Source organism: Haliotis asinina, chromosome 4, assembly GCF_037392515.1.
Source record: "Haliotis asinina isolate JCU_RB_2024 chromosome 4, JCU_Hal_asi_v2, whole genome shotgun sequence".
Classification (NCBI taxonomy): Eukaryota; Metazoa; Mollusca; class Gastropoda; order Lepetellida; family Haliotidae; genus Haliotis; species Haliotis asinina.
This window is the reverse complement of record NC_090283.1, coordinates 73,304,893-73,376,981: the sequence shown is the minus strand read 5'-3', so window position 1 is coordinate 73,376,981 and position 72,089 is coordinate 73,304,893. Positions and strand designations below refer to the sequence as shown.

The 72,089-nt window shown below is 39.9% G+C and overlaps 1 protein-coding gene across 1 annotated transcript; it reads left to right on the top strand.

Moving 5' to 3' along the window:
* The first annotated feature begins 11,525 nt into the window (after positions 1-11,525).
* Positions 11,526-69,826, top strand: LOC137282724 (angiopoietin-4-like). The gene is made up of 4 exons (XM_067814511.1): positions 11,526-11,598; positions 62,577-62,912; positions 64,033-64,132; positions 66,853-69,826. Exons 2-4 carry the CDS (start codon positions 62,577-62,579, stop codon positions 67,485-67,487), a joined length of 1,071 nt encoding a protein of 356 aa, XP_067670612.1. The 5' UTR covers positions 11,526-11,598; the 3' UTR covers positions 67,488-69,826.
* The last annotated feature ends 2,263 nt before the right edge of the window (positions 69,827-72,089 follow it).

Sequence of the window (72,089 nt, the reverse complement as noted above, 5' to 3'; positions counted from 1 at the left end):
TGGTGTGACCAATACGACATCGTCGCATAACGACCTCTTCAAATCTGGAGTGACAGCTCAAGTAGGTGTAACCATTATACGGTTTTATTTCATGTAATTTGTTTATACCTACTTGGGTGTCCCACTTCTTCTGCATCAGATCACGTATATAAGTTCTAATATTCGCTTTGTAATCTGAGTATGGAATAAGAAGTGGTGTCACAGATTTGTTGAGTGCTGCCTTAGCAGCAAGATCGGCCATTGTGTTCCCTGAAATGCCTACATGGCTGGGTAACCAACAGAAGACGATGTCGCATTGGCCAGTAGCAACATTATTATACAATTCAATAATGTCAGTTAAAAGTGGATGTTTACATGATAAATTTTTAATCGCCTGAAGACAAGAAAGAGAGTCTGAATAGATTATATATTGTTTACGTTTAGGGTGCCTTTGAATATATTTAAGAGCTATTAATATGGCGTTAGCTTCTGCTGTAAAAATAGAACTGTTATCTGGTAATCTAGAAGATATTGTTCTGGATCCAATGACAGTAGCACAAACAACTGCGCCACCGTCCTTGGACCCATCTGTAAATAAGGATTTATAGTTGTTATATTTATGTTTCAATTGATTATATTCTTGTTTATACTGTAATTCATTCGTTTCTGATTTTTTAAATGTAGTTAATGTTAGGTCAACCTGTGGTCGAACCAATTGCCAAGGAGGAGAAGAAAGAAGACGGGAAGGAGCTATATATTCCAGCTCAATGCCGGCTGAAGAAAGAAATGGTTTAATTCTTAAACCAAGAGGCGGAACAAGAGAAGATTTCTTTCTGTATACATCCTCATACAGAGAACTGAAAACAGTTATATGCAGGGTTTGACTCACTAGAATATAATTTTGTTACATACTGTAAAGCTAGGTTTACACGTCGCTGCTCAAGAGATGGCTCATCAGCCTCAACGTACAGGCTGTCAACAGGTGAAGTTCGAAATGAGCCAAGACAAAGTCTTAGACCTTGGTGATGAACAGAATCTAAAAGTTTTAGGTTGCTTTCACAGGCTCCACCATATACAATGGAGCCATAGTCAAGTTAGCCAAGTCAAGTGCCTTCAGGCATTTAGTTTTGAGGGATTTGATATGTGGTACAAACGTTAAATGCGAGTCAAAAATTATTCCCAAGAACTTGGCCTCCTTTACAACTTTGATGGGAGATCCATTTAGAAACAGTTCAGGATCTTTATGCGGTTTATATTTTCTACAAAAGTGTATACAATTAGTTTTGGATTTAGAAAATTTAAAGCCGTTTTCAAGACACCATCTATTGATTTTATTTAAGCACAGCTGCAGTTGCCGTTCAATAGTATGCATATTTTTACCACGACAAGAAATATTAAAATCATCCACAAATAACGATCCATCAATTGAATCGTTTAAAACTTTTGATAAACTATTTATCTTGATGCTAAAAAGTGTGACGGACAGAATACTGCCTTGTGGAACACCCTGATCCTGATTGTAATGATCAGACAGGGTAGAACCCACTCGAACTTGAAACTGTCTGTTATTTAAAAAGTTGGCAATAAATTGAGGCAAACGACCTCGCAAGCCGAAGTCATGTAAGTCTCTTAAAATACCATATTTCCAGGTTGTGTCATATGCCTTCTCAAGATCAAAAAAGATAGACACAGCATGTTGTTTATTAATTAGTGCATTTTCAACAAATGATTCTAAACGCACTAAGTGTTCGACCGTACTTCTGTTTTTACGGAAACCACACTGTATTTCAGTTATAAGGTTATTTGTTTCCAAGTACCAAACAAGTCGATTATTTATCATACGTTCCATGGTCTTGCAAACACAGCTAGTTAACGAAATCGGACGATGATTGGATGGATCGGTATGATCGCGTCCAGGTTTAGGTATGGGTACTACTATGGCGTCACGCCATGATGAAGGAAAGTTACCCGATGTCCAAATATCATCAAAAATATTTAGGAGAGTTTCTAGGCAGGATTCTGGTAAGTGCTTCAGGAGTTGATAATGTATGTTATCAGCTCCTGTAGCAGTATCATGAGCTTCATCAAGAGCAGTATGGAGCTCATGAATAGAAAACGTTTCATTATAATCTTCCCCATTATCTGAGTTGAAATTAATAGTTTTCTTCTCTTGTTGTTTTTGATACTGCTGGAATTTAGGTAAATAATTAGAAGAGGAAGAGTGTTTAGCAAGGGTTTCACCCAGTTTATTTGCGATATCTGATTTATCGGTAAGTAATTGATCTCCATGTTTAAGATGATTGACAGTAGATTTAGTACCTTTACCTTTAATTTTCTGGACCATATTCCATACCTTGGACATGGGTGTCCGAGAATGTATTTTAGATACATAATTTTGCCAAGATTGGTGTTTGTTCTGTTTAAAAGTACGCCGTGCTTTAGCATTTAAAATTTTAAATTTATTCAAATTATGCACCATAGGATGGCGACGGAAATAATGTTCTGCTTTTTTCTTTGCCTTCCTAGCTTGTTTGCAGTCATCGTTGAACCACGGTTTTCTTATGTGTGGAACTGCAGAGGACTTTGGTATACACTCATCAGCTATGGAGTTCAATTCATCAGAAAAACATTTAATAGCATCAGGAACGTCAATAAAACGCTCAGGTTTAATCTTTTCAGCACACAGTGTTTCATATAAAGTCCAGTTAGCCTTTTTAAAATTCCGTCTTGATGATGGAGGAACATCAGATAGAGTTACAGCTTTTAATATAGTAGGAAAATGGTCACATCCACAGAGGCCATCGTGGACTGACCATTCGAATTCATTAAGTAGTTCTGAATTTGTGAGTGACAGGTCAAGAGCAGAATAGGTCCCTGTCCCAGGGTGTAAATACGTATTGGAGCCATCATTATAAATACATCGTTGTCAGAACAAAAGTCCTCCAACAACTTACCTTTAGTGTTTATATTTACACTACCCCAGAGTCGGTTGTGCCCATTTAAATCTCCCATTATAATACGGGGCTTCGGGAGTTGGTCATAGAGAGGTTGCAGATCAGTTTTGGCAAACGTCGAAGACGGTGAAATATACAGCGAGCATAGCGTAAACGCTACATGTAAAGTAATTCTCACAGCAACAGCCTGCATATTAGTATTAAGTGATACAGGGCTTTGAATAACGTTTTGTTTGACTAGAACGGATGACCCGCCAGTGGCTCTATCACCCGGAGGTGAAAAAGAATGATATGCATTAAAATGACGAAGGTCAAATGTATCTGTTTGTTTTAAATATGTCTCTTGGAGACATATCGCTGAAGGTGTAAACTCTTGGACTAATAGCTGTAATTCATGTAAATTAGTCCTCAATCCTCTGCAGTTCCACTGTACAATATTATTGGAATAAACTATCTTTTGGGGGGATTTATTTGGGATCTACCCCGCACTCTTTTGGAGGGCGACAAGCTATGTGCCCTAGAATGGACGTTTTCAGAAACGTCCATGTCTTCAAGAGACCCATATTTATTAAGCTATTGAATTTTATTCTGTGACCCTTTAGGAGCTCTGCCACTTTGTTGTTTTGAAGCATCAGGCTTAGGCTTAGATTTACCTTTAGCAGTTTGTTGTCTATCGGCTGAAGATTGAGATTCAGTGCGTGACTGCGAAGATGATTTATGATCAGAAGAAGACTTTGAAGTTCCAGGAAGTAATTCCTCAGTCTGGGATGACATAGCTGGGTATAGAAGTTATGGAGAGTCGCTGTTGACCCAAGTCAAGGTAGTTTGGCAGCTTGTAGATGATTTTGTTCTTTTAGAGCTACGCACAGATGATGCGTTTGCTACTGTAGCATAACTTTCTGTAAGGTCAGATCTCTTCACCAGTTTTTTGCTTCAGAAAAAGAGATATTTTGTGTATACTTTATTCTGTTTATTTCCATTTGCTCTCTCCAGATTGGACACTGTTTCGATGAAGATGAATGGTCGCCTGAGCAGTTGGTGCATTTTTTAAAATCACTGTCACAATCTTCTGTTGTGTGTGTCTTCTCACCACAGTGAGCACACACAACAGACAATGTACAGGTAGATACACCGTGTCCATATTTCTGGCATTTAAAACACCTTAGAGGGTTGGGGATGTATGTCTCAACTTGGATGTTACAGTAACCTGCCTTCACTGACTTGGGAGCATTTGGAGAAGAAAAGGAAAACAGATAGGTATTTGTTTGGATTGTTTCATAACTTTTCCGTGTTGAAAAACGCTTTACATAAAGCACACCCTGATCTTTCATTTCGGATGCTATGTCAAGTTCTGACATATCAGCAAGCAACCGATCACGATCTCTGACAATACCTTTACTTGTGTTCAGGGTCTTGTGAGCAGAGACCGTGACCGGAATGCCCACAAAAGAATCAATATCCATCAGATTGGTTGCTTGCTGCTTTTTCCCACACCCAACGAGCAGGGCACCCGAACGTAAGCGTCTAAGATTCTTCACATCTCCAGCAATACCTTGAATACCCTTAGATACTGAAAAAGGGTTCAATTTTAGTGGTGTCTTGTCAGGAGTTTCAATTACAAGGAAACGTGGCCAGTACTCAATCGATAAAGACGGTCTATGGTCAGTATCAACAGGATCAATTTCAAGTTGACGTTTTGATTTCTTGGGGGGGATTTCATAAGCCATGGGTAATTAAATTGGTTCATCATCCGAGCTCCCCACCCACCACGGAGTATCAGAAAGGACAATGCTAAAGCAAGCGGGCCTCCAGCTTGCAACACCAAGGATACTCGGATGATATACTCAAGTAGAATAATCATAAAGTAATTACTCTACCAGATTGGCCCATGAGCCACCGCCTTCTGGGCATACGACTCTAGGCAAATTACAAAACAACATAATTCAAAATCAAAGATGTTTCAGAAGCCAATAAATCCAAGACCAAAATTTCAATTTCAAATCATATTTGTGCAATGATATATTTATAATCTATGCACAGGGCTTGGCATGACCAGCTGATTGGTTGAACCGGGCCCATTCAACCTCCCGTCTAGGTGAAGTAAGGGTCGAAGGGGTGTGTTGAGCAAAGGGAACGCAGTCACAGGTCCCCAGTGCCCTCAACCCCCAGACTCCCGTCCTCCACCGACACAGGGCCGCAACCCACGGGAAACGGGCTGGTGGACCAATTATCCCCCCGGGTCCACTACGGGGGTATCGGCGAGCTCTTGGCGTTACCCAGCACCCACCACGAGGAGGTGGCTCGCCACGGGTGCCTGAGACGGCAGAGAGTTTATTGTCAGTCGTATATTGATTGGATCCAGAGGGAACGTATCGAGAATATATAAAACAGGGGAAATCAGTTAAGACCAATGCAGCTTTTGGCATTAAGTACTAGCTTGATAAATGTGTTAGAACATCGCACCTACTAACAAACAGACGTTGAACTCCTAAAATCTTGCTTGTTGGGAGCTCCAATAATATGGGAGATGGATGCTGTTGTGTACATTTAATTAAAATATTTGACATCAGTTCACCATTGCTTTTAAGCGAAAATGTAACACTAAAATGAAAGAAAAAAATGTCAGAAATAAGTTTCAAATAAATGCAGCAGAAATGAAGGAAACTGTTCAGTCACATAGTTGATGTGAAACTGTTTAGTCACATAGTTGATGTGAAACTGTTCGGTCACATAGCTGATGTGAAACTGTTCAGTCACACAGTTGATCAGAGACCATATTCATGTGGTGTTATCAGAACGTCAGCGGAGCGTGTTAAATCGGGGAACGTCGGCACTTGCTCACAGTCAGATCAGGCGTTCAGATCGCACCTCGAGTAGCCGTGCATCGTATCATAGTCGCATAGAGCCCACGTTGATTGCATGTTCAGCGTAGATCAAGCGTAACTGCATACATCAAAGATTGTGGCCCACGATTGAGCCCGATCAGGTTTGGAAACTGAGATGGGCATAGATCTGATGGAATGGGAGTACGAAAGACATACTGTTTTGTATAATCGGTGTCTTACGGTATTGTATCGTTCAGGATTTGGCTGTAACTATAGGGAAGCACGACCATAAGGAAATGAGATAATATCCCAGCAGCAATCGGCACCTCCACTATTCCCCATGTCCCACTTTTTAACTTCAGACTGTTCCTGTTTCATCTACGGTGTAGATGCGTTTGGTTTTTGCTTTATTTTTTTAACAAACTGAATAATTCTATTGATAGGGGAATAACGCACCATAGTCAAAAACCGCCAGCAACACGCGAGACGCATCGATAAGGGTGTGTTTAAAATATCCACAAAGATAAAGAGTTTAGAACCAAAAAGAGAATATCCATATTTTGGAAAATACAAGTAAAAACTGACGGGCTAGTCCTAAATGAAAAATGAATGAAGTTTATGAAATTATTGTGGTGGTAATTCATATGTAGACTAACGTTCAGTTCCTGAAATATATATAAAAACAAATAATTTCAATATTTAGACCTTGGGCCTGACATTCTAATTTGTGTGTTGTGCAAGGTAAATAGGCCTTCAACCCATGCTTACCGCTTGGTTGACACATGTCATTGGTTCTCAATTGTGCAGACCGATGCTCATGTTGTTGATCACTGGATTGTCTGGTTCAGACTCAATTATTTACAGACCGCCGCCATATAGCTGGACTATTGCTGAGCGCGGCGTAAAACTAAACTCACTCACTGTTTATTTGGATATGCATTTGTAGGTGGATGGATGGGTATTATCAGAGTTACTAGTCTTTCAGTGTATGAAAATCCTAAAAAAGCCCACAAGGCTGACGGCTAAAAATTACTTGTAGTCAGGTAAACTTAAACATATGCTTAAAAAAACCGATAAGTTAGTGGTCACTGATGATTCATTCATTCATCTGAATCAGAAACGCAGAAAAGAATGGCATTATTCATAGGGTGACAGTATTCACCAGACCGGTCACACTTAGTGTTAGATAAATGGGTAGGGTGATCTGTGGTAGGGTGATCTGTGGAAGTTAGAGTTTGATTGATCATGAACTACATTGTATACAGACATCACCTAGCTACGTCAGCTGTAAACTGTTTTCGAAATATTTCCCATAGTCAGTGACATTGACATTGGGAAATGTATTGGCACACAGGGCCGGCTATAAAATTAAGTTGTATAGTGCTATTGAAACTTGCAAGCAGCGAGTCGCCGGGCAGACGCTGAGTCTTTGTGATGTTTTAGGGCTTGGCAACACAGCGTGTTTAGTTTATCATTTTCGATCATTAGAATGGCGGACGGTAGAAGCGTAGTCCTCAGTGGACATGCTATAGATATAGACATGCTTGAGATAACTGATAAGACATGTAGATGAAATAGATACCTTGCTTTTCCATTTTGCACCAAACTTAAGACAATGAGAAAATACTGTATTATCGTCTATAGTTGAACTGTTTTAGATTTAAGTACTACTCTGAAATGGATATCTGTGATATATACTAGTGACTTTACTGTTCTTCGTCAACAGGGTTTTAGTTTTATTCTTTCTCTAATTACTTCTCATTATTACTTGTTCTCGTCACGATATGGCTGCAGTAACTCGCTCGTCACACTGAATGCCCGGGGTCCATTTTTCACAGGAATGTTTGAAGCCCATTTCTGGTGTTCGTCTCCCTGATATTGCTATCACAATATTAAAACGGCGTAAATCTGAGCTCACTCACTTTCACACCATTCTCTTCCCACAGAGGTTACTTGTCATATCTTCCTACCTAACCTCTGTTCTAATACGTCCCTTTCATGGTGCGAGTGTTCAAGTTTCGTGATTGGAGGCAATCAGGTTTAGTAGTGCTGTCAGCGACCTTGTTTCAAAAGTGACCGTTCGCAAGATCATGGTAATTTCCGGATGCATCGTGAAAACTAGAACCTCTTCCCGAGCGTGATACTCAAATGTTTCTTCTAGACAGAACTCAGTCATGTCGTATTTGTTTCTCCACATTGCTTGCATTTGACAAGTTGAATCTAGGTCGATGTAATACGTGTTCTGATTGGACAGAAAAAAGGGAGATAAATCTGCTGCCATTTTTTGTCGCTAGGGGATTTTATGAGATCCGCGAAATATGGCCATATTAGAACAGAGGTTCGAAGGAAGATATGACAAGTAACCTCTGTGGAAAGAGAATGTTTCACACTGTCGTACGAGGATATAACAAAAGAAAGTCACCATCATAATACACATTCAATACATAATCCGCATGTGCTGTGTTTTGTTTATTTTCATTGGGAAACAATAAACAGTTGATGAGGTGTGCTAGTTTAGAAATCGTTGCTGTGGGAGTTCTTTTTCATGCAACAATTCTACTACATAAACCTTTCATAGCCTTTTCGATTTCTTTGTCAGAAAGCAAATCTGTATTACTCTGACATCAATATGAAGACCACTCATGGCAAGAATCGATATTTTTAAATTATCTGTGAATCATTCCAGTGCAGACATGGCCAGAACCTGCCTAGTAATCAGTGCGGTAGATGACTGTAGCTATTTGATGGAGCATATCATCATCCCTGTATACCTGGCTCTTGCGTCATCCCATGCGCCGTGACACTGTCCTTGTTGACACCCAGGAGGGAAGCAAGGATAATGAATAATTTACAGTCACTCAGCCACTGCAACTATCTGTTTCATAAGAGAAGTAAATCGGTTGTAGATCTATAACTGGAACTTTCTTCAAATGTTAACTTGATTCCAGCCCTGGATGCAAGGCAGCACGGGGCTCTCCTATCTTGAATCCTAAAAAGCTCTACTGCACTAAACACAAATGTTTCTAATTTGTCTAACCTTGCCAATCATCTTTACGTAGTGCCCGCCATATATTCCGCCCCTTTCAGATCTTCCATTGCGTAGCAGGGAAGGCTTATATAATGACGAATGACGGTTATTTTTATGGGCATACTTCTTCAAATTTCTGTATACGCGATGTTTCGATATAGATTCTAATGCCATTGTCAGGCAAATGATCCATTGAAATAGTCCTCATTCTTCATGTTCCCAGCTTCTAGAATGCCAATCAGGGAAGATGTACATAATGAGCTCCACAAACCTTGTATCATCATGGCTGATCTCAATGGACACACTCGTCTTAAACTCAAACAATAAAGGGAAGGTGACAACCTGTTAATGTCAATAATTTGTGTACATTTAATAAATCCGTGAAGAACGGGGATAGAATTTTCTTCAGACACCAATGCTTGTCGTAAGAGGGGAGACGACTAAAGGGATCGGGTGGTCAGGCTTTGGTCAGTGCATAATATTGGATATTTTAGACTTGTCAATGCTACATTTTGCTAGTTCATAAGGGATTTCTTATACCTATGTCACGGCAAATTAGTAACTGTAACATAAGCATATGAAATTCTGCGTCGTGTCAAATTAACTTTAAAATATAGAAGATCCAGTTAATTTAAGTTGATTTGAGATCAGCTCAATCACATTGCTAGTCAAACACTACGCAGGTCCTCTGCTAAGCCTCATATTTGAGGATCTGAATGAGAAATACACGAAAGCGAAGAAAAGTATTTTCGCCGACATCCTACAGTTGATAATTTAGGAGTCGGGGGACACGCATCAATAGCGAGTGCACCCCATTCGCCCAGACACGACCCTCAAACGTCTCATAAATAATCGTCGTCAGTCGGTGGATGCTGTCAGCAGGAATCCTGTTCCTTAAATCCAAGAGAGTCTGTTTGAGTTCGTGTGGCTTTGCTGGATGTAAATAATGAGTTAAGTTTAAATGTTGTAGGATGAATACATGGCAATGACTGTCAGTTGTAGGATGAATACATGGCTATGATTGTCGATGGACGCTTAAAGGTAACTGGACTCCCGAAGACCACATCACTGAAGGTATGTTTATTGCCTGGATGTAATAGTATAGAACGCACCAACACTCACTAACTCACCCACCATCAGACATATCATGGTTTCATTCACTAACACACAAAACACTAACACATTCACACAAAACACTTTCACTCACCAACGCAAACAAAACACACACAAAACACTTTTACTCACCAAAACACACAAAGCCCTTCCACTCTCTGACAGTAACATAAAAAACTTTCTGTTAGTTTGTTCCTTAACGCCTTAATGTCGTCATGTAATCGATTTTATGCTAGACAACCGAACGACTGACATTGATCTATCGATCTACGGGAAACAATGACGCAATCAGTCTGCTTTACAAATGCAAGGCCCTGACAAAACGTTCAAATATATTCATTTCCGTTGTTAACTAATGGCCGTTGTATCACAACCTACTTAACAAATGTCGCGTTAAAAAGTTGTTAACTAGAAAGCGGCCACGCCAACCCAAAACAACAAACAAAACAAACACCAAAGCAAAATCGAGCAATATACCGAACTTAAAAAAAAACAATTACATATAAATTATAAAAAAAAAACAGCCCCAACAACAATGAAGTAAAATGTTTGTTTAAGAAGGTTTGATATAACTGGATCAAATGTTTGATAAAGCCTGGTCCAAGGTTTGGCGCAATGGATTGATACACCCAGGTCCATGGTTTGATACAACCGGTGCCTAGCTTGATACAACCGGGTCCTTGGTGTGACATAACGACGTCTAAGGTTTGTTACAACCAGATCGTAGGTTTGGCAGAACGAGGTCTAAGGTTTGTTACAACCAGGTCGTAGGTTTGGCAGAACGAGGTCTAAGGTTTGTTACAACCAGATCGTAGGTTTGTCAGAACGAGGTCTAAGGTTTGTTACAACCAGGTCGTAGGTTTGGCAGAACGAGGTCTAAGGTTTGTTACAACCAGGTCGTAGGTTTGGCAGAACGAGGTCTAAGGTTTGTTACAACCAGATCGTAGGTTTGTCAGAACGAGGTCTAAGGTTTGTTACAACCAGATCGTAGGTTTGGCAGAACGAGGTCTATGGTTTGTTACAACCAGATCGTAGGTTTGTCAGAACGAGGTCTAAGGTTTGACACAAGGTCCAGTATAATTATCCATCAGCATCTATGCAGGTGTTCACGGCTTCAACACCTGCAGCAGGTGGATTACCCACGGATGGACAACAACTTTACATCATGTCAGCAGTGAACGAGAAAAGTGTAATTATTAGGATTGACTGAAAGTGTTACGTTAATAAAAATCATCAGGTACAAGCATCATTACCTTTGAGTCCACTCACTCCAACACCCACCGCCACCCCACCCCCTACACACCACCGCCACTGGTTTTCGTGAAGAATTGATTCTGATCTGTGTCTGCCCAAGCAGAACTTCCTTAATGTCAAAAGTTTCTCACTTCTCATCTATATTTTAAGCGTTCATTATTCACTCCACATTACAATCACGTGTGAATATCTGAAGGCATGTGCATAGACCTGAAGGTAAAACACATTATCTTAACATTCATTAGTAACGACACACTTCATTTCTTTCAAGGCAAAAAACAGCAGCGACGCTTCATGGAAATAATCGTTAGTAATCGTCATAGAGCACAAAGCTATTATAGCAACTCATAGAAACCAATGCACTGACTGGGACCGATCCAGTTGCAGATGTTTGTTTGGCTGACGAAGAAGGATTAGAGAACACACGGATGAATCTTATTGACAGGTATGAGCTTTTGTTTCACCATTCATTTTGAGAACTACATGTGGCCCGATGAATTTAGATTGCAAATAGCTTACGGTTGCATCAGTACGGACTATTACGTTGGGAAGAAATCTCGGATTCGAACCAGGAATAGCGATATCCAGCCAGTGGACATAACTGAAACAGCTCTTCCCGAAAGTAGAAAATACATGGTTAGAAAACGGGGTGAAAACAATGGGGAGCGTTTACGCGCATTTGTAACGTTGTCTCTGATTGCACACAGAAAACAAATGAACCAATGGAAAGAAGGATAACAAAGCTAGATACACCTTTTTTCATAACTTGATAAGTGTGACGTCTAATGTTGACTTTGTGAAGGTAATAACTTCCTAAGTGTAAAAAACATATTTATGCAAAGCGCACGTTTGTAAAAATTCTCATAGTTAGAAGAATCATCCAGCTTTAGTAATTGTATTTTTTGAACGAGTCGATGTCGAAATAAAAATGCAAAGGACCCCAAGGATACATAAGCTCCCAGGATCATTGCAACTAAAACTTTATTTGCTAGAAAGTATTTGCTTAAGTATTTATGATCACATCCGAAACTGACCTCAACCCTGACCTCTAAATATCAGATATGATGTCAATTCATCATGTATATGCTATTGTAAATGATATAAAAGGGCTTAGCTGAGATTTGTTTATGTTACTGGGGCCAAATTTAGTTTTCAACCCAGTGATATATCTTTTATGGATTATGTTGTAGGAGAAGAACTTTAGTTATTAAATTTGTAGTGGTAATATGCTGTCTGTAGAAGGTTTATGTGGTTGCTCCTGTCTTAAGAAAGGAGCAAGAAGTCCTTATATTTTACTTGGTTGTTACTTAATTCGACAAGCTTTTGTTATCATGAAACGTGCCTTGTATACAGTCATTGTCTTTTTCTTGTCATTACTACATGTCATATGTTTATGATGGTGTTGAAACAGCTGAGTTGGGTACCACTCCGTCAGTTAAAGATTTCGAAGTATGTGTTAGATATATTACTTTTGTTGCGAAAAAGACAAACTTGGTGCCATTAAACAAGTACAATGTATACCAATATATTCCAGAAGTGTAGAAATATTTTTTAAATTACTCTAGCAAAACAATGGCTCCAAAGAAGTGAGGTAACTCTTTGATGGAATGGGTGTTAGAATGCTAATAATTTTTAAAAGATTATTTGTGTGTCAAAAACAAAGTGTATTTTGATAAATCATCCCCTGTCCTAGCTCCACAAAAATATCATGTTAATTTTACATGTAGAACACTAGATATTCTTCTACATATATGTACATATGTTTGTATCACATGAGGCACCCGTGGCGAGCCACCTCCTCGTGGTGGGTGCTGGGTAACGCAAAGAGCTCGCCGACACCCCCGTTGTGGACCCGTGGGGATATTTGGTCCACCAACCCGTTTGCCGTGGGTTGCGTCCCGTGTCGGTGGAGGACGGTAGTCTGGTGGTTGAGGGCAGCAGGAGTCTGGAACCGCGCTCCTATTGCTCAACACACCACTTCGGCCCTTACTTCACCTAGACGGGTGGTAGAATCGGCCCGATTCTATCAATCGGCTGGTCACGCCAAGCCCTGTGCATGGTGACTGTATTTTGCACATTTTAACTATTATTGGGTATTGGCCGTTTCTATGTCAAATATATACACTATTTATTGATTGAACTGCCTAGAGTCCTATGCCAGAAGGCGGTGGCTCATGGGCCAATCTGGCACTATTGACCTGCAGGTTCAAATTGTCATCAAATAAATGTAGGGTCTGAACCAACCTGACTTTTATTCTGTTTGGCAATATTTGCTACCTGTGTTGATATTGCTTGAGTATAACATCCTTGTAGCCCTAGTGTTTGTCGTTGGTTTCCACTACAGCACTGTCCTCGTTGACACTCGATGGCGGGTGGGGAGCAGGGATGTCGAATGTTTACCTTCAACATGGCTTCCCCACAAATCACTGGTTCTCGGTACTCAACTAAAAGACGTCATATTGATATAGACACTATTTCGTCTTCTGATGATGAAAGTTCTGTTTTAAAGGTAGAGTCATGGCCACGATTTCTGGTTGTGGAAGGTGCTAAGGGTCTCCCGCTTAAGATAAACCCTTTTGTTGTCTCTAAGGCTGTGGAAGGAATATGTGGCACTGTGCAAAATATTACTCGTCTCCGTTCTGGCTCTTTGTTGATTGAATGTGCTAAAAGGCAGCAGTCTCTAAATTTGCTCAAAGCAACCCATTTTGCTGATACTGAGATTGTTGTATCTGTCCACAAGACATTAAATTCGTGTCGAGGCATTGTTCGAGATCGTTCAAAATGTTTATCTGACATGTCAGAAGAGGAGATTGTGGCAGAACTCAAGACTCAAGGGGTGACATCCGTGAAACGTTTCACTAGAAAGGTTAATGACAAGGTTGTCCCTACTACCACCTATCTGTTTACTTTTGCGCTATCCAAACTACCCAAATCCATCAAAGCTGGATATCTTAACATCGGTGTGGATACATATATCCCAAATCCATTCCGTTGTTATAAATGTCAGCATTTTGGTCATGGGGCAAGTTCTTGTAAGAACTCCCCAATTTGTTCCCGCTGCAGTGGAAATCACGAGAACACTGATTGTACAAATGCCATGAAATGTGCAAACTGTAGTGGTGAGCATATGTCTTACTCTAAGCAATGTCCAGTGTTTGAGAGTGAGTGAGTTAATACTTAACGTCACATCGGCAATATCTCAGCCATATCGTGACGAGAACATTCAACAATGAGCATGTATAAATCATAAAAACCCGTCAACGAAGGACAGTAAAACAACTAGAATATCACAATTTCAATTAAAACTAGCATGGAAAGTTAAAACTAATAGCACTATTTAGACAATACAATATAAAAACAGACTATAGATCGACAACAACAGAAGGTAGTTCACCACACTAGGAACCATGGGGACTTACAGTACCTTTGCTACCTGCATGGTCCCTAGTTGGATTTACACCATCCCTTCAGCTGCTGGCGATTGTATGTAAAGTTAGCCGAAATTAAAAGAACATGAATGCTACGGATTAAAATCCTGGTAGACTTAAATTTACTGTGAATGTTTGTGGACTTACGTACCCTCTCAGGAGGACAATAATTTTACAATACTTCAACCCCCTTTGAGGGTACAGCCACCAACGATTCAAGTTACTAATTCACACTACCAATCATTAAAATGCATCTATTTACACAACATATTTTTCAAAATTCCACCAAAAAATTTCTTTTAAAAAACCAATGATTAAAGGACAACTAACAGTGCTAAAAAGGTCCTTGATAGTTTTGACATTGAAAAATATTAATTTATCCCTTGTGATGGAGAATTCAACACAGTCAAGCAGAATATGCTAGACCGTGACTCTCTCATCACAAGGGATACAAAACGGAGGATCCTCACCTTTTAAAAGGTATGCATGAGTGTATCTTGTATGGCCAATACGACAACGTCGCAAAATGACTTCTTCAAATCTGGACTGACAACCCAAGTATGTATAACCAATGTACGGTTTTATTTCATGTAGTTTATTTATACCTACTTGGGTGTCCCACTTCTTCTGCATCAGATCACGAGTGTAAGCTCTAATGCTAGCTTTGTAGTCAGAATAAGGAATACGAAGTGGTGTCACAGATTTGTTAAGTGCTGCCTTAGCAGCAAGATCGGCCATTGCGTTACCGGAAATGCCAACGTGGCTGGGTAACCAACAAAAAACGATGTCGTATTGGCCAGTAGCAAGATCATTATATAATTCAATAATTTCTATTAAAAGTGGATGTTTACAAGAAAGATTTTTAATAGCCTGAAGGCAAGAAAGAGAGTCGGAATAGATTATATTTTGTTTATGTTTATGGCGTCTTTGAATATATTTAAGAGCTGTTAATATGGCGTTAGCCTCAGCTGTAAAAATAGAACTATTATCTGGTAATCTAGAAGATGTTGTTCTGGATCCAATGACAGTTGCACAAGCTACTGCACCACCGACCTTGGACCCATCTGTAAATAAGGATTTATAACTGCTATATTTATGTTTCATTTCATTATATTCTTGTTTATACTGTAATTCATTAGTTTCTGATTTTTTAAATGTGGTCAGTGTTAGGTCTACTTTGGGCCTAACCAACTGCCAAGGAGGAGAAGAGAGAAGACGGGAAGGAGCTATATTTTCCAGCTCAATGCCGGCAGCAGCAAGAAATGGTTTAATTCTTAAACCAAGAGGCGGTACAAGCGAAGATTTCATATTGTATAAGTCCTCATACAGAGGACTGAAAACACAGTTATATGCAGGGTTTGACTCACTGGAATATAATTTTGTTACATACTGTAAAGCTAATTTGATACGTCGCTGCTCAAGAGATGGCTCATCGGCCTCAACGTACAGGCTGTCAACAGGTGAAGTTCGAAAGGAGCCAAGACAAAGTCTTAGACCTTGATGGTGAACAGAATCTAAAAGTTTCAGGTTGCTTTTACAGGCTCCACCATATACAATGGAGCCATAATCAAGTTTTGACCGGATCAGTGATCGATAAAGTTGCAGGAGGGTAGCTTGGTCCCCTCCCCATTTAGAATTTGAAACGACTTTCAACAAGTCAAGTGCCTTCAGGCATTTAGTTTTGAGGGATTTGATATGTGGTAGAAACGTTAAATGTGAGTAAAAAATTAATCCCAAGAACTTGGCCTCCTTTACAACTTTGATAGGAGTGCCATCTAGAGATAGTTCTGGGTCCTTATGTGGCTTATATGTTCTGCAAAAATGTATACAATTAGAAAATTTGAAGCCGTTTTCAAGACACCATTTATTTATTTTGTTTAAACACAACTGCAGTTGCCGTTCAATAGTATGCATATTTTTACCACGACAAGAAATGTTAAAATCATCCACAAATAATGATCCATCAATTGAATCGTTTAAAACTTTTGACAAACTATTTATCTTGATACTAAAAAGTGTGACTGACAAAATACTGCCTTGTGGAACACCCTGATCCTGATTATAATGATCAGACAGAGTAGAACCTACGCGAACTTGAAATTGTCTGTCATTTAAAAAGTTGGCTATGAATTGAGGCAAACGACCTCGCAAACCGAAATCATGTAGATCTCTCAAACTGCCATATATCCAGGTTGTGTCATATGCTTTTTCTAGATCAAAAAAGATAGACACAGCATGTTGTTTATGAATTAGTGCGTTTTTCACAAATGATTCCAGTCGCACTAAGTGATCGACAGTACTTCTATTTTTACGGAAACCACACTGTATATCTGTGATTAGGTTATTGGTTTCCAAGTAGCAAACAAGTCGATTATTTATCATGCGTTCCATGGTCTTGCAAACACAGCTAGTTAATGAAATCGGACGATAATTGGACGGATCCGTGTGATCACGTCCAGGTTTAGGTATTGGTACTACTATGGCATCACACCATGAAGAAGGAAATTTACCTGAAGTCCAAATATCATCAAAAATAGATAAGAGCGTCTCTAAACAGGTTTCTGGTAAGTGTTTCAGGAGTTGATAATGTATGTTATCAGCTCCTGTAGCAGTGTCATGAGCTTGATCAAGAGCAGTATGGAGTTCATGAATAGAAAACGTTTCATTATAATCTTCCCCATTATCAGAATTGAAATTAATAGTTTTCTTTTCTTGTTGTTTTTGATATTGCTGAAATTTAGGTACATAATTAGAGGAGGAAGAGTGTTTAGCGAGGGTTTCGCCCAGTTTATTCGCAATATCTGATTTATCAGTAAGTAATTGATCTCCATGTTTAAGATGATGGACAGTAGATTTAGTACCTTTACCCTTGATTTTCTGGACCATGTTCCATACCTTGGACATGGGTGTCCGAGAATTTATTTTAGATACATAATTTTGCCAAGATTGGCGTTTGTTCTGTCTAAAAGTACGCCGTGCTTTAGCATTTGAAATATTAAATTTATTTAAATTATGCACCATAGGATGGCGACGGAAATGATGTTCTGCTTTTTTCCTTGCCTTCCTAGCTTGTTTGCACTCATCGTTGAACCATGGTTTTCTTATGTGTGGAACTACAGAGGACTTTGGTATACACTCATCAGCTATGGAATTCAGTTCATCAGAAAAGCATTTAATAGCATCAGGAACGTCAATAAAACGTTCAGGTTTAAAGTTTTTCAGAACACAGTGTTTGATATAAAGCCCAGTTAGCCTTTTTAAAATTTCGTCTTGATGATGGAGGAACATCGGATGGAGTTACAGCTTTTAACATAGTAGGAAAATGGTCACTTCCACAGAGGTCATCGTGGACTGACCATTCGAATTCGTTTAATAGTTCGGAATTTGTCAATGACAAGTCGAGAGCAGAATAAGTCCCTGTACCAGGGTGTAAATATGTGTTGGAACCATCATTATAAATACATAAGTCATTGTCGGAACAAAAGTCCTCCAACAACTTACCTTTAGTGTTTGTATTTACACCACCCCAGAGTGGGTTGTGGCCATTTAAATCTCCCATTATAATACAGGGCTTCGGGAGTTGGTCATATAGAGCTTGGAGATCAGTTTTAGCAAACGTCGAAGACGGCGAAATATACAGAGAGCATAGCGTAAATGCTACATGTAAAGTAATTCTCACAGCAACAGCCTGCATATTAGTATTAAGTGAAACAGGGCTTTGAATAACGTTTTGTCTCACTAGAATGGACGATCCTCCAGTGGCCCTATCACCCGGAGGTGAAAAACAATGATATGCATTAAAATGACGAAGGTCAAATGTATCTGTTTGTTTTAAATATGTCTCTTGGAGACATATCGCTGAAGGTGTAAAATCTTGGACTAATAGCTGTAATTCATGTAAATTAGTCCTCAATCCTCTGCAGTTCCACTGTACAATATTATTGGAATAAACTATCTTTTAGGGGGATTTATGGGGGATCTACCCCGCACTCTTTTGGTGGGCGACAAGCTATGTGCCCTAGAATGGACGTTTTGAGAAACGTCCATGTCTTCAAGTGACCCATATTTATTAAACAACTGAATCTTGTTTTGTGACCCTTTCGGGGTTCTGCCAGTTATTCTTTTCAAAGGATCTGGGATTTTAGGTTTAGTTTTAACGATTTCCTAAGATTTTGGAGTTGACTGAGAATGTGCCTCATGATCAGATGATGCTACTGATTGGATTTGGGACGAATGTGACTCTGGCGTTTGGGTAGATATTGTAGGTGAAGTAATCAGAGGAGCTTCTGATGTAATCCACGTCAAGTCAGTTTGACAGCTTGTGGTTGATTTTGTAATCCTTGCTTCTGACGGTGTTTTAGTTATAGAAGCATAGCTTTCTTTAGGTTCAGAACTTTGGACCAGTTTTTTGGCATCTGCAAAACTAATGTTTCGGGTGAATTTTAGTTTGTTGATCTCCATGTGAAACTTCCAGACAGGACATTCTTTAGAAAAGGATGAATGGGCACCAGTGCAGTTTGTACATTTCTTAACGTTACTGTCACAATCTTCTGTTGTATGTGTCTTTTCACCACAGTGAGCACAAACAACAGACAATGTGCAGTTATTAACCCCATGGCCGAACTTTTGGCATTTGAAACATCGAAGAGGGTTTGGAATGTACATTTCAACCTGGATGTTACAGTATCCTGCTTTCAGTGATTTTGGAACATTTGGAGAAGAGAAAGAAAACAAATATGTGTTTGTGTTGACAGTAGCATCATTTCTACGGGTTGTAAAACGTTTGACAAAAAGGACACCTTGCTCCTTCATCTCTGAGGCGATGTCAAGTTCTGACATGTCAGCAAACAAACGTTCACGATCCCTGACAATTCCTTTGCTCGTGTTGAGTGTTTTGTGAGCCGAGATCGTAACTGGAATGCCGACAAAAGATTTTGTGCTCATAAGATTGGTGGCTTGCTGTCTTTTTGCACACTCAACCAGAAGGGCACCGGAACGTAATCGCCTAATGTTTTTAACATCACCAGCGATGCCTTGTATACCTTTACCTACGGCAAAAGGATTCAACTTTAAAGGGGTCTTGTCAATAGTCTCAACAACAAGAAAACGTGGCCAGTAATCAATTGAGTTGGGCAGTCTGTGGTCAGTTTCAACGGGATCAGTATCAAGTTGACGTTTGCTCTTTTTTTGAGGTATTTCGTAAGCCATGTTTAGTTAGTTAGATTTCATCATCTGAGCTCCCCACCCACCACGGAGTATCACAAGGACAGTGCTAAACGCAAGTGGGTCTCCGACTTGCAGCACCAAGGATACTCAGATGATATACTCTAGCGGAAGAATTATGAATAACTAATCCACCAGATTGGCCCATGAGCCACCGCCTTCTGGGCATAAGACTCTAGGCAAAATTCAAGTACAAATTATCATATTACAAAATCCAAATAATGTCACTGTAATAATAAGGCCAAGTCCGAAAATCAAACAATTCCAAATAAAATTTGTGCATTGACATATATATAGTCCATACACAGGGCTTGGCATGACCATCCGATTGGTTGAACCGGGCCCATTCAACCACCCGTCTAGGTGAAGTAAGGGTCGAAGGGGTATGTTGGGCAAAGGGAACACGATTACAGGCCCCCAGTGCCCTCAACCACCAGACTCCCGTCCTCCACCGACACAGGGCCGCAACCCACGGCAAACGGGTTTGTGGACCAAATATCCCCCTGGGTCCACAACGGGGGTGTCGGCGAGCTCTTGGCGTTACCCAGCACCCACCACGAGGAGGTGGCTCGCCACGGGTGCCAGTGTTTGAGAAAGAATCTAGGATTATTAAAATCAAATATTCAAACAACATTTCTTTCTCTGAGGCCAAAAAATTAGTTGCCGACCAGACACAAAACAACAATTTAACAAAACCATATTCTGCCGCAGTTTCTTCTTCTATCCAAAAAGTGGATAGTATGTGCCAGACAGCCATTAGCTGGGTCACCGATCAGCAAACACTCCTCTTCTCGGTCAGTGCAGTAACTTCAACAACTGACACGCAGACTGATGTACCATCTACCCCCCAGTCTCAAACAGTTGATCGTAGACCAGAATCTGTGCCAGAACCCCATGCTGGGAAAAAAACCCGAACCAAACAAAACTGTCTTTTCCAAAGCAGAAAGAAAACAACATAAAAGAAAAGAAGCAAAAGCTCTTAAGCACCTTGACGTATCTTTGAACGATTCTGTCGAGGTTCGTAACAGCTTTGAACCTCTGGATATGGAAACCTCTCCATTACAGTGCAGAGGACCTTCCCCTCATTCACGATCTCCTGTTAAACCACCATGACTTCCTCCACCTGTTTATTACAAAGGAATGTTAGAGGACTTCGGAACAATTATAATGACCTCCAGCTATTAATCCAGGATTACAAACCATCAGCTTTTTGTTTACAAGAAACCTTCCTCAAGACAACTGATACATTAAATTTAAGACAGTACGACTCGTACCATTACTTTTCACCTGCAGGTGACAAAGCAACCGGAGGTGCTTCTGTTCTGGTACGACAGGGGGTAATTCACAGTCCAGTTTCTCTGAACACCCCTCTCCAAGCTGTTGCAGTACGTTTGACACTGAATATTGTTTTCACCTTGTGTTCTTTGTATATCCCACCGTCCTATTCTCTTCACCAGTCTGATCTTCAGGCACTTTACGACCAACTTCCCAAACCCTGTGTAATAATGGGTGATTTGAACGGTCATAACCCACTTTGGGGCGGTAATGACACTAATGCAAAAGGAAAATTACTTGAAGATTTTTTCTCAAATAACAATTTATGCCTTTTTAATGATGGTACTAAAACCTATCTACACCCTGGAACTGGCTCGTATTCCTGCTTGGACCTATCGGCTGTTGATTCCAATTTACTAAATGAATTCGAATGGTCAGTTCATGATGACCTCTGTGGTAGCGATCATTTTCCTACTGTATTAAAGTCAATTACACCATCTGATGTTCCTCCGTCTTCGAGATGGAATTTTGCTAAAGCAGACTGGGCTCGCTATGAAACTCTTTGTTCAGAAAAGCTAACACCAGATGTTTTCATTGATGTTCCCGACTCTATACAGCTCTTTTCCGATAGGCTTCACAAAATAGCTGATGAATGTAATCCGAAATCCTCTATCATTCCCCACATACGTAAACCTTGGTTTACTGCAGACTGCAAACAAGCTAGGAAGGCACGGAAGAAGGCTGAGCAATATTTCCGTCGTCATCCAATGGTCCATAATTTGAATAAATTTAAAATACTCAATGCAAAAGCCCGGCGTACTTTTAAGCAAAACAAGCGCCAATCATGGCGAAATTATGTCTCGAAGATAAATTCACGAACGCCAATGTCAAAGGTATGGAACATGATCCAGAAAATTAAAGGTAAGGGTAGCAAATCGAGCATACACCATCTCAAATGCGGAGATGAACTGCTGACGGATAAATCTGATATCGCAAATAAACTGGGTGAAACACTTGCGAAACATTCTTCCTCAGCTAACTATATTCCTCAATTTCAAACATACCAGAAACAGCAGGAAAAGAGAATTCTCAATTTTCATTCAGATAATGGGGAAGATTATAACGAAATCTTTTCTATTCATGAGCTTCATACTGCTCTTGACCAATCCCATAATACTGCTACAGGAACTGATGGTATACATTATCAGCTCCTAAAACACTTACCAGGATCATGTTTAGAGACTCTGTTGAATATTTTCGATGACATTTGGACATCAGGTAAATTTCCTCCATCCTGGCGTGATGCCATAGTTACACCTATTCCCAAACCTGGACGTGACCATACCGATCCATCAAATTATAGGCCCATTTCTTTGACTAGCTGTGTTTGCAAAACCATGGAACGCATGGTCAATAACAGATTAACTTGGTACCTGGAATCTAATAATTTAATCACAAATATCCAATGTGGTTTTCGTAAAAATCGCAGTACCGTTGACCATTTAGTTCGACTGGAGTCGTTTGTCAAGAATGCCTTTATCAGCAAGCAGCATGCAGTGTCGATCTTTTTCGATTTGGAAAAGGCTTATGATACCGCCTGGAAGCACGGCATCTTAAAAGACTTACATAACTTTGGTTTACGGGGCCGTTTGCCTCAGTTTATATCACAGTTTTTAACTGACAGGCAGTTTCAAGTCCGAGTGGATTCTACACTATCTGATCATTACCATCAGGATCAGGGTGTCCCACAAGGTAGTATTTTGTCTGTCACTTTATTTAGTATCAAGATCAATAGTTTAGCTAAAGTTTTAAATGATTCAGTTGATGGTTCACTTTTTGTGGATGATTTTAATATTTCTTGTCGTGGGAAAAATATGCATACTATTGAACGGCAATTGCAACTGTGCTTAAACAAAATAAACAAATGGTGTCTTGAAAACGGCTTTAAATTTTCTCAATCAAAAACCAATTGTATACATTTCTGCCGCAAATATAAACCACACAAGAACCCAGAACTCTTCTTAAATGGCACTCCCATCAAAGTTGTCAAGGAGGCCAAGTTCTTAGGTCTGATTTTCGACTCACATTTAAGTTTTCTGCCGCATATCAAATCCCTCAAAACTAAATGCCTGAAGGCACTCGATTTATTGAAGGTCGTGTCCAATTCAAAGTGGGGAGGTGATCAAGCTACCCTTCTACATCTATATAGATCATTTATCCGCTCGAAGCTTGATTATGGCTCAATTGTATATGGTGGAGCCTGCAAGAGCAACTTAAAATTATTAGATTCCATCCATCATCAAGGTCTAAGACTTTGTCTTGGCTCCTTTCATACTTCACCCGTTGGCAGCCTACAGGTGTATGTCGAGGCTCATGAACCATCTCTTGAGCAGCGCCGTATAAAATTAGCCTTACAGTATATAACAAAACTACATTCCAATGAGTCAAACCCTGCATATAACTGTGTTTTCAATCCTCTGTATGAGGATTTATACAATAAGAAATCTCTTGTTCCACCTCTTGGTTTAAGAATAAAACCGTTTATGCTGCCGGCATTGATCTGGCTACTATAGCTCCTTCCCACCTTCTTTCTTCTCCTCCTTGGCAGCTGGTTAGGCCAGAAGTGGACCTAACATTGACCACCTTTAAAAAATCAGACACTAATGAACTACAATATAAACAAGAATTTAATCAATTACATACTAAATAGAAGGCATATAAATCCTTGTTTACAGATGGGTCCAAGGACGGTGGCGCAGTGGCTTGTGCCACTGTCACTGGATCCAGAACAATATCTTCTAGATTGCCAGATAACAGCTCTATTTTTACTGCTGAAGCTAACGCCATCTTAATGGCTCTTAAGTATATTAAAAGACACTATAAACATAAACAGTATATAATCTATTCAGATTGTCTTTCTTGCCTTCAGGCTCTTCAAAATATTTGTTGCAAACATCCACTTTTAATTGAAATTATTGAATTGCATAATGATCTTGCTACTGGCCAATACGACATCGTCTTTTGTTGGTTACCCAGCCATGTAGGCATTTTCGGGAACACAATGGCTGATCTTGCTGCCAAGGCAGCTCTCAACAAATCTGTGACACCACTTCTTATTCCATACACTGATTATAAAGCTTCCATTAGATGTTATATCCATGATCTGATGCAGAAGAAGTGGGACACCCAAGTGGGCATTAATAAATTACATGCAATAAAACCTTCTATTGGTTATACCTATTTGGATTGCCAGTCAAGATTTGAAGAGGTCATCATGCGGCGATGTCGTATTGGCCATACGAGATATACACATGAATATTTATTGAAAGGTGAGGATCCTCCATTTTGTATCCCTTGTGATGAAATAATCACAGTCAAGCATGTCTTGCTTGACTGTGTCGAATATTCCATCACAGGGGATAAATAATTCAAATCACCAACTATGAAAGATCTTTTTAGTAACATAAGTTCTCGTTTAATTTTTGCATTTTTAAAAGAATTGGATTTGCTAACGGATTTGTAAATAGATAAATATTTTATGATCGGAGATTTAAATTGATAACAAAGATTGTTAGTGGCTGTATTCTCGAGGGGGGTTAAAGTAGTGTAAAATTACTGTCCTCCTGAGAGGGTACGTAAGCCCACAAACATTCCAAGTAAATTCAAACTCTCTGCTATTTTAATCGTAATATATGTGTCCTTTTAAATGCATGGCTAGACGTGCCTAAATTGCTAACAACTGAGGGGATGGTGTAAATCCAGCTAGGAACCATGCAGGTAGCTAAAGTAATGTAAGTCCCCATGGCCCCTAGAGTGGTGATCTACCTTCGGTTGTTGGCAATCTATAGTCCATTTTTATGTTGTATTGTCCTCTATAATTAAACTGTTTTATAACTCCTTACTAGTCTTAGATGGATATCTGTGATATATACTAGTGGTTTTACTGTTCTTCGTTAACAGGGTTTTAGTTTCTTATATTCTTTCATTCCACAATGTCATTCTTACTTGTTCCCGTCACGATATGGCTGCAATATTGCTGATGTGACGATAAAATTTAACTCACTCACTCACTTGTATCACATGACCTTCAAATTTGACGGTCGAACGCATATTTTTATAAAAGCTGTAAAATATTCTTTTTTTAAAACTTTACTGTGCTCTTTAGGGATAACAGGGCCTGTTGTACCATGACAATGAATATATATGCTTATTTTGATGATGTTTTACTCACCTTTCGACATTAATCATGTAAACTTTGTGCAGAAAGGTAAAAACGTATAAAAATTATTGATATGGTGTAACTGTTAAAGGGCCAGATTTTCTTATTGTATGTTGTAAATATATGACTGCCACCACCAAAATGGATAGACAGGATACCATTACAGAGCTTGAATACTAAAACATATTTTTGGAAGTGCAGAAATATTTTTAAAATGTTCCTAACCCAAAAAACATGGCTGAAAGAAAAGTGTATGTTTCTTCTCAGGATGGGTGTCTTGTAAATATACGAACTTTTAAATATTTTTTTTATATGAAAATCAAAGTGTTTTGTTGATATTGAAACTTCATTCTAGTAACACCCTAATTTGGTTGAAAATTTTCCATAAATAAAAAATGACTGATTATGCCTTTTAGGAATGTTGAACTCTAGCTGCACAGTGAATGGTAGCACTTTCATGACGGTTTCAACCTTTCTCTTTAAAACACAAAACCTAACCTTAGCTATACACTCTTCACAAAAAGAATAAAAAAGAAGAAATACATGCGCCATTTCTGAAGAATTGATCCGCTAAGTTTGAGAGCAATGATTCCATGTATTTTCAGTGGTGAGAAGGTGAGAATTCACCTGTCTATAGACAAAGAGTTCGCAACAGCGGTCTCTGTTGATGGTTCTATGTATTCAGCAACGTCGGTCCGTCCGATTTTTGTTCACGCGATATCTCACTGTTGTACCCAGTGCCTATAAATTTGATGACAAGTGTACATTGAGAGACTGCACAGACACCAATCGATTTGGGTGACCATGACATTATCTTCAGTGAGTGAGTTAAAATTTAAAGTCACTTTGGCAATATTTCAGCCACATCGTGACTAAAACAATATATAGAGTAACAATAATGAAAGATTGATTATATAATCCTGTCAACAAAGGACAGTAAAATCACTAGAATATCACAGATATATAAGTAAAACTAGAAATGAATTCTAAAATATTTAGCGATAGGGGATAACACAATATAAAAATAGGCTATAGATCGCCAACAACGGAAGGTAGATCACCACACTAGAGACCAAGGGGACTTACAGTACCTTTGCTACCTGCGTGGACCCTAGTTGGATTTACATCATCCCTTCAGCTGATGGCGATTGTAGGAAATTTTAGCCAAAATTAAAAGAACAAGAATACTACATTTAAAACACCTGGTACGTTTACACTGGCTTTGAACGATGTGGGACTTACGTATCCTCTCAGGAGGACAATAATTTTACAATACTTCAACCCCCTTCGAGGGTACAGCCACAAACAGCTCAACTTCCTAGTCTAGCTACCAAACATTAAAATACATCTATCTACAGAGCATATTGTTCAGAATTCAACTAATAAATCAATTTCCTTTAAAAATGCAATAATTAAATGAGAACTAACTGTGTTAAAAAGATCTTTAACTGTTTTAACAGTAAAATATTTCTCCCTTGTGATGGAGAATTCAACACAGTCAAGCAGTATATGCTTGACCGTAACTCTCTCATCACAAGGGATACAGAACGGAGGATCTTCACCTTTTAATAAGTATTTGTGAGTATATCTAGTATGGCCAATGCGACATCGTCGCATGATGACCTCTTCAGATCTGGACTGACAACCCAAGTAGGTGTAACCAATGTAGGGTTTTATTTCATGTAATTTATTGATACCTACTTGGGTGTCCCACCTCTTCTGCATCAGATCACGGATGTAAGTTCCAATGCTAGCTTTGTAATCCGAGTAAGGAACAAGAAGTGGTGTCACAGATTTGTTGAGTGCTGCCTTGGCAGCAAAATCGGCCATTGTGTTACCAGAAATGCCTACGTGGCTAGGTAACCAGCAGAGGACGATGTCGTATTGGCCAGTAGCAAGAACATTATATATTTCAATAATTTCTATTAAAAGTGGATGTTGACACGATAAGTTTTTAATAGCCTGAAGGCAAGAAAGAGAGTCTGAATAAATTATATACTGTTTATGTTTAGGGTGTCTTTCAATATGTTTAAGAGCCGTTAATATGGCATTTGCTTCCGCTGTGAAAATAGAGGCATTGTCCGGTATTCTAGACGATATTGTTGTAGAACCAATAACAGTGGCACAGGCCACAGCGCCACCGTCCTTGGACCCGTCTGTGAACAAGGATTTGTAATTGCCATATTTAGTTTTTAACTGATTATATCCTTGTTTGTATTGTAATTCATTTGTTTCGGATTATTTAAACATTGTCAGGGTGAGGTCAACCTCTGGCCTAACCAATTGCCAAGGAGGAGACGAAAGAAGACGGGAAGGAGCAATATTTTGTAGCTTAATGCCAGCAGCAGAAAGGAAAGGTATAATTCGTATTCCAAGAGGCGGAATAAGAGAAGTTTTTTTCCCATACAAATCCTCGTAGAGAGGATTAAAAACGCAGTTGTATGCAGGGTTGGATTCATTAGAAAACAGTTTTGTAACATACTGCAAAGAAAGCTTAATACGTCGATGGTTCAAAGAAGGCTCATCGGCTTCAACATAAAGACTGTCAAGGGGAGAAGTTCGAAAGGATCCAAGACAAAGTCTTAGACCGTGGTGATGAATAGAATCTAAAAGTTTCAGGTTGCTTTTGCAGGCTCCGCCATACACAACGGAGCCGTAATCAAGTTTGGATCGTATAAGAGCTCGGTATAGTTGGAGGAGGGTTTTCTGGTCTGCACCCCACTTTGTATTAGATACAACCTTTAGCAAATCGAGGGCCTTCAGGCACTTATTTTTTAAATATTTAATGTGTGGTCGAAATGTTAAATGTTCATCAAAAATTATGCCCAAGAATTTTGCTTCTTTAACAACTGTAATAGGTGTGTTATCTAGATACAGTTCGGGGTCTTTATGAGGTTTATACTTTCGGCAAAAGTGGATGCAATTAGTTTTGGATTTTGAAAATTTAAATCCATTTTCCATACACCATTTATCAATCTTATTTAAACAAAGCTGGAGTTGTCTTTCAATTGTGTGCATGTTTTTGCCACGACAAGAAATATTAAAATCATCCACGAAAAGTGATCCATCAATTGAATCATTTAAAACCTTTGCTAAACTGTTGATTTTAATGCTAAATAAAGTTACAGACAAAATACTGCCTTGTGGGACACCCTGATCTTGAGCATAATAATCAGACAAGGTAGAACCCACGCGGACTTGAAATTGCCTGTCAGCTAAAAATTCGGATATAAATTGAGGCAGACGACCTCGCAATCCAAAGTCATGAATATCTTTTAAAATACCGTGCTTCCATGTAGTGTCATAAGCCTTTTCTAAATCGAAAAAGATTGACACTGCATGCTGTTTGGATACAATGGCATTCTTAACGAATGATTCCAATCGAACCAAATGGTCAATGGTACTTCGATTTTTGCGAAAACCACATTGAATATCTGTGATTAAGTTGTTTGATTCTAAGTACCATATCAATCTGTTATTGACCATGCGTTCCATGGTTTTGCAAACGCAGCTAGTCAGTGAAATAGGTCTATAATTAGATGGATCAGTATGATCACGTCCAGGTTTAGGTATGGGAATAACTATGGCATCACGCCAGGATGAAGGAAATTTACCTGACGTCCAAATTTCATCAAAGATATTCAACAGAGTCTCTAAACATGATCCTGGTAAGTGTTTCAGGAGTTGATAATGTATACCATCAGCTCCTGTAGCGGTATTATTAGCTTGTTCAAGAGCATTATAAAGCTCATGGATAGAAAAGAGTTCGTTATAATCTTCCCCGTTGTCCGAATGAAAATTGATGGGTTTCTTCTCCTGTTGTTCTTGGTATTTTTGAAATTTTGGAACATAATTAGACGAGGAAGAATGTTTGGCAAGCGTTTCACCCAGTTTATTTGCGATATCGGATCGATCAGTTAACAACTGATCTCCAGATTGTAGATGGTGGATGCTTGATTTGGTCCCCTTACCTTTTATTTTCTGGATCATGTTCCAAACCTTTGACATTGGCGTTCGTGAAGTTATCCTTGACACATAATTTTGCCAAGACTTGCGTTTATTTTGTTTAAAAATACGCCGGGCTTTAGCATTTAGTATTTTATATTTATTTAAGTTATGGACCATGGGATGGCGACGGAAATAATGTTCAGCCTTCTTCCGTGCTTTCCTAGCTTGTTTGCAATCAGTTGTAAACCATGGTTTACGTATGTGAGAATTTGGAGAGGACTTTGGAATACAATCTTCAGCTATTTTGAGAAGTTCAGCAGAGAAAGATTCTATAGGATCGGCAACATCTGTAAAAGCATCAGGTGTTAGTTTATTAGTACAAAGAGTTGCATACAAATTCCAGTCAGCCTTAGTGAAATTCCATCTGGACGATGGAGGAACATCAGATGGACACACAGCTGTGAGAGCAGTAGGAAAATGGTCACTTCCGCACAGGTCATCGTGAACCGACCACTCGAATTCACCCAGTAAATTGGAATCCACTATTGACAAGTCCAGACAAGAGTAACTGCCAGTTCCAGGATGAAGATAAGTGTAAGAACCATCATTAAAAATACATAAATCATTGTTTGAGAAAAACTCCTCTAAGATTTTACCGTTTGTATTGATGTTAGTACTACCCCAAAGAGGGTTATGACCATTTAAATCTCCCAGGATGACACAGGGCTTCGGTAGCTGGTCATATAATGCTTGAAGGTCAACCTGTTGGAGACAAAACGAAGGTGGAATATATAAAGAACAAAGAGTAAACACAATATTCAGGGTTACGCGTACAGCGACAGCCTGGAGAGGGGTATTAAGAGGAACAGGACTGTGAATAACACCCTGCCTCACCATAACAGAAGATCCTCCAGTAGCTTTATAACCTGGAGGGGAAAAGTGATGGTAAGAAGTATATGATCTCAAGTCAAAATTATCAGTAGCTTTAAGGAAAGTTTCCTGTAAGCAAAAGGCTGATGGTTTTAGATCTTGTATTAATAGCTGAAGATCATTAAAATTATTACGAAGTCCTCTACAATTCCATTGAAATAAAGTAGTGGAAGAAGTCATGGTGGTTCAATTGGAGATCGAGCACGTGGAGAAGGTCTTCGCTGATCTGATAGCGATGGCGTGACCTCCATGTCCAGAGGTTCAAAAGTGTTGTGAACCTCTACAGGAACAGTTAAAGGAAGAGACACTTCTATGTGCTTAAGTGCCCTAGTTTCTTTCTTTTTGAGTTGTTTCTGTTGTTTGTTCGTAAGACGTTTAGGTTTGTTTACCGATGCTGGCTGTACTTCGGGGTCTGAAAGAACTTCAGGTGCTGGCGGTGTAGTGGTGGTTAATGGTGTGGGAGACATGGCTGGAAGCATATGGTCAGCTTCAGTCTCTGTCTGAGTGGCAGCACCATTTCTGGCACCAGAAACACTGTACAAAACAGTTTGACAGCCCTGATCAACCTTTGTACAAGGAGTAGAAACAGCTACTGCGTACGTTTTTGCAGACGACATGTGACTTGTAACTGGTAAAAGTTTCTTTGCTTCATTGAAGGATATATTGTTGGTGTGCTTCAATTTCAAAATTTGTGCTTGTCTTTCATATGCTGGACATGATTTGGAAAATGACATATGGTTACCATTGCAGTTCGCACATTTTATTTCATTTGCGCAGTTGACATTTTCATGTTTCCCACTACAACGGGAGCAAACTGGGGAGCTGTGACATGACTTAGCTCCATGTCCAAACTGTTGACATTTGAAACATCGAAGCGGATTGGGAATATACACTTCCACTTCAATGTTAAAATAACCAGCTTTTATTGATTTTGGTAAGGACGTGAGACAGAAAGTAAACAGGTATGTATTCGTCCCAATGATTTCATCACCTAGTTTCCTAGAGAATCTCTTGACAGAGGTGACACCTTGGGACTTCAGTTCAGAAGCAATTTCGCCTTCTGACATGTCAGCAAGACATTTTGCCCGATCACGTATGATGCCTCTGCACGAATTAAGAGTTTTATGAACGGAAACAGTAATCCCAGTATTCGCAAACTGGCGAGCTGCGAGCAAATTAACAGATTGCTGTCTCTTTGCACATTCAACTAACAGAGAACCTGTCCTGAGACGTGTTACATTTCTCACTTCACCACATATTCCAGCAATGGCTTTTGATATGACAAAGGGGTTAAGCTTCAAGGGTTGTCCATCAATTCCGTCCACAACTAAAAAGCGCGGCCAGGATTCACTACTGACTGCAGTAGAGTCATCATCAGAAGATGATAAACCATCTGTTTCAACATGTCGCCTTTTTGATTTTGATCGAGAACCAGTTAGATTGGGGGTAGCCATAATGAAGAAAGGATATTCGACAACCCTGCTCCCCACCCACCATGGAGTGTCAACAAGGACGGTGTCGAAGTGGAAACCGACTCCAAACCACCAGGGTTACAGGGTTGTTATACTCTAGCAGTACAGACACAGGTAGCTAAAATTGTCAAACAGAAGAAAAGTCAGGCTGGTTCCGCCCATGACTATTATCTGAAGACACATAGAACCCGGAGGTCAGTATTGCCAGATTGGCCCATGAGCCACCGCCTTCTGGCATAGGACTCTAGGCATAGCAACAATTTTCAAACATGAGAGTATCACAAAAATATTTCGTGGAAAAGATACACAGATATACATAATCCACATTTGATGTTGACCATGCACAGGGCATGACATGACCAGCCGATTGGTAGAACCGGGCCAGTTCTACCTCCCGTCTAGGTGAAGTCAGGGCCAAAGTGGTGTGTTGAGCAATAGGTACACGGTTGCAGGCACCTATTGCCCTCAACCACCAGGATCCCTTCCTCCACCGACACAGGGTTGCAACCCACGGCAAACGGGTTGGTGGACCAAATATCCCCCCGGGTCCACAACGGGGGTGTCGGCGAGCTCTTGGCGTTACCCAGCACCCACCACGAGGAGGTGGCTCGCCACGGGTGCCGACATTATCTTCAAAAGCAGAGACTGAACCACACTCGCCTCCAGTTTTTAAGGCTTCATTTGCGGACTCTACAACACCGCCACCAGCGATTGCGCTGACAGAAGTATCTCAAAACAGGGGAACAACTCGAATCTCTACTTCAGACAATCCATTCTAGAGAGTTAGGTGGGAAATTCTTCTCAAACCAGGGATGCGGAGTGCAGTCTATACAGCTCTTGCAAGACGGTGACTAAGTGAGCGACCCGGATGTGGCGGGCCTGGGTAGGGTAGTAACTCTTGAACGATCGCTGCTTGATGCTGTTGATAGGAACTGGTCTACAGGAAACGATCTCAAAGAAGAGATATGGTGCTCTGATGAACGTTGAAATGTCGGTCAACTGCAGACTGTGACTTCCCAGCTTCAAGTTCTCGACACGACATGGCTGAAATACTGCCGATGTGACTTAACATCTTAACTCACTCAAGTTTTCGATTTGCGGCACTCAATCGTACAATAAATGTCCAAAATCAACCCCCGCACACCCATGTTCAAAGTGTGGAACATGATACAAAAGATTAAGGGATCCAAAGTAGGGGTGCACCATCTCAAAGATAGTGACTCGACTTTTAACAAGTAAAGTTGAAATTACAAACAAATTTGGCGAAGCTTTGGCAAACCACTCCTCCTCATCAGTTCTAGAAATACCAAACCCAACAACAAAAAAAAAGAAATCAGTCACTTTTAACTTTAATGGCGAGAATTTTCATGAGGATTACAATAACAACGTGTTCTCTTCACAAAGTCCTGGGGCATTATCAGCTTCTGAAACACCTCCCTGATTCAAACTTGAAAACTCTACTCAGTATATTTGCTGACATTTGGACAACCGAAACCTTTGTCAACAAACATGCTGTATCTATCCTTTTCGACTTAGAAAAAACACATGATACAACGTGGAAACATGATATCTTAAAAGATTTACATGAATGTGGATTGAGGGACAGATTAGCTTAGTTCATGTCCCAGTGTGTAAAGAACAGAAACTCTTCACAGCTTTGATCTATATTAAACACCCGAACCACTCGAAACACTTAAGTGTTTCTACAGATTCATTATCTTGCCCTCAAGCACTTCTGGGTGTTTCTTTAAGTCACCCTATCATCCTAAACGATCTTTCTACTGGCCTTTGTGACATCAGCCTCTGCTGGCTGCTAGGTGACGTCGGCATAGCAGGTAACACAAAGGCCGATGCTGCAGTCACCTCCTATGGTGACCCCGCACAGTGACTTCAAACCCACTTGCAAAATTTATACTTTGGACCTTATGCAAGAAACGTGGGACACCCAGGTAGGAAGAAATAAATTTCTAAACCTGAAGCAAACAGTTTGTGATACCTACTTGGGTTGTCAGTCAAGACGTGATGAGGTTTGTTTACGACGATGTCGTATTGGTCACTGACGTTTTACTTATGACTATCTGCTCAAAAAACTGCTGCGGATGTGTCTCTTGCGATGGAGTGTTCACCATCAAGCATATTTTGCTTGACTGTGTGGACAGAGCAAGGAGATCCCATTACATTGCGAAAAATCTGTTTTCCAGTGTGAGCGGGCATCTTATCGTAAAGAGAATGACGAATTGCTTGGTTTTGTATCTGGCCATATGACATTTTCTGTTTTAAAATGGTAGTGAAATGAAAATAAATGTTTTTAGAGAAACAACTCTTTTTGGAACATCGACTTAGAATGGTAATGAATGCAAACTTGATCTCGTCACTATATGGCTTAAATAAAGCCCATGTGACCTAACACCAAACTCAAGTCTTGGTGTGACTGAGAATCAACTATGGCAGAATGTCAACACAGCGATCGGTGCGACAGCAGAGTTCGGGCACAAACGAACATCGTCAACACGGTAGAATGCTCTGGAAAGTCTCCTGGAAGTAAACATATCGAAACCGAGGAGCAGATAAATTCCGGAAAACCAGAATGCTAAAAGTGTTGACCAGCTATTTAAACGAAATGTGACCCATGATATTTAATATTCAAAACACTAAATGTTGTGACCCAATAATAATTGTAACTTAATAACAAAAATATACAGACAATACACACACGTAACACAATCTGGTAGATTAATTAATTATAATTCTTCTACTGGAGTATATCATCCGGGTGTCCTTGGTGCTGCAAGCTGGAGGCCCGCTGAAGCATTGTCCTTGTGATACTCCGTGGCGGGTGGGGAGCTCGCATGATGGACCATATGACCACCTACCATGGTTTATGAAATCCACCACCCCCCCCAAAAAAAAACAACAAAAAAACCCCCAACAAAACAAAACACAAAACAACAACAACAACAAACAAACTTAAGACAAAACACCATTAAAGCTGAACCCTTTCGCAGTATCTAAAGGTATTCAAGGTATTGCGGGGGGCGTAAGGAACATTAGACGCTTATGTTCGGTGCGCTGCTAGTTGAGTGCGGCAAGAAACAACAAGCAACCAATCTGATGAGTATTGTATTTTTTTGTGGAGTGAGTGAGTGAGTTAATATTTAACGTCACATCGGCAATATCTCAGCCATATCGTGACGAGAACATTTAATACTGAAATGAAATACATTTCTACTATAAAAACCTGTCCGCAAATGAGAGTAAAACAACTAGAATGTCACAAATGGAATTAAAACTAGTGTGGGAAGTTAAAACTAATATCACTATTCGGACAATACAATATACAAACAGGCTATAGATTGCCAACAACCGAAGGTAGATCACCATACTACGGACCCTTTTGTGGACATTCCGGTCACGGTCTCTGCTCACAAAACCTTCAACACCAGTAAAGGTGTTGTCAGAGATCCTGATCGATTGTTTGCTGATATGTCCGAACTTGACATAGCATCAGAAATGAAAGATCAAGGTGTGCTCTATGTAAAGTGCTTTTCAACCCGAAAAAACATTGAAACATTCCAAACGAGTACCTATCTGTTTTCTTTCTCATCGCCAAATGCTCCCAAATAAGTGAAGGCAGATTACTGCAACATCCAAGTTGAAACCTATATCCCCAATCCACTCAGATGTTTTAAATACCAGAAATATGGACGCGGTGTAAACTACCTGCACATTGTCTGTTGAAAAGCTGTGGTGAGAAGACACACACAACTGAAGATTGTGACAGTGACTTTAAAAACTGCACCAACTGCTTAGGCGATTATTCATCTTCTTCGAAACAGTGTCCCATTTGGAAAGAGCAAATGGCGATTAACAGAATAAAGTTTACCCAAAATATCTCTTTTTCTGAGGCAAAGAAAATGGTGAAGAGATCTGACCTTCCAGAAAGTTAAGCTAGAATAGCAAAATCATCTAGCTCTAAAAGAACAAAAACATCCACAGGATGCCAAACTACCTTGACTTGGGTCAGTTCCGACTCCCCACAGGTTTTATACCCTGCTATATCATCCCAGACTGAGGAATCACTTCCTAGTACATTAAAATCTTCTGGTCATAAATCATCTTCACAGTCATACTCCGAGTCTCATTCAACAGCTGATAGACAACACATTGTTAAACCAAAACCAAAACACAAGTCTAATGCTTCAAAGCAACGAAGTGGCAGAGCCCCAAAAGGGTCACAAAATAGAATTCAGTTGTTCAACAAATATGGATCTCTTGAAGACATGGATGTATCTGAAAACGTCCATTCTAGGGCACATAGCTTGTCGCCCTAAAAAAAAGTGCGGGGTAGATCCCAAATAAACCCACCCAAAAGATAGTTTATTCCAATAATATTGTACAGTGGAACTGCAGAGGATTGAGGACTAATTTACATGACTTACAGCTATTAGTCCAAGATTTTACACCCTCTGCGATCTATTTGCAGGAGATTTATTTAAAACAGACAGATACTTTGGACGTTCGTTGTTACAAAGCATATCACTGATTTTCACCTCCGGGTGATAAGGCCACGGGAGGATCTTCCATTCTCGTCAAAAAGAACATTAAAAATAGTTTCGCTTAATACTAATCTGCAGGCCGTTGCAATATGCCTAACTTTACACGTTTACATTATGCTGTTTTGTATCTCTCCGACGTTTCACAAAGTCGATCTTCAAGCTCTGTATGACCAACTCCCGAAGCCCTGTATTATAATGGGAGATCTGAATGGGCACAACCGACTCTGGGGAAGTATAACTACAAACGCTGAAGGTAAATTACTGGAGGACTTTCGTTCTGATAATGATTTATGTATTTATAATAATGGTTCCAACACATATTTACACCATGGTACAGGAACCTATTCCGCTCTCGACTTGTCACTCACAAATTCAGAACCACTTAATCAGTTTGAATGGTCAGTCCACGATGACCTGTGTGGAAGTGACCATTTTCCACGATACTAAAACCTGTAACTCCATCTGATGTTCCTCCATCATCAAGGCGGAATTTCAGAAAGGCTTACTGGGCTTTCCATGAAACACTGTGTGCTGAAAAACTTAAACGTGAACGTTTATTGACGTTCTTGATGCTATTAAATGCTTCTCTGATGAATTGAACTCCATAGCTGATGTGTGTATACCAAAGTCCTCGGCAGTTCCACACTTAAAAAAATCATGGTTAAGTGATGATTCTAAACAAGCTAGGAAGGTAAGGAAAAAAGCAGAACATTGTTTCCGTCGCCATCCTATGGTGCACAATTTAGATAAATTTTAAATTGTAAATGCTAAAACAAGGCGTACTTTTAAACAGGACAAACGCCAATCTTGGCAATATTATGTATCCTAAATTAATTCTCGGACACCCATGTCCAAGGTATGGAACATGGTTCAGAAAATTAAAGGTAAAGGTACTAAATCTAGTGTCCATCGTCTTAAACATGGAGATCAATTACTTACAGATAAATCAGATATTGCGAATAAACTGGGTGAAAGCCGCGCTAAACACTCTTCCTGTTCTAATTATGTACCTAAGTTCTACAAATACCAAAAACAAAAAGAAAAGAAAACTATTATCTTCAGTTCTAATAATTGCGAAGACTATAATGAACTGTTTTCTATTCATGAGCTCTTTAACACTCTTGACCAAGCCCACGATACTGCTACAGAAGCTGACAAATTATCGGCCAATTTCACTAACTAGTTGTGTTTGCAAAACCATGGAACGCATGATAAATAATCGACATGTTTGGTACTTGGAAACAGATAACCTTATAACAGATATACAATGTGGTTTCCGTAAAAATAGAAGTACTGTCGATCACCTAGTGCGTTTAGAATCACTTGTTAAAAACGCTTTAATCAATAAACAACACGCTGTGTCTATCTTTTTGGATCTCGAAAAAGCATATGACACAACCTGGAAATATGGCGTTTTAAGAGTTTTATATGAGTTCGGCTTGTGAGGGCGTTTGTCTGAATTTGTAGCCAACTTTTTTAAATTACAGACAGTCCCAGGTACAAGTGGGTTCTACCCTGTCTGATCGTTACAATCAGGATCAGGGTGTTCCACAAGGCAGCATTTTGTCTGTCACTCTTCTCAGCTTATAGATCAACAGTTTATGTAAAGTTTTAAACGATTTAATAGATGGATCGTTATTTGTGGATGATTTTAATATTTCTTGTGGGTAAAATATGCATACTACTGAACGGCAAACTACAGTTAAACAAAATACATTTAACAATACATTACAAAATTAGCTTCTAATGAATCTAATCCTGCATTTAATTGTGTCTTTAATCCTCTTTATGAGGATTTGTACAACAAAAAGTGTTCCCTTCTTTCGCCTCCTGGGCTCACAATTAAGCAATTTCTTGCTGCTTCTAGCATCAAGCTGGAAAATATAGCTCCTACCCGACTTCTTTCTTCTCCTCCTTCACAATTGGTTAGGCCCCAAGTGGACCTAACATGAACTATATTTTAAAAAATCAGAAACTAATGAATTACAATATTACAAGAATATAATTAATTAAAACATAAATATGGCAATTATAAATCCACATTTACAGATGGGTCCAAGGACGGTGGCTTGTGCCCCTGTCATTGGATCCTGAATAATATCTTTTAGATTACCAGACAACAGTTCTATTTTTACGGCTGAAGATAACGCCATACTAACGACTCTTAAATATATATAGAGACACCCTAAACATAAACAGTATATAATCTATTCCGACTCTCTTTCATGTCTTCAGGCTATTAAAAATATGTCTTGCAAACATCCACTTTTAATAGAAATAATTGAATTGTATAGTAATCTTGCTACTGGCCAATACGACATCGTATTGTGTTGGTTACCCAGCCACGTGGGCATTTCCGGTAACGCAATGGCCGATCTTGCTGCTAAGGCAGCACTCAACAAATCTGTGACACCACTTCTTATTCCATACACTGATTACAAAGCTACCATTAGAACTTACATCCGTGATCTGATGCAGAAGAAGTGGGACACCCAAGTAGGTGTAAACAAATTACATGAGATAAAAACCTTATATTGGTTACACCTACTTGGGCTGTCAGTCCAGACTTGAAGAGGTTATTTAACGACGATGTCGTATTGGCCATACTAGATATACTCATGCATACCTTTTAAAAGGTGAGGATCCTCCGTTTTGTATCCCTTGTGATGACAGAGTCACGGTCAAGCATATTTTTCTTGACTGTGTTGAATTCTCCATCACAAGGGATAAGTATTTTACAGTTAAAACAATTAAGAATCTTTTTACCAGCGTTAGGTCTCATTTAATTATTGTTTTTTTTTAAAGAAGTTGAATTTTTGGTTGAAGTTTGAATAACATGTTGTGTAAATAGATGCATTTTAATTATTGGAAGTTTCGATTAGTAAGTTGAATTGTTGGTATCTGTATCATCAATGGGGGTTGAAGTATTGTAAAATTATTGTCCTCCTGAGAGGGTACGCAAGTCCCAAAACACTGACAGTAAATTTAAACTTTCCACTGTTCTTAGTCTTAGTATATGTGTATTTTTAATGTTTGGCTAGATGTGTTTAAATTGCTAACAACTGTGTGGCTGATGTAAATCCAAATAGGGTCCATGCAGGTAGCAAAGGCACTGTAAGTCCCCATGGATGGCATCTGGGCTTCGGCAGTACGGTCAATACTATTTCAACATGGCTTTGCTTATGTATGGCTATACCAAAACGTTGGGAATTGTGAACTGTTTCTAAATATTTTCAAACAACGTTGTAAAGACATATACTACCTGGAATGGGCACAGGATATAAGGGACTCCAAATCACTGCACAAGTACTCTACTTTCAAATTAGACATTTGCTCCAGAACTGTATTTGACTGCACTCTCTTCTCAACATCTGCGCAGAGCTTTAACAAAATTTAGATGCGGCTCCACTAATCTGAAAGTAGTTGGGTGTGTTTAGCCATGTGTGACTATTGCAAATATACACCAGAGGATGAGTATAATGTGCTGATGAAATGTCCTCTTTATGCAGCAGAAAGAACCCACTATATACCAAGTATCTATTCCATGAACCCGGATATACATAAATTTATACATCTTCTAAATACTAAGAACCAAAACATTATACTCCGTCTTGCAATTTTTGTAAATAAAATCTTGTCCAGGCGCTCTGCCGTAATTTAACACAAGATGTCATTTTGTACTATTGGCCTCATGGCCATATCTACGAAATAAACCTGTCTGTCTGTCTGTCTGTAAGTCCCCATGGTCCCTGGTATGGTGATTTACCTTCAGTTGTTGGCAATCTATATCCTGATTTTATATTGTATTGTCCGAACAGTGATATTAGTTTTAACTTTCCACACTAGTTTTAATCCCATTTGTGATATTCTAGTTGTTTTACTGTCCTTCGTTGACAGGGTTTTAAACTATATATATATTTCTTTTCAGTATTAAACGGGCACTGATGCCGAGCGAATAATGTTTCTCGCCAACGGTCTAATTACGAAACCAAGCATCAAATTGGTCAGCACCCGCTCCCTCGACCGTGACGGACAAAGGGACTGGGCTTCTGTCCACATTAGCAGAATTTCTTCACCCTAAAACGTGAGGAGACCGGATGTCCTTCACATGCCGTTATTTAAAAATATCCATGGTATACCTTGTCTGATTGTAACAAAATATCCCAGCAGTGTAGGTTTTACTGATGCTTGGATGGTATAGTGACTGATCCAATTTGATCCTATTTCTGTGTTTTGTACCTCGATATTTAATCATGCCATGTAAAAATACGGTGTCTACATACACGTAGCAAGCCATTTGTTTCATTTAAGTCCGAAAGATTGCAAAGCTTTATATTTAGATAGTTTTGAGGGTTGGCCCAGCTGTCATAGCAAACATCATACGTAAAGTTTGGTAGCTACGACCCTGGTTTATTATCTATGATAATTAAAAACACAGAGTTGATTTATCTGAATTCGTAAGCTAATAACAACGACTTTGCCATTGGTAAACAAATCTGAATTATTTTTTACGTGAAAAAAACCCTGATTATACTTATTTACTCAAGTACACAACAAATACTTTTCTTGCATTTCTTATGTATCAACAAAGTTCCGTTGGTATCCTCAAAACAGTTTCGGCTGCATGCGACACAGAGATTCATCTTCCTTGCTGTAACTCGCGTTTGATGGTATAAACCCAAACGCATTATTTATCATCATTCATTTGACGGTCAGTTAATGAATTTATAACGGGTATAAATTACTCGACATAGGTTCCCATTTGGCATTTCTCCTGTAGGTCTGTAGTGGCAGTGGTGATTAACCGATAACACACTGATCGATTAATTCCTTCCACAGAGGATTTGTCAAAAAGGCAGTGTTTATGAGTGTAGATTTACGTAATCTATACTGAATACACCCTGGCGTAAAGTACGAGTGTAAAAACAACATACTTCCTACAAAGAATTAACCGCCACGGCCTTGACTGATTGATTGTTGCTCAGTATTGGCTAACTAATGGCGGACATCCTGCAGGTAGTTGCCAGGTGTGCTGTCCTGGGTGACCAGTGACATTATGTATACACCAGTGTGAAAATTTCTCAAACGATGTGTCACTCAAACGATGTGTTTTCTCATATTAGACTGTTGAAAGACACAAGACATAGCGCAGGATTATTTAGCTGCTGCAGATAATGGAATATCGTTCTTTTATGTTGATATTGATGGATACATTCCTGAACGAGGTAATAGCCTGACGTTTATTTATTTCGTGTAGCATTCAGCAGACAGAAAACATGCACTAGGTCGCGAATAGGGTGTGTGTGAAATATGATTCACGTTGGCAATCTATACAATGTTTAGATAATAAAATCATGTTAGAAATGCACTGTAAGTATAAGTAGGCCGTGTGGAACTTTTTATTAACTTTCAAAATGCATACAAAAGTGACAAGGAACTAAATAGGTTTATAAGACAAAATATCCCGTGTGGACCGGGGATAGAATGTGTCCACAGCACCCCATTGCTGGTCGTAAGAGGCGACCAAATTGGGCAACCTGTTTGCCGTGGGTTGCGTCCCGTGTCGATGGAGGACGGTAGTCAGGTGGTCGAGGACAGTGGGAGACTGAACCATTTTGCTCCTTCTGCTCAACACACCACTTCTGCCCTTACTTCACCTAGACGGGCGGTAGAACTGGCCCAGTTCTATCAATCGGCTGGTCATGCCATGCCCTGTGCATAGTAATTACTTTTGCACTTTAAACTTTCTGGGCCTTTTGCCTATGTCTATTACCGATTTCAGTGTATCAATTATTGTTATGTTTAATTGCTTAGAGTCCTATGCCAGAAGGTGGTGGCTCATGGGCCAAACTGGTGAAAATGACCTCCAAATGATGTAAGTTTCTAATTACTTGTCTTGGGCCGAACCAGTCGGGCATGAAATTGGAAGACAAATGCAGCTGTTTGTGTCGTTTTCTCTGGAGTATAACACTCCTGTATCCCTGGTGTCGGCACCCTGGATACCCGTTGCTATTTCAAACTGTCCTCGTTGACACTCCGTGGTGGATGGGGAGCAGGGGTGTTGAATTATTGCTTTTCATTATGGAGCTTCCTCATGCTGGTTCACTTCGAAACGAAAGGAAACGACGTTTAAAGGACATAGATCTTTCAAGTGCAAACCATACTTCACACAATGATTCCTGGCTAAACCCGTTTGCAATTTCAAAGGCTGTATCTGGTATTTGTGGTGAGGTTAACAATGTCACCCGCCTCTGTAGTGGTTCACTTCTTGTAGAGTGTGCGCGGAGACAGCAATCTCTCAATTTGCTATTGATCAAAACATTTGCAAGGATTGAGGTTGCTGTGTCTGTGCACAGGACACTAAACTCTTGTCGAGGCATTGTTCGTCACAGGGGTCGTTGCCTCTCCGACATGTCTGAGGAAGAAATTGCTACGGAACTAAAGGAACAGACAGTGACCGCAGGTAAGCGTTTTACCATCAAGAAAGATGGCGCAATTATAAATACAAACACATACCTGATGTCATTTGCGCGTCCATCTCTTCCAGACTCTATCAAGGCAGGTTATTTTAATATTGGAGTGGAGGTGTATATCCCTTCTCCTCTCCGATGTTATCAATGTCAAAAATTCAGACATGGTTCAAAGTCGTGTCGAAATTCTGTCATCTGTCATCGTTGTGGTAACCACGACAGCACTGTCTGTCACAAAGATGTTCGATGCTGCAACCGTGATGGTAGGCATGCTGCATCATCAAAGTCTTGCCCCGTGTGGCAAACGGAAGCAAAAATAATCAAGCTAAAATGTCAAAACAATAGTTCTTACCTTGAGGAAAAAAACTATTCAAATCTCAAACAGCTCCTCCATCAACTATCACCTATGCTGCTGCAGTCTCTCGATCTGTGGCAACATCAACTATATTGTGTCAGACTGACTTAACGTGGGTCAACTCAGAGAAGCCTGTTGTTTCTGAATCTTTCAAACATTCTCAGGCTTCTCAGTCAACGTCTGCCTCGGAGACAGAAAACGAACCTTCGGCACAATTACGAACGTCTGTCAAACATCCCGTGTGGACCCGGGACAGAATGTGTCCACAGCACCCCATTGCTTGTCGTAAGAGGTGACTAAATTGGGCAACCTGTTTGCCGTGGGTTGCGTCCTGTGTCGGTGGAGGACGTTAGTCTGGTGGTTGAGGGCAGTAGGAGACTGAACCATTTTTCTCCTATTGCTCAACACACCACTTTGGCCCTTACTTCACCTAGACGGGTGGTAGAATCGGCCGGTCACGCCATGCGGTGTGCATAGCAAGTCTTTTCGCACATTTGATTTATTGGGCATTGGTCATTTTAGATGTATAGTGTGTAATACCTTTTTGATATATCTACTTGCCTAGAGTCCTATGCCAGAAGGCGGTGGCTCATGGGCCAATCTGGTGATGTCGACCTCTGTGTTCTGTATGTCTCCAATTTCTTGTTATTAGCCGAACCAGCCTAGCATTTGAATTGGTAGACAAATGTAGCTACTCATGTCGTTTTTACTGGGGTATACCACTCCTGTATCCCTAGTGTTTGCAGGCTGGAGTTCCACTGCAGTACAACACTGTCCTTGTTGACACTCGGTTGCGGGTGGGGAGCGGGAGTGCTGAATCTATTATCATCACCATGTCAGTCACACTTTCTGGTTCCACGAGAAATGACAAAAAAAGACGTTTAGAGGCTGATCATCTTTCTTGTAATGAAGATGTTTCATGTACAACACAACAAGAACCTTGGCCAAAATTCATAGTTATTGAATCTACCAACGCTGAACCACTCAAGATCAATCCATTTCTAGTATCAAAGACAATACAATCTATTTGTGGAGAGGTAAAGAACGTTTCACGTCTCAGAGGCGGTACATTTTTTGTTGAGTGTGTGCGACGACAACAGACCATAAATTTATTGCAACAACATCAGTTTGCCAACGTCAATGTTCCTGTCTCAGCTCATAAAACTCTGAACTCAAGTAGAGTGAGTGAGTGAGTTAATATTTAATGTCACATCGGCAGTATTGCAGCCATATCGTGACGAGAGCATTCTTATAAAAGGAATCTATGTATATGAGAAAAATCTGTCGACGAAGGACAGTAAAACAACTAGAATATCACAATAAGAAAATACTAGCGTGAAAAGATAAAACTAATATCCCTATTCAGACAATACAATATAAAAACAGGCTATATGGATCACCAACAACTGAAGGTAGATCACCATACTAGGGGTCATGGGGACTTACAGTACTTCTGCTACCTGCATTGTCCCTAGCTGGATTTACATCATCCTCCCAGCTGCTGGTGATTGTATGCAAGATTAGCCACAAATTAACATGACAGAAATACTACGGCTAAGAAAAGATGGATGATCAAATTTGACTTCAAATGTTTTGGGACTTACGTACCCTCTCAGGAGGACAATAATTTTACAGTGCTTTAACCCCCCTCGAGGATACAGCCACTAACACTCTAAGTTACTAATTCAAACTTCCAAGCATAAAATATTTATCTATTTACAATTCATTCAGCAAATCTAATTCTTTTAAACCTTGTGATGGAACATTCAACACAGTCAAGCAGGACATGCTTGACTGTGATTCTTTCATCACAAGGGATACAAAACGGAGGATCTTCACCTTTTAATAGATAACCGTGAGTATACCTCGTATGGCCAATGCGACATCGTCGCATTATGACCTCCTCAAATCTGGACTGACAACCCAAGTAAGTATAACCGATATAAGGTTTTATTTCATGTAATATATTTATACCTACATGGGTGTCCCACTTCTTCTGCATCAGATGACGGATATAAGATCTTATTGTAGCTTTATATTCTGAGTATGGAATAAGAAGTGGTGTCACAGATTTGTTGAGTGCTGCCTTGGCAGCAAGATCGGCCATTGTGTTACCAGAAATGCCAACGTGACTAGGTAACAAACAAAGGACGATGTCGCACTGGCCAGTAGCAAGATTATTGTACAGTTCAATAAGTTCTATTAAAAGTGGATGTTTACAAGAAATATTTTTAATCGCCTGAAGGCAAGAAAGAGAGTCGGAATAGATTATATACTGTTTATGTTTAGGGTGTTTTTGTATGTATTTGAGAGCCGTTAGAATGACGTTAGCTTCTGCTGTAAAAATAGAGCTATTATTTGGTAATCTAAAGGATATTGTTCTGGATCCAATGACAGTGGCACAAGCCACTGCTCCACCGTCCTTGGACCCATCTGTAAATAAGGGTTTATAATTGCTATATTTATGTTTCAATTGATTATATTCTTGTTTATACTGTAATTCATTCGTTTCTGATTTTCTAAATGTAGTTAATGTTAGGTCAACTTGTGGCCTAACCATCTGCCAAGGAGGAGAAGAAAGAAGACGGGAGGGAGCTATATTTTCCAGCTCAATGCCGGCTGAAGAAAGAAAGGGTTTAATTCTGAGCCGAAGAGGTGGAACAAGAGAAGACTTCTTGTCGTACAAATCCTCATACAGTGGATTGAACACACAGTTATATGCAAGGTTAGATTGATTAGAGTGTAATTCAGTAATATATTGTAAGGATAATTTAATACGGCGTTGTGTAAGAGAAGGTTCGTCAGCCTCAACGTAGAGACTGTCAACAGGTGAGGTTCTGAAGGACCCAAGACAAAGTCTTAGACCTTGGTGGTGGATAGAATCAAGAAGTTTCAGGTTGCTTTTACAGGCTCCACCATATACGATGGAGCATAATCAAGTTTAGACCGTACTAATGATGTGTATAAGTGAAGGAGGGTAGCTTGATCCCCTCCCCACTTTGAATTTGAAACAACTTTTAACAAATCTAGTGCCTTCAGGCATTTAGCTTTAAGGGATTTAATATGCGGTAAGAATGTTAAATGAGAGTCGAAAATTAAACCCAGGAACTTGGCCTCCTTTACAACTTTGATAGGGGTGCCATTCAAAGATAATTCTGGGTCCTTATGCGGCTTATATTTTCTACAAAAATGTATACAATTAGTTTTCGATTTAGAAAATTTAAAGCCGTTTTCAAGACACCATTTATTTATTTTATTTAAACACAACTGTAGTTGCCGTTCAATGGTATGCATATTTTTACCACGACAAGAAATATTAAAATCATCCACAAAAAGTGATCCGTCAATCGAATCGTTTAAAACCTTGGATAAACTGTTGATCTTAATTCTAAATAAAGTGACAGACAAAATACTGCCTTGTGGAACACCCTGATCCTGATTATAATGATCAGACAGGGTAGAACCCACTCGGACTTGAAATTGTCTCTTTTAAAAACTGTGATATAAAAAGAGGCAAACGGCCTCTCAACCAAAAGTCATGTAAATCCTTCAAAATACCATGCTTCCATGTCGTGTCATAAGCTTTCTCGAGATCAAAGAAAATCGACACAACATGTTGTTTATTGACTATAGCATATTTAACGAAGGATTCTAAACGTACCAGATGATCAATAGTACTTCTATTCTTCCGAAAACCACATTGAATATTTGTAATGAGGTTATTGGTTTCCAGATACCAAATCAATCTGTTATTTACCATTCGCTCCATGGTTTTACAGACACAGCTGGTTAAAGATATCGGTCTGTAATTGGAAGGATCAGTAGGATCTTTACCAGGTTTGGGTATTGGGACCACAATGGCATTACGCCATGAAGGAGGAAAGTTTCCAGATGTCCATAGTTTGTCAAATATATCCAATAGTGTAACCAGACATGGTTCAGGCAAGTGTTTCAACAGCTGATAATGAATATTGTCATCACCCGCTGCTGTGTCATGAGCTTGCTGAAGAGCAGTATATAGCTCATGTAATGAAAACACTTCATTATAGTCTTCACCGTTATCTGATTCAAATTTAAGTTTTATCTTCTCCTGTTGTTTCTGGTATCTCTGAAACTCAGGGACGTAATTTGCTGATGAAGAATTTTTGGCAAGAGTTTCGCCAATTTTATTTGCAATTTGACATTTGTCAGTAATTAGATTATCACCATCTTTGAGATGGTGAACGGCAGATTTTGAACCTTTGCCTTTAATTCTTTGAACCATGTTCCATACTTTGGACATTGGCGTGCGTGAATTAATTTTGGAGGTATAGTTCCTCCAAGATTGTCGCTTACTTTGTTTAAAGGTACGACACGCCTTTGCATTCAGTATTTTAAATCTGTTTAAGTTATGGACAGTTGGGTCGGAAATATTTCTCTGCCTTTTTCCTTGCTTTTCTAGCCCTTTTACAGTCTGTCGTTGTAGAGGATCTTGGTATGCACTCATCAGCAATTACATTTAAAACGTCAGAAAATACCTGAATAGGATCAGCAATATCACTGAAACATTCAGGTCTTAGTTGAAATGTGCATTGAGTTTGAAATGAGGACCAATCGGCCTTGGAAAAATTCCATCTTGTATAAGATGAAGAATCAGTCGGAGAAGATGCAGATAATATCGTTGGAAAATGATCACTTCCACAGAGATCGTTGTGAACGGACCAATCACATTCATTGAGTAGATTAGAGTCTGCTAGAGACAAATCTAGAGAAGAGTAGGCGCCTGTTGCAGGATGTAGATAAGTGCTTGAATCATCATTAAAAATGCACAGGTCATTATTGAGATAAAATCTTCCAGTATTTTGCCTTTAGTGTTAGTATTTGTACCACCCCAGAGTGGATTGTGACCATTAAGATCACCCATTATAATGCATGGTTTCGGAAGTTGATCATAGAGAGCTTGGAGATCAGTTACGTGAAGTGTTGAAGAAGGCGGAATATACAGTGAGCATAATGTAAGTACAACATGAAGTGTAAGTCTCACTGCAACGGCTTGAAGATCAGTTGTAAGTGGTACATGGCTGTGGATAACATTCTGCTTAACAAGGATTGAAGATCCACCAGAGGCCCTATCACCCGAAGGTGAGAAATAATAATATGCATCGTACTGACGTAAATTAAATGTATCTGTCTGGGTTTCCTGCAGACAAAATGATGATGGTGCCAGATCTTGGACTAACAGATGTAACTCATTATAATTAGTCTTCAATCCTCTACAGTTCCATTGTACTATATGTTTGGAAGACATTATCTTTTAGGTGGGTTGATTGGGGATCTACCCCTCACTTTCCTGGAGGGCGACAAGCTATGTGCCCTGTGGTGGATGTTTTCTGACACATCCATGTCTTCGAGTGAACCATATTTATTGAATAATTGTATACGATTTTCTGAACCCTTGGGTGCCCTGTCAGTCTTTTTCCCATTACCTGTTCTCGTTTTGACAGTATTTTTAGACTTTGAGTTTGTTTCAGATCGAGTATGTTCTGTAGATTGTGACAATCTCTGTTCTTCACCCTGAACTGTAGATGGCACACGGGCGTTCACGTTTGTTTCTGAAGTCTGAGTAGTTTGTTCAGTTTCGGATTATCAGTTTTAACCCAAGTCAGGTCTGCTTGAGTCACACTTGATGAAGTGGATACTTTTTTAGTCATGGTGTCAGAAGGTAATCTGATGACCGATGCATAAGTCGTATTAGATAGTGTTGATTCCACAATCTTTTTAGCATCTGCAAAGCTAACATTTTGAGTGAATTTCACTTTGTTTATTTCCATTTGCTTTTGCCATATTTTACATTCTTTGGAAAAAGATGAATGAGTGCCTGAACAATTTGTGCGTTTTTTGTTTTTTGACAGTGCTAGTGCAGTCTTCCGTTACATGAGACGTTTCACTACAATGAGCACATGTCACTGGCTGTGTACAGGCATTAACTCCATGACCATATTTTTGCCATCGAAAACACCTCAGTGGATTTGGGATGTATACTGCAACTGCGATGTTACAATAACCCACTTTAACAGACTGAGGGAGACTTGGAGATGAGAATGAAAAAAGATATGTGTTTGTGGATATCAGTTCATTGTTTTTCCGGGTAGTAAATCGTTTAACATATGTCACACCTTGATCTTTCATTTCAGACGCAATGTCCAGTTCTGACATGTCAGCTAACAAACGGTCTCTATCTCTTATGATGCCTTTGCAGGTGTTCAAGGTTCTATGGGCTGTGACTGAGACAGGAATGCCAGCCAATGTTTGCATTGACAATAGGTTCGAGGCCTGCTGTTTTTGATTGCATTCTATCAGTAGAGATCCCGAACGCAAGCGTTTGATGTTCTTAACGTCGCCTGCAATGCCATATATACGCTTAGAAATAAAAAAAGGGTTCAACTTCAGTGGAGTCTTGTCAAAAGTGTCAAGAACAACGAAACGTGGCCAACTTTCTGTTACAGCGGATTCATTCTCTTCATTGTCATTATCAAGTTGACGTTTGGTCTTTTTCGAGGGAGTCTGGTAAGCCATAGTGAGTTTATAATTGTTTCATCATCCGAGCTCCCCACCCACCACGGAGTATCACAAGGACAATGCTATAAACAAGCGGATCTCCAGCTTGCAGCACCAACAAAAATTAAAAGTATAATCATTCCACCAGATTGGCCCATGAGCCACCGCCTTCTGGGCATAAGACTCTAGGCAAAGTTTATGAAAAACGAAAAAAAATTTTCCTATGAATAAGGGTGCCAAGACCATATTTTCAAAAAGTCCAAGTAAAAAGATTGTGCAATCGTATAAAATCTATGCACAGGGCTTGGCATGACCAGCCGATTGGTTGAACCGGGCCAGTTGAGCCACCCGTCTAGGTGAAGTAAGGGCCGAAGTGGTGTGTTGGGCAAATGGAACGTAGTTAATAGCCCAATTGCCCTCACCCACCAGGATCCCGTCCTCCACCGGGACGCAACCAACAGCAAACAGGTTGCCCAATTTGGTCGCCTTTTACGACCAGCAATGGGGTGCTGTGGACACATTCTGCCCCGGGTCCACACGGGAGAAGAGCACTTGGCGTTACCCGGCACCCACCACGAGGAGGTGGCTCTTCACGGGTGCCGAACTCAAGTAGAGGCATTGTTAGGGATAGAGCCCATTGTCTGGCGGACATGTCCGAGGATGAAATAGTGGCTGAACTTAAGGATCAGAATGTAACTTCCGTGAAACGCTTTCCTGTTAAGAAGCAGGATGGTAGCATAGTACCTGGCCATACTTACATGTTTACCTTTTCATCATGCACTCTGCCATAATCAATCAAAGCCGGTAATTTCAATATCGGAGTGGAGGTGTATATCCCCACTCCACTCCGCTGCTATTCTTGTCAAAAGTTTGGACACGGGTCTAAGTCCTGTCGAAACACTCCTCGTTGTCATCGTTGTAGTGAACATCATCAGGACTCTGACTGCAGCAATGATATTAAATGTGCCAACTGTGGAAGCAGTCATCTTTCATCTTCTAAATGTTGTCCTGAATGGCAAATGCAATCTAAGATACTTAAATTAAAGTATGAAACAAATATTTCCTTCACGTAGGCTAAAAACAAAGTCCTTAGCCAGAATCAACATAAGCCCTCTCCTACTGTGACATACTCTGCTGCTGCCTCACGACCAGAAACAATCTCTACTTCGTGTCAAACGGATTTGACCTGGATGGCATCTGAGAAACCTGAAAACCTGCATGTGAATAGTACTTCTGGCAGTCAGGGCGTTTTTACAACGTCTGCCTCTCAGACTACTAGTCACCTATCAGGTGAAGGTGTTCAACCAGCTGTAGATGTTGAAACGTCAAAAGGTGAAATGTCAAAATCACAAAGAAAACGTCTAAATCGCAGAGCAAAGAAATCTCCTGCTGATACTCCTGTAGAGGTTCACAATTTATTTGAGCCTTTGGGGAGAGATGATACTGCATCTTCACAAAACCGAAATAACGGCACACCCTCCTCTCGTACACGTGAGAGGTCTCCAATAAAACGGCCATGAGTAACGCTACAAATGTAGTACAGTGGAATTGCAGAGGGCTTAGGAATAATTTTGACGAAGTCCAATTATTAGCTCAAGATTTAAAACCACCAGCATTTAGTCTACAGGAAACATTTCTTAAACGTGATGATAAGTTTGAAATGCGTCAGTGCAACTCGTATCACTGTTTTTCACCTCCGAGGGATAAAACAACTCGAGGCGCTTCGATTTTGGTGAGACAGGGTATCATTCACGGCCCTGTTCCTCTTAAAACTAAACTTCAGGCTATTGCTGTTCGACTAACTTTACACGTCACGATCACTCTCTGTTCCTTGTACATACCACCATCCTCGACTCTTCAGCTGTCAGAACTTCAGGATTTATATTCCCAATTGCCTGGACCTTGTGTTATAACGGGAGATCTCAACGGACATAATCCTCTGTGGGGAAGCAACGATACGTATAATAAAGGTAAAATTCTTGAAGATTTTATAAGAATGAAGATTTTTATGGGTATCAACTTCTTTATGTGAGAACACAATGTTTCGGAGTTAATGCTTACTCCTCTGAGAACACAACGTTTCGGAGTTAATGCTTACTCCTTCATCAGGAGTAAGCATTAACTCCGAAACGTTGTGTTCTCACATAAAGAAGTTGATACCCATAAAAATCTTCATTCTTATGTATTTTCACTTCTAAATGACATTCAAAGACTTGAAGATTTTATGATTACACGATGCCATTTAGAAAGTGGTCAAATGCAACATATGTCATATCTGGGATTTCACTTTCTTAGTAAAGTACAAATTCTAGTACTTTTTTCGGTTGAGTCCCATCCGGGATTCGAACCCGCACCCTCAGAGTCAGGCACCTAATAAACACTTTGTGTGCTGGCGATTAGGTGCCTGACTCTGAGGGTGCGGGTTCGAATCCCGGATGGGACTCAACCGAAAAAAGTACTAGAATTTGTACTTTACTAAGAAAGTGAAATCCCAGATATGACATATGTTGAAGATTTTGTTTCTAATAATGACTTGTGCATATTTAACGACGGTTCGAACATATATCTATATCCAGCAACGGGTACATATTCTGTACTAGATTTCAATCACAGATCCAACCAACAGTCCACGGTGACCTGTGTGGTAGTGACCATTTTCCGACAGTAATCACTGCTATAAATCCAACTGATGATCTGTCGACGTCAAGATGGAATTTTTCTAAAGCTAATTGGCCTTTATTTCAGACTAGTTGTACTAAAAACTTAAAACCAGAATTTTTCAGGAACGCCCATGATGCAATCCAGTCATTTTCGGAGACACTGAAACAGATTGCTGATGATACTATTCCTAAGTCCTCTGTAAATCCACGAAAGCCATGGTTTGGAATGTAAACAGGCCAGGAAAAGTAGGAAGAAAGCAGGAGACTATTTTCGCCGACACCCTACTGTACACAATTTCGATAAAATTAACATTTTAAATGCCAAGGCTCGACGCACATTTAAGCAGAATAACCGTCAGTCTTGGAGATCCCGTGTGGACCCGGGACAGAATGTGTCCACAGCACCTCATTGCTTGTCGTAAGAGGTGACTAAATTGGGCAACCTGTTTGCCGTGGTTTGCGTCCCGTGTCGGTGGAGGAAGGGATCCTGGTGGTTGAGGGCAATAGGGCCCTGACTTCACCTAGACGGGTGGTAGAACTGGCCCGGTTCAATCAATCGGCTGGTCACGCTATGCCCTGGGCGTGGACATGTTCATGTTGACAATATATATTCCTTACATTGTATTTTGACACTGAATATTGAGGGTATTCTATTGTAAATAACAATTGCCTAGAGTCCTATGCCAGAAGGCGGTGGATCATGGGCCAATCTGGTGATATTGACCCCTGAATTATATGTTTCTTGAGAAATGTGTCATGGGCCGAACCAGCCTGGCATATGTTCTTTTAGATACCATGGCTATTCATGTCTTTATTCACTGGAGTTTAACACCTCTGTAGCCCTGGTGTTACAGGCTGGTTTCCACTGTAATGTCGTCCTTGTTGACACTCGATGGCGGGTGGGGAGCAGAGTTGTCGAATGTATGTATCCCATCATGTCACTACACATTCACTCTGGTTGTGCAAAAGCTAACAAACGTTGACATGTTGATTCTGATGATGAAATATCGACTGAAAAATCTGATTCTTGGCCTAGGTCTATCGTTGTTGCTTCTGCTGACGGTACCCCACTGAAACTCAACCCATTTGCTATCTCCAAGGGTATTGAAGGTGCCTGCGGAGAAGTGAAAAATGTCACCTGCCTTCGAAATGGTTCATTGTTAGTTGTATGTGCTCGGAGGCAACAATCTATCAATCTGCTCGGTCTTAAGCAGTTTGTTAATACACAGGTTGTCGTCTCAGTGCACAGAACATTGAACTCAAGTAGAGGAATTGTTCGAGATCGGGCGAAGTGTCTTTCGTTTATGAGTGAGGAGGAAATTGTAGCTGAACTGAGAACCCAAGGTGTTACAGCTGTGAAGCGTTTTACAAAAAAGCACGACAACAATATAATACAAACAAATACCTACCTGTTTACATTTAACCGTCCCACCATTCCAAAGTCTATTAAAGCTGGTTACTTCAACATTGCAGTGGAAGTATACGTGCCTAATCCACTCAGATGTTACAAATGTCAAAGGTTTGGGCATGGTGCGAAGTCTTGTCAGGCAAAGAGTTCTGTTTGCTACCGTTGCGGTGGCACTCATGAAAGTTCTGAATGCACAAATGAATCATACAGTTGTGTCAACTGTGGCGGGGAGCATGCAGCCTCATCTAAATCTTGCCCTGTCTTTGAACGAGAATCCAAAATACTGAAAATTAAACATACAATGTTTCTTATCACGAAGCAAAACGGTTAGTTTCTGTTTCATCTCAGACTTCGTCTATTTCTTATTCAGCTGTAGTTTCCTCTCCTCCTCTACCTGTTGTCAAACCTTCAAGAGTTTCTACTCAATGCCAAACGTCGATCAGTTGGGTGAATGATGATCAGATCATTCTGGAACAAGTTTCTTCTGAAGCAGACACATCAGTAACCGAAACACAAACAGATGTCCAACTGACACAACACTCAGAATCAGACAATGTTACAAGAGAAACTTCCTTACAATTGTCGAAGACTGAGAAGAAAGGCTAGGGCCATACAAAACTTGGAAGTGCATTCTTCTCCCTCAGCCCCCGCATTCGGTTGAACCGAATGAACCTTTTGACATGGAGGTCAGCCCTCCAGTCTCTACTCATGGGAGTAAGCGATCATCTCGTTCACCAGTTAAACCACCATGAACGGTTATCAACCAGTAATCCAGTGGAACTGCAGAGGACTTTGGGACAATTTCAATGATTTGCAATTGTTATCACAAGATCTGAAACCATCGGCATTTTGTTTACAGGAAACATATTTAAAAAGTGCAGATCAGCTGAAAATCAGACAATATGATTCGTATTATTTCCTTTCACCTACGAAGGCTAAGGCCACCGGGGGTAGTTCAATATTGGTCAAACAAGGCATAATTCACAGTCCTGTTTCTCTCAAAACACCTCTTCAAGCTGTGGCTGTTAGTATCACTATGCACATTGTTATCACATTATGCTCTCTTTACATTCCTCCATCTTATTCTCTTCAGCAAAATGAACTTCAAACACTCTATGACCAGCTCCCAAAGCCTTGTATTATAATGGGCGATCTCAACGCACATAATCCCCTTTGGGGAAGTACGCATACCAGCAGTAGGGGAAAGATTTTGGAAGAATTTTTGTCCGCCAATGATTTGTGTATTTTGAATGATACTTCTAAAACATATTTACATCCTGGTACTGGCACATACTCTTCACTTGATTTGTCACTTATAGACCCCACTCTGCTTAATGAAATTAGATGGTCAGTTCATGATGACCATTCTAAACCTTACTGATGTTCCTCCATCATCACGATGGAATTTTACAAAAGCAAACTGGTCTTTATACGAAACGCTATGTAGAGAAAAACTTCTACCTGAACTTGTTAATGGTGTTCCTGATCCTATCAAATGCTTTTCCGACGCACTAACCACTATAGCCGATGAGTGTATTCCGAAGTCCTCTGTAGTTCCCCACATCCGTAAACCATGGTTCAACAACGACTGCAAACAAGCTAGGAAGGCAAGGAAAAGGGCGGAGAATTATTTTCGTCGCCATCCTATGGTCCATAATTTCAACAAATTTAAAATCTTAAATGCTAAAGCGCGACGTACCTTTAAACAACATAAACGCCAGTCTTGTCAAAATTATGTATCTAGAATCAATTCACGTACGCGAATGAATAAGCTATGGAACATGATCCAGAAAATCAAAGGTAAGGGTTCTAAATCTAGCATTCACCATCTTAAAGACGATGACAAATTATTGACTGATAAATCAGATATTGCTAACAAACTTGGTGAAACTTTGGCTAAACATTCTTTCTCTTCAAATTATGTACCCCAATTTCAAAAATATTAAACTAGAAAACTATTAATTTCAATTCGGATAATGGAGAAGATTACAACGAATTATTTTCTGTTCATGAGCTCCATGCTGCCCTTGGGCAAGCTCATGATACTGCTACAGGTTCTGATAACATCCATTATCAGCTCCTGAAACACTTACCGCAGCCATGTTTGGAAACTCTTCTATTCATATTTGATGAAATCTGGACATCTGGACACTTTCCACCATCATGGCGTGAAGCAATTGTTGTTCCCATACCAAAACCGGGTCGGGATCATACTAACCCTTCGAATCGCAGACCTATATCCTTAACATGCTGCGTTTGCAAAACTGTGGAACGCATGGTCAATAACAGGCTAACATGGTACTTGGAATCTAATAATGTAATATCTAACATTCAATGTGGATTTCGGAAAAATCGCAGTACCATTGACCATTTAGTTCGATTAGAGTCATTTCTGAAAAATGCAATTATCAATAATCAACATGCAGTGTCCATCTTTTTTGACCTTGGAAAGGCATACGACACTACATGGAAATATGGCATTTTAAAAAGATTTGCATGATTTTGGATTACGAGGCCATTTGCCTAAGTTCATATCCGAGTTTTTAACTGACAGGCAACTTCAAGTCCGAGTGGGATCTACCCTTTCTGATCATTATTATCAGGATCAGGGTGTCCCGCAAGGCAGTATTTTATCTGTCACATTGTTCAGCATTAAAATTAATAGTCTCTCTAAGGTTTTAAATGATTCTATTGATGGATCTCTTTTTGTGGATGATTTTAACATTTCATGTCGTGGTAAAAATATGAATACTATTGAAAGGCAGTTACAATTATGTCTAAATAGAATTCATAAATGGTCGTTAGAAAATGGATTTAAATTTTAAAAGTTAAAAACAAACTGTATCCACTTCTGTAGGAAATACAAACCTCACAGAGACCCAGACTTAGTTTAAGATGGCACACCTTTACAGCTTGTAAAGGAAGCTAAATTCCTAGGAGTAATTTTTGATCACCACTTGACCTTTTTACCGCACATAAAGTATTTGAAAAATAAATGCCTGAAGGCCCTAGACTTGTTGAAAGTTGTTGCGAATACTATGTGGGGAGGGGATCAGAAAACTCTCCTTTAACTATACAGGGCACTAATCCGTTCCAAACTTGATTATGGCTCCATCGTATATGGTGGAGCCTGCAAAAGCAACCTGAAAATACTTGACTCAATTCACCATCAAGGTCTGAGACTGTGTCTTGGATCTTTCCGTACGTCTCCTGTTGCCAGTCTTTATGTAGAGGCTGATGAACCATCATTAAACCAGTGCCGCATAAAATTATCGTTACAATATGTCACAAAACTCTATTCTAGTCAGGCTAACCCTGCATATAACAGCGTTTTTGGTCCTCTTTATGAGGATTTGTACAAGAAATCTTCTCTTGTCCCGCCTCTGGGGCACAGAATTAAACCATTTATTTCTTCTGCCGGCATCGAGCTGGAAAGTGTATCTCCTTCCCGTCTTCTTTATTCTCCTCCTTGGCAGTTGGTTAGGCCACAAGTTGACCTAACATTAACATCATTAAAAAATCAGAAACTAATGAATTAAAATATAAACAAGAATATAATCAACTAAAACAGAAATATGACAATTATAAATCCTTATTTACAGATGGGTTCAAGGATGGTGGCGCAGTAGCTTCTGCCATAGTCATTGGATCCAGAACAATATCTTCTAGATTACCGGATAACAGTTCTATTTTCACAGCGGAAGCTAACGCCATCCCAAACGGAAACAATAATCTTTTCAGACTCTCTTTCTTGTCTTCAGGCTATTAAAAACTTATCATGTAAACGTCCACTTTTAATAGAAATTATTGAATTGTATAATGATCTTGCTACTGGCCAATGCGATATCGTCTTTTTTTGGTTACCCGGTCATGCAGGCATTTCTGGTAACACAATGGCTGATCTTGCTGCCAAGGCAGCACTCAACAAATCTCTGACACCACTTCCTATTCCATATTCAGATTATAAAGCTACCATTAGATCTTCTATCCGTTATCTGATGCAAAAGAAGTGGGACACCCAAGAGGGTATAAATAAACTACATGAAATAAAACCCTACATTATACCTACTTGGGTTGTCAGTCCAGATTTGAGGAGGTAATCATGCGACGATGTCGTATTGGCCATACAAGATATACATATGAATACCTGTTGAGAGGTGAGGATCCTCCGTTTTGTATCCCTTGTGATGAGAGAGTCACAGTATACAAGCACATCTTGCTTGACTGTGTTGAATTCTCCATCACAAGGGGTAAATACTTCAATATCAAAACCGTTAAGGATCTTTTTACCACTGTGAGTGTCCATTTAATTATTGGCTTTTTAAAAGAAATTGATTTCATGATTGAATTTTGATTACTGTGTTGTAGATAGATGTATTTTAATTATCGGTAGTATAAATTAGCAACTGGTATTGTTAATGGCTGCATCCTCAAAGGGGGATAAAGTATCGTAAAAGTATTGTCCTCCTGAGAGGGTATGTAAGTCCCAAAACGTTTCTCAGTTTAATTTTTGCTTACCCGATTTTTAAACGTAGTATATTTGTTCTTTTAAAAATTTGACTAAACTTTCGCACAATCGCCAACGGCTGAAAGGATGGTGTAAATCCAGCTAGGGTCCATGTAGGTAGCAAAGGTACTGTAAGTCCCCATGGACCCTGGTATGGTGATCTTCCTTCAGTTGTTGGCGGTCTATAGCCCGTTTTTATATTGTGTCGTCCTCTAGAGTTAACTTTTTAGATTAATTACTAGTTTTACATGTCTGTCTGTGATAGTCTAGTTGTTTTACTGTCCTTCGTTGCCAGTTTTTTACCATTCTCTATTAGGTACATGTATATTATTATTGGTTCTCGTCACGATATGGCTGCAATATTGCCGATGTGACGTTAAACATTAACTCACTCACTCAGTCTTGGAGAAAATATGTTTCCAAGATCAATTCACGCACACCTATTTCAAAGGTGTGGAATATGATACAAAGAATAAAGGGCAAAGGTTCCAAATCTAACGTTCAACATTTAAAGGATGGTGATGATTTATTAACGGATAAGGCTGACATTGCCAATAAACTAGGTGAAACTGTCGCCAGGCACTCATCTTCATCCAGTTATGTCCCTGAATTTCAAAAACACCTGAAACAACAGGGGAAGAAAACAATCAATTTTACCTTGGACAGTGGTGAAGATTACAATGAATTATTTTCACTGCATATGCTCTATACCGCCCTTGAACAGGCTCATGATACAGCAACAGGGGCTGATGGTATCCATTATCAGCTCCTGAAGCATTTGCCCAAAACATGTTTGGAAACGCTGCTTAATATATTTGATAATATCTGGACTACAGGCAATTTTCCAACTTCCTGCCGTAATGCCATTGTAGTCCCAATACCAAAGCCTGGTCGAGATCATACTGATCCATCTAATTACAGACCAATCTCTTTAACGAGTTGTGTATGTAAAACCATGGAGCGAATGGTAAATAATAGATTAACATGGTATCTTGAAACCAACAACCTTATTACAAATATTCAATGTGGTTTCAGGAAAAATCGCAGTACCACTGATCATTTGATACGTTTAGAATCCTTTGTGAAAAATGCCAGAGGTAAATAAACAACATGCTGTATCAATTTTCTTTGATCTCGAGAAAGCTTATGATGCCACGTGGAAGCATGGCATATTTGAATTAAAGGATTTACATGATTTTGTTTGGAGAGGTCGTATACTTCTTTTTATATCGCAGTTTTTACACGACAGGCAATTTAAAGTCCGAGTGGGTTCTACCCTGTCTGATCATTACAATCAGGATCAGGGTGTCCCTCAATGCAGTATTTTGCCTGTCACATTATTTAGTATTAAGATCAACAGTTTATCAAAGGTTTTAATGATTCAATTGATGGATCACTTTTTGTGGATGATTTTAATATCTCTTGTCGTGGTAAAAATATGCATGCTGTTGAAAATTTTCTATATCCAAAACTAACTGTATACACTTCTGTAGAAAATATAAACCTCATAAGGGCCCAGAGTTAACCTTAAATGGCTCTCCCATCAAGGTGGTAAAGGAGGCCAAGTTCATGGGCTTAATTGTTGACTCCCATTTAACATTTCTGCCACATATTAAATCTCTTAAAGCTGAATGCTTCAAGGCGCTCGATTTGTTAAAGGTTGTATCCAATTCAAAGTGGGGAGGGGATCAGAGTACTCTCCTTCACTTATATAGATCACTTGTCCGCTCTAAACTATGGCTCAGCTGTATATGGTGGAGCCTGCAAAAGTAACCTTAAACTTTTAGATTCAGTCCATCATCAAGGTCTAAGACTTTGTCTTGGTTCCTTTCGAACGTCACCCATTGAGTCTCTACGTCGAGGCTGATGAGCCATCCCTTGATCAACGCCGTATAAAATTAGCCTTTCAGTACGTGACAAAACTACATTCCAATCTGTCAAACCCTGCCTATAACTGCATCTTTAATCCCCTTTTTAAGGAACTGTACAACAGAAAAAAAGTTCTCTTGCAACTGGCTAATACGACATCGTCTTTTGTTGGTTACCCGGCCATGTAGGCATTTCTGCCAAGGCAGCACTACTTGACTGTGTTGAATATTCCATCACAAGGGATAATTATTTTAAAACACAAACTATGAGGGACCTTTTTAACAATATTATATAGTTCTCATTTAATTATTCCTTTTTTTTAAAGAAGTAGATTTGTTAAATGAATTGTAAATAGCTAAACATTTTATTATTGAAAGTTCGAATTGGTACTTCAGATTGTCAGTGGCTGTACCCTCGAGGGGGGTTAAAGTACTGTAAAATTATTGTCCTCCTGAGAGGGTACATAAGTCCCAAATCATTCACAGTCATTTTCAACTTTCCAATTTGTAATCGTAGCATATCAGTATTTATAATGTATGGCTAGATGTGTCTAAACTGATGTATCTAAACTGCTAGCGGCTGAGGGGATGGTGTAAATCCAACTAGGGTCCATGCAGGTAGCAAAAGTACTGTAACTCCCCATGGTCCCTAGTGTGGTGATCTACCTTCAGCTGTTGGCAATCTACAGCCCATTTTTATATTGTATTGTCCTCTGTAGTTGAAATGTTTTAGACCTAAATACTAGTTTTACATTTTCTGTGATATTCTAGTTGGTTTTACTGTCCTTCGTTGCCAGGTTTTTACAATGTGACATTGATTAATGTGTAGTTTTATAATTAATCGTTCTCGTGACGATATGGCTGGAATATTGCCGATGCGACGATAAATTTTAACTCACTCACACTCCTATAAGACAAAATATAAAGACCTATACCGACTTCGTTATTTTTTAGTCCTAACGGTTTTGTTTTGTTTTTTATATATATACGTATATCCCAAGTTCCTTTTTTTAGTATTGTGATCTGCAATCTATAGCTTATTACCTACTGTGTGTATCTATAATTCTAGGTATACTGGTTCTATATCCGTGGTGTTCTGGGGTTTTTTTTCACCGTCTTTCGTCCACTTTTTATATTCGAGTTTACACGCATACGACATTACAATTTGGCAGTGAAATCTGGCTTAATGGTTACCTGTTAACCTCCTACGTTGTAGACGATGTTTCCGAAATCATAAAAAGCATTATGACGGTAGCTGTCACATACCCACTCTGTGTTTTCTCGCATGGGTGAGTTTAGTTTTACGCCGCACTCAGCAGTATTGCAGCTATGTCATTGGTAAGTAAATAATCGAGTCAGACAATCCAGTGATCAGCATTAGCATCGATTTATAGACTGGGATACTATGACATGTGTCAACCAAGTCTGACCACCCGATCCCGTCAGTCGCCAGTCGTCAGTCAACAAGCATGGGCTATTGAAGACCAGTTTTAAACCGGAACTCCAGAAGTGATAAACCACAATGAAAATTGAACCAAGAGCTGAGAAAATGAAAACCACCTTTCACTGGAGGGTAGTCAGACATGTCACAATATTTTTAACCCGAACGACAAACAGGACAACCACGTTAAACGATGCATGTGATGTCGATCACTGTTTGTCTGGTCCAGACTCGTGTATTTGCAGAAAGGCACCGTCTCATAGCTGGACTATTGCAGAGTGCTGCCATATACAAACAAACAAAATGAGATGATAAATAACAATCAGTTCTTTTCTGTGCATTGTGTGACACCGCGTTTTCTTACTGTTGGTAGAAGCATGCACCTCCTGAGCGTTCTAATGAAGTTACACTCCGTACTTTTATAATTGGAGAAATCAGTATTGTTTTCCTTAACAAAATTACGTCGATAGTTTACCACGGGTGAAATCATGTATTCCTTATATATATATTTTGCAACACATGACAAGGATTCGATTCCCCACGTGGGTACTACGTGTGAAGCCCACTTTTTGGTGTACCCGCCGTGATAGTGCTGGAATGTTGCTAAAAGCGGCGTAAAACCAAACTCACTCACTCAATCATTCATAACAAGGAATCCTTCCATTTTGTTTGAAACCCTACTAATTCTGTTGAAGCAATTTATAATGTCATAGTATATATATTTATAGACAAAGAATAAGACAACTGGTGATTTGAATGAAGGTATTTTTCTTATAAGCATTGACTGTGTATTTCACTTGGTTCGCTTGAGGCGTAAATAGGAAAATCGAAAGCAGACTGTGCGTACACAAACGTTACCATGTCGGATTCTCGATTCATACGAGGGGGATATCATGGCGGCGGTCATGACCTTCAAGTCATCAACTCTATGAGCATTGATCTACGTGATTTCGGGTACAATAACATTTGTCAACCAAGTCAGCGACTCTCACAACCGATCCCGTTTGTCGCCTCGCATGGTACAATGTCTGAAGTCCATTCCGGTGTCACCTGCTGTTGCTGGAATATCTTTATAAAAGGCATAAACCCAAAATCACTCATTATATACTTCGAAACTTTGTTTCAGATGATGGTCCGTTTGGTTATCTTGCTGTGCACCGTTACTGTGTCTGCCACTGTATCCGGCGAGATTGAACTGACGAGCAATTACAAAGCCTTCAATGACTGCAAGCAGGGGTTGATCCTACCACAGCGTCCATTCCTTGTCATAACCACCTTGTCCGTTTTGGACTGCGCCGCAACATGCTCACGAACGTCCGGCTGTTACTCGTTCAACGCATGCACAGAACCAGACTCGTCCATTCAATGCAGACTGATCGCTGCCTTCTCAACAACTGGCTGTGCTGGGCTTGTGGCACAGAGTAATTGCCGATACAAGCAAAACCACCATGCTGCCTCACTGGTAAGATCTCTTGCATATATAAAGGGCGATAAGATTAGATTTAAAATAAAGTATGGCTGTGTTCCCCAACATATGTGCATCACATCTGAAACAGAATTAGAAAGTATTGTAGGACATTTGATTGAATATCCGAATTTGAATTCTTTCCAGTTGTATTTATTCTCTCAAGCAGAACCTGAAACGTATTAGGTACACCCCTTCGGCAGATCATGTAGTACCTGAAAACGAATAGGTACACCCCTTCAGCTGATCATGTAGTACCTGAAACGCAACAGGTACATGCCTTGAGCAGATCATGTAGTACCTGAAACGCAACAGGTACATGCCTTGAGCAGATCATGTCATCAGAGACGACATCAACACTTAGGTCTCATTGCATCAGATACAGTGACATGCTTCAGAGCAGCTTCATACTCGATAGATGAAAAGAAGGTAACCACCCGCCATTAACACACTACCTGTATGTGGATTAGTAATATTTCTCTGACTCCGCGAAGCATTCCTGTCGTGCGACGATGGCCTGTAAATAAACCAGACAATCAAGTGATCGATGAATCACATTTTGAATTAGCTGCTATTTGCCCGTACATTTTGTCTCTATACTGATTATACAAGCCAAATTCATTTGTTCACATATTGGTGCGTCTTTCCACAGCAAGTTGGAGACACCCATGTTCCTTTTCAGTATTACTGAGAACACTTGTATTGATTATCCACCGTTTTCATGCCTTGAACCTGGATTGTGACTTTATGATGAACCGAAATGTTCATTACATTATAAATTAGCATCCAAATGAATGCCACCAAATATTTTTTGTGTGCACAATTTCCGTTTTAGTCGTCTAAATTCGGGGTTTTCTTTCAGAAAATACAAAAAACAAATGTTCACTGGGAATTGACATGTTGTGTTCGAGATTTTCTTTCGAGATGTGCTTTTATCTATTTTCAAAGAGACTGACAATTATTTGGACAATTTACAGTCAGTTTTACTTTGGTGGCGTCTCTTTTGGCCTCTAGTTTACTGTAAAAAAAATATGGATTTTGGTGACGATCCCCTTATTCGCTTCTGACGTACACATGGGTTGCTAAAGATCAGAGATGTTTCTTTGGTGTCTTTCAGATGGCTGCAAATCCCTGTTATAATGGGGGAACATATGACAACAGCGCCTGTTCATGTGTATGGGGTTTCGCTGGGACAACGTGTGAGAGAATAATTAGAAGTAAGTGAAAGTTGAGGCTATCAATGGAATCCTTTTTTGGGGGGGGCTCACGGTACCACGTGATAACTACCAGTGAGGTTGCAGGGTTTTAGGTGCTAAATGTAGATATATAACATTAACATGCATTTTACAGTTAATTTCAAAGGCACAGAGTCACGCCTTTCGAAAATATTTTGGCCTATATTTTATAATCACAAGTTGTGCACATAATATTCGTAAAGAGCGCTTTAAGGGGCATGACTCTATGGGGTTTGCCTGAAATATTGTTCGGCCGGTAGAGGACACGAAAGTCGATTTAATGCAACTGTTATTAATTCATTCGGACTATATAATTTAATATTGTAATCAAAATACGTACTTCTGGTGGAAGTTAATTAGGTGGTACCTTCCCTAAAGGCTAATAATTATTAGTGTTATTGAGCGGAATACATTATTAATGTTTGTAGAAATGCGGTGTGACATTGTGCTTTTACGAACAAGTAAGCATTTCGGTGAATAAGGTAGACCTGTACTTTTATCTCATTTTACATTTAAGTATTAAACATAGGCACCCGACTCTGATATATTTATAAGTATGATCGATATATCTAAGATATGAGAAAAGTGTGTCAGTAAATCGAAACAAAATGGCGGCTCACCTAGCCTCGGTTTCAGTCTGACAAACGCTTCCATCGCTTTGACGTTTGAATAAACTGAAGAGTTTATACTCAGCTGACCTCTGTAAAGTACTTTGCGTATCACTAACCTGGTGATTTTATTCCCATTTAAAGCTTTCAATAATTTACCGTCTGTTCTCACACGAAGTCAGGACATATACCTGGAAGTAAACAAATCTTAGGATACAGATCCGCACCGAATAGCAGAACGAGTCTCTGATTGGACAATATAGTTGCGCGTTGAAAGAGGTGGGGATAATAGAAGACGCTTTCAAGTCAGAGACTCGCTCTACTGTTCGGTTCGGGTTTGTAGCCTGAGATTTGTACTATGGTATTAAGTACATGTCATATGAAACTGTTACTACTATATCAGGTAGTAAGTAATTTTTTGATAAAAGTATATCTGCGTAACGTTGTAGAGAAGAACCTTATCGCTGAGACTGTTTTCAGTCGGTGTTAAGACATGGGAGTTACGGTCACCTTAGTGCTAAGGTCAAGTACTGTTGTCATCACACTAACACATGACCGCACTAGTTTTCCCGTATATTTAAAGAACTCTTTATAAGCTTTGCATCGCAGTGTTTTAGAAGAAACCTGGAAAAATTTTCAAGGAACACTTGTGCCTTCAAGTGTTCCCTTATTTGTTTCCCTAAGTATAATATCACGAGGAGGTTTCCAAATAGGAAAGTGAAAGTAAATCAAGAAATCGGTTCATAGTGAAATTAGTAATGGTGTACATACCCCATTCTGATCAACGAAGACACTAACGAACTCTACGGAAACACATGCTTGATCCTGAAAGCATTCCCTCGTCAGGCCGAAAACCACATCGATTTCCCACATGGATGATTTGTGAAGCCCATTTCTGGTGTCCCTGACAAGATCTTGCTGGAATATTGCTAAAAGCGGCGTAAAATATTGCTCAGCCTGTCAGTCAGGGTCGGATATTAAACGTACCTGTTAACACCCCTTGTACGTTCCGAGTGAGTGAGTGAGTGAGTGAGTTTTGTTTTACGCCACACTCAGCGGTATCTCCAGCTACATGGCAGCGGTCTGTAAATAATCGAGTCTGTACTAGACAGTCCAGTGATCAATAACATGAGCATCGATCTATGCAACTGGGATCCGATGACATGTGTCAACCAAGTCAGCGAACCTGATCACTCGATCTCGTTAGTCGCTTTCTACGGTAATCTGGATACTGAAGAACAGTTCAAACCCGGATCTTCGCTGGTAGATAAGAGGTCGCAAAATCGTTTTCGCTCGATAGATGCAGCATGCAGCATGCAGCTTGAAATCTGTCAGCTACGAAACTTCTCGTACGATAATAGTCGGCCAAACAAACACAACAAAGGCAGATAACACTGAATTACTCTGGTTGCCTGAACACTAAAATAATATTTGACATTGTACGAGTGATTCATTATTTTCTGGCACTTGCAATTAATCTATTGCAACATAATACATTATGTCAACATAACCTCCGATGGCTCGAAATACCTCTACTTCATGTCAACACAAAGGTTGTCCCTGTTTGATGATTCACGATGCATCTGGCTCACAGGTTACACCTGTTATGTGTTTTTGTGTTTTTTCAGTGCAGTTCTGTAACGCACAGTTCCGTACCAGCGACAGAGCCTCGTTCTGAGATTTCCATGATTTCCAGGTTTCCATTTGTCAGAGCTCGCTGTACGACACAGCACGCTGTACGACGTGTTTGCTAGGATTGGGAGGAGCGTTCTCATGCAATATGTGCTTAGATGTGTCATATTATACTGATTAATATTTATGTATCCAGTTAAATGAATTAGTCTAAAACATTCTGGACTGGTTATTGTACTAAGTTGCGCAATAGAACGAACCCAGTCAGCAAGAAACGAGACTGTTGAATGACGAGTTATATTATCTGATGTCATTCGTTTCAGTTGAATAAGCATTTAACAATAACCATGTAAGTATCCACCTCGATGTTCAAAATGGCATCATCGATAATAGAATGTCACTCTGTCTTTAACTTCCATTATAGCCTTTCGATCTGTAAGCTTCATTGTATTGTTAATTCAGGCTGCAGAGAGGCATACCTCCTTGGGGTACGTGGAATGGGCTTCTACGAAATCCAACCGTTCGGCTCCCCTAAAACCTACATTGTATATTGCAACTGCATGTGGGTGGGCACCATCTACGCCTTCAAGAGAATAATCCCCCCTCCCCCATCATGTCAACCTATAAACTACAACAAAACGTGGGAGGAATACAAAAGCGGATTCGGCGACATCAACTGTGAGTACTTCCTCGGGCTGGAGACCATCTACCAACTGAACACGTATGAAAAATACCAATGGAACATATACAACCTGATCGACGGCAAGCCGTTTCCAGCAGCAAGTATCTACCTCGAGAGCACAGTTCTTCAATCCGAGTCGACTGGTTATAGAATTGATTTTATTCGAGTTTTCACCCAATCTTGGGAGCATGGAGATGACAAATTTGACAACAGCCAGAAGCCAAGATCCTTCTGTACTTTTGATCGAGATTGTGGAGGGTGTGCGAGTCAGGTTGGAGGGGGGTGGTGGTTCACTGGCAGTTGTGAGGGTGGGGCGATTACTGCTCCACCCGATCAGATGTACTGGCCGGTTCACGGAGTTGACAAGGTCATTAACGAGACGTATATACAGCTGGATCACATGTCATACTACTGAGGCTCAATTCATTGTACGATTTGGCGATTTGGTTTTATTCATTTGTGGAAGAACAGAACTTCTTGGGCCTTTGAGTTTTGGTGGGGTAAGTTGAGGGAATGAGCTCAATATGAGCTCTGAACCTCACATAAAAGCATTGACCTGAAGATATTGAAATTGTATAAATTTTGACACAATAGCCTGACGCGTTAGAATGTGTAACTACGTTTTCTTGACTTTATTACTTGCTGGCCGATTTATTTGGATATTTTAGCTGTCAGATATGTTTTTCAAACTATAGGCCCAAAGCATCCTGCAACACCCTTGTGAGAAACGTAATTTCTTGTTTATTCAACTGTTAGAAGCAAAATCTTTTTAAGTATTTAAGCAAATTATTACTAGGGGAGCAATATCACGTTTTAATAATTGCAACATACAACTGGAATGCTACAATATTTGCTTGTAAGAACTCACAGTAATGTGTGTTTGCATTAACGGACAAGGTATGGGACTACATTTGTAAGACATTTGATACAGAATCATCATGTCATATCAACAGCTCTAAAGCACGCCTAAATATATACAGTTTATCATATGTATAGTGGACACCTGGGCCTAGATATTGACGAAGCTCTCTTATCGCTACAATAGTCGTAATAGTTTCATGTACGACACTTACGACAATCTCAGCGCTAAGAGAACTTCGAAAATCTCGGTCGAAACTATTAACGCATGTCTTCTTCACATCGACTTTTATTGAAATTATTTAATTATTCAACGTTCTTGCTACTAGCAAACACGACTTCGTTTTTTGTTGGTTATCGAGCCATGTTTGAATTCCGGGTAATACGCTGACTGAAACTACAGCAGCACTCAACATATCTGTGACACCACTTCTCATCCCGTTCAGTCTATAAGTCAATTATTAAATGTTACATTAGAGTTCTAAAACAAAAGAAATGAGTCTCCAAGTAGGTACCAACAAGAGTCCGAAATGACATATTTCGGTCACAAGGGATACATGTTTCAGTGTTAAAACCAGGATAATGTTAGTTGTTATTTATCATTGACTTTGTAAAAGAAATAGAACTGCTTGGTTTGATAGAAAATGTTTTGTAAATAGACAAATAGTACAATCGTGACCATGCACTAAGCAAACGTACTGTAAGCCCCAAGTTCGCATGTATGGCGATCTGCCATAAGTTGTTGTTACATCTGTAGGCTGTATGTATTACATGTACATTGTCATTAGATTTAGATTTATGTAATGTTAGTTTTGCATCTATATCTGGGATGGACTAGTTGTTTATAAGTTCTCAGTTTATGCGCATAGCTTGTTTTAGTCACGATATTGTTGAAATACTGCCGTTGAGACTATACCCCCTCATTCATATGCCCTTATTCTCATTGTCATATTGCCTTTCCCACTCCCACACCAACACTCATTGTAATGCTAACTGCCCGCCTCCCCACTCTCTGACACACACACACACACACACACACACACACACACACACACACACACACACACACACACACACACACACACACACACACACACACACACACACACACACACCATTATTTTAACAAGGTCACGCATACCTCAACTCTCCGCCTCTCACACATCCTCAATTTCTCATAAACTCGCGCACGGTCACGCGCACGGTCACGCACACAGCCACACACACACAGACACACGTGCACACGCTCTCTCTCACACACACACCTCTAGCCAACATACGCTCACTTTCACATACACAAACTCACTCACTCACACACACACACTCTCTCTCTCTCTCTCTCTCTCTCCGTCTCTCTCTCGATGACTTTGCTGAACACGTCATCAGTTCCCAATTGCGCAGATCGATGCCCATGCTATTGATCACTGGACTGCCTTGTTCAAACTCGATTATTTAAAGAACGCCACCATACAGCCGGAATATTTCTGAGTGCGGCGTAAAAATACACAAATTCATTCACTCACTAGCCCTTTCACGCCAACGGTCACCCTCTCATTGTCATTATCACACTCCCCTTTTCACGCTTTTACTAAATTTCTCTCCCTCCCCCTACACCAACACGGCGGCATCTCGTGCCTGGCAACATGTCACTGAATTAACAAATATAAGATACGCTGGGAGACTACAAATGATGCACAGAAAAAGTGGATTTTTTTAAACATATTATCTGACAAATATCTTATTTCGACAAAAAGAAATCATTCGTGAACAGGCAAAATGAAGTACAACAGTCGGCACAGCAACTGTACGTGTCTGTATGTAAACATTTAAGCAAAGATATTTTACATATTTGGAGTCACCATGTTACACAGATTTATTATTAATAAAATCATTCATATACGGATTGTATTTCTCAATTATTGATTACATATATTTCTGATTAGCATACAGGGCCTAAATTTTCGAAGATCTTTTAGCGCTAAGATAGTCGTAAGTTAATGTTATGTATGGCCTTTACGACTGTCTTAGCGCTAAGAGAGCTCCGAAAATCTAGTTCCAATATCAGAAGTTTTAGTGTGTATGTGTGCGCTCGTGTGCATGCGCATGCATGTGTGCATGTAAACATTATCGCTGTAACTGTAGTACAAAGAGCTCTCAAAACGTTGTGAGCCTCTCCGGGGCACTGATCTAAATACAGCTGTTTTCATGTTTTATTTTGCTACACAATATCTGTCAAGCGAATTGGTTTGCAGTATTCCAGCCTCACGGTCCCTATTTTGTTTGACTTTTTATCTTTGTACCCCCGAAATGAAAAAAATGCAATAAATGCATCACAAACTTTTGGAAACAAAATTTGCAAGAAACATTTTGTGTGTTTGAGATAGGTAGAAGTCCGCTAGCACCAAACTTGAATTTTAAATTACAGTTTGCTTGTTAAGGTGGTTTGCCCCTTTCATGTTTACTGAAAGAGCTTATTTTGGAGACGCTCGCCACCCCCTTCTAGATGACGTAATCACAAGGACATAACTGATTCTAATGTTTTCACTATTCGTACATGATGTCATGGGTTCAAACTAAATACGGAATGGTCACCCAAGTGTCAACGCCCAAAATACTGTGAACAGTGCCTGCTTGAATATCTGGACACAATGTTTTGAAAGATCAAAACGGGAGTGTCCTTAAAAACAACTGTCTGAAGCTAAACCAAGCAATCCAAATGTTTGTCTGTTGACTGGAATTCAAGTAATACCAATCTGAACATATTATACATGATATCTGACGACATACTATTATCCAAGAGGTACCAAATGATATAAAGTCATTTTCTGCAGTTATTTTACAAATATTCAACGCCAGTATACCATGATGACTAATATCTTGTGGACCACATAACCCACATATGTGACACTTGGGTATGGCTTTAATTTGCCAATGATCCCTTCAAAATTAAATGGAAACATTAGACATCTAGAATACAGCTAGACTCACTACCTTTTCATAACCCCTCGTAACTATGGTCGTATACCATAAATTCACCGAAACTCTTCTTCATGGAGGGGGTAGGGAGCCGAGTGGTTAAAGCGTTCGCTCGTCACACCGAAGAACCGGGTTCGATTGCCCACATGGTTACAGTGTTTGAAGCCAGTTTGTGGTATGGATGGAGTATTGCTACAACCATACACTATTTCTTCCTCACTGACTGTATCAGACGATGAATCTGACGTTGATGCAGCTTTAACTCTTGATGGAGGGCTTGTTCCATAACATCAAGACTGTCCCAAACATGTTTTATGGGACTGAGATCTGGACTCCTGGCAAGCCAAGGTGGATGTCTGTCGTAATCATAAGACGTTGTTTCATTCACAGCCGTGAATGAGCACGTGGATGAGTGAGTATGGTTTTATGCCGCGTTTGGTCATATCACAGCGGGGAACATTAGAAATGGGCTTCACACATTGCACCCATGTGGGGAACCGAATCCGGGCCTCAGGCGTGACGAGAGAACGATTTAACCACTAGGCTACCCCATCGCCCCGAATAAGCATATGGCAACCTGCGCAAAAGCTGCACAAACATTGTGTCCTGCTCGGAAAACATTCACGCCTAATTTGCCTACCATATCTTCATTACATTGCACCTGTGATAGAATCGACCAAACATTAGTACGTCGTGCACATGGTGGGCAACGCGGTTTCGTATGGTCTAGACAGTTACGTATAGAGTAGACAGTCATGTATGGCCTAGGCAGTTACGTATAGCCTAGACAGTAACACATGGCCCAGACAGTTACGTATAGCCCAGACAGTTATGTATGGCCTAGGGAGTTACATATGGCCCGGACAGTTATGTATGGCCTAGGGAGTTACATATGGCCCAGACAGTTATGTATGGCCGAGGGAGTTACATATGGCCCAGACAGTTATGTATGGCCTAGGGAGTTACATATGGCCCAGACAGTTATGTATGGCCTAGGGAGTTACATATGGCCCAGACAGTTATGTATGGCCTAGGGAGTTACATATGGCCCAGACAGTTATGTATGGCCTAGGGAGTTACATATGGCCCAGACAGTTATGTATGGCCTAGGGAGTTACATATGGCCCAGACAGTTACACATGGCCCAGACAGTTACGTATAGATCAGACAGTTATGTATGGCC

Coding starts and splice junctions, on each gene's coding strand:
- LOC137282724 (XM_067814511.1), top strand. CDS start 62,577: ATGATGGTCCGTTTGGTTATCTTGCTGTGCACCGTTACTGTGTCTGCC. Junction 62,913..64,032: donor ACCACCATGCTGCCTCACTG/GTAAGATCTCTT, acceptor GGTGTCTTTCAG/ATGGCTGCAAATCCCTGTTA. Junction 64,133..66,852: donor GTGTGAGAGAATAATTAGAA/GTAAGTGAAAGT, acceptor TTGTTAATTCAG/GCTGCAGAGAGGCATACCTC.